Consider the following 71,401-nt stretch of genomic DNA (forward strand, 5'->3'; position numbering starts at 1 on the left):
ATCCCGATTGGAAGGGATCCAAATGGTCCACATCCTCCAGGCGTGCTTGGGAGCGGTCCTCCCATGCAGCACTCACTAGAGCAGCAGCAGCAGTAGTGTCCCGGAGGCCTCTCTCAGGCCTCTTAAGCTGTGGCGATGAGTGCAGGCTCCGCCCCCTAGGCTAGATGGAGTTAGCAGGAATGGGAGCGGTCCACCCAGCACTCACCCGAGCAGCAGTAGCAGTAGCCATCAGTTTATGAAAGAGGGAAACAAAGGTGGCTATCGCTGCTATTCTGTATGGCAATCATAGCTGTGTCATCCTTCCTAAGACAATGGAAGGCAGACACAGACTTGGCGTCTTGCTAAACAATTGGCCAGAATCTTCCTGTGGTTTTGCCTCATATCTCCGGGTCTGGTAATTTACTATTTTTTAAATGGAAGCTGGAAATGTGGCCCATGCTGGATGGCATGCTCAGAATCTGGCCTAAACTTGGACAAGCAGGCCATATAGCAACCTTATTTATATCTTTAAAGAAACCCTATCACACACTAGATGCACATGTGTACTGCTGTCAGAAAAATCAGCAATCGGAGCAGTCAGCTGTTCAGAAGGACTGCAGGTGGTAGTAGATTTAGTCTCTTTCTCATGAGCCATAGGAAAGGAACTCTGGATGCAAAGCAAATTGGTGCTGCTCTCATCCAGCATTAGAGACGCATGCAGCAGGGTCAGAATGTAGACGTTTACCTGTTTCCAAAGAAGCGTACCGCAAAGTATCAGGAGCAGAAACAAACAATTCCTAATTTTTTGCAGAACAACTCTTCCTCAGGAGGCAGTCAGCCTGGTGGAAAGGTAAGAATTTGGCACCTAGCTGGATTGAGGTATAGACGTTCTATTATTTCCAAAAGAAATCTAAACCACCCAAAGATTGCTTGGTTGTTGCTTTTTAAAAGGAAGAGAAACAAACACTTCCTATTCTTTTACAGAACTCGACTTCTTCAGGAGGCAGTCAATCTGTTGGACAGGTAAGAAGTTAACATGCAGAAAGGGGGGGGGAAGAAACCACACAAAGAGAAATCGGTATCTTGCCATATTAGCACAGAAATTGATTGCTTGTGTATTGCTTTAAGGGGTCCTCAGGAGGAAGCCAGTCTGGACAGGTAATGTTAATATTAACATTTAATGTCAAAATGTTAATATTTCATAAATTTGCTTTAATATTTTATAAATTTGCTTAGATATTTTGTGAATTTGCTGCAATATTTTAGAACAGATGTGCAATTTGTCATTTGCCTGCTCTGCGGGTAAACAGATGATCACATTGTGGCTCTTGTCTGCATCTCTCATCCCCTTTATTTTATTTATTACATAAATATATTGACTTTTTCCCATGGTGAAATTCAAGGCATCAGACATATATAGGGCTCCCAGGTGGTCTATGGAGACACTGACTAGGCTCAGATCAGCTTAACTTTAGCAAGGTTGCTGTATCATGTGTCTCCATCTCAAAGCCAGTATCAACCACAGATGAGGCCAATCAGCTTCCATTTAACTTTGTTTCTTAATCAGGATTTGAAGCCGATTAATCATGGGCCGCTGGACCACAGACCATCATCGTTCTCCCCTGATTCCTTTACCAAACTTTTTCCACATTTAATGCCTTAGGAGTCAGTTCATATTAGCCTAACCCTCCGCAATCAAGGCTTTTTCCAGTCTGTGTTGACTGTGTAATGGCCACTTTATTTTATCATAAAGATTTATTATCATATTCCGCATACTGTATAAAGATCAGAAAGCCATTGCTATATATATGACCTGTGTTTTCACTGTATAATTACAGGGTTCAGCATCCCCTTCAGGAAGCCAGCAGGGTAGTCCGGTAAGCATTTTTCCCTCACACAATTGATACTGTAATTACTGGATGCTATTGGTAGACTTGTGTAGTGATAGATAGACAAGTTTAGAACATGAAAGCCTGTTGGTTTGTTTTTGCAAATATAGAGCTCATCATATGCCGGAGGCAGGCAACCTGGTGGACAGGTAAGCATTTTCTCGTTACCATGCTTGTTAATTGCATGCCCAGGCGGACACCCCCCCGCCAGCCCCGAGAGACCACCAGAAGGAATAATGACTCATGACAACGTGTTATGGGATTAAAAATTGGCCACAACTTTATTAAACCTTTCAGACGTAGGAAGACCTTGGCTTAGGCATTGGGTGTGTATCCCTCCCAGCCCCCCAGCTGGGGGAACTGGGGCTCTTCAGGGTGAATGGGATATGGGAGGGTGCACAGCAAGACACTTGTATACGCTGGCAGCCCACCCCATATCCCTGCAACGCAGGGGAGTTTACTGACAACCTTTCAGTGTATGGCCAGAGACTCCCATATACAAACCCCTTTAAGAGGTGAAATATACTTGGAGTTGAGAGTGGATTTCATGCTCTTTATTCAGCTCATAGTGGTGAGGAGGAATGGAAGTTCCCCCAGAATGTCTGCTTTATATACATTATTTACACAATGGGCCCCACGTGATTGGCTAATTCCGGGATTCTCCTGTAGGCCAGTCAGGTTGCGGATTCACTTCCACCTGGAGCTGGATTGGGTGGCTCCTGTGGACCAATCAGACTGCTGCATTCTGGATCCTATTGTTCTAGGACCAATCAGACTGCTGCATTCTGAATCCTATTGTTCTAGGACCAATCAGACTGCTGCATTCTGAATTCTATTCAACTCAGTACCTAACACCCCTCCCCTCTAAGTTCCAGTCCTGTCTGGGAGGTTGCATTCATAGTCCTCAAGGTATGCTGGCCTCAGTACATAACAAGAGGGAACCCTGGAATCGCCATGGGGGGGGGAGTCACCACTTTACGCCCCCCCATTTAAGAAAGACAGACTAAAGGATTCCGCCCAAGGCCTAAAACCGCCAAAGTTGTGACGAATTGCTACAGGGAAGGCCAAACCTGCCAATGCAAGGAAATTCCTTCCCAGCTCTTCAACAGCAACCACTGAACAGCACCCGCTGAACAGGAAGGAAAATGGTTAACCTGCAAAAAAGCATTAAACAAAGGGAGGGTTGGTTGGTTGGTTGGTTGGGTGGGTGGGTGAAATTCCAGAGCCAATCACATGGTTGCTGCCAGCTCCGCCTCCTATTTAAACAGCTGGCCCCGCCTCCCTGCAGGGCTGATTGGCTAACTGAGGTTTGGCGGGAACCTCCAATGACTAGCACATGGAGGCAGGCCAGCCCAACCAGCTGGTGGGTCCCAAGTGGACCGCGATGCCGCGCGCAGTCCCGCAAAGGGCACCCACAAAGAAAGGTGTGAGCACTCACCGCATACATTCAGGTACAAGCCAGCTGAGTGTACCTGAATTTTTAAGACAACACACCCTGTGCAAACAGGGTTGCTATCTAATGTAGACAATGCAACAGAAATGAAATACAAAGAAGAATATCAAAACCGAAACCTTAGCAGTGTTCGGAAAATGCATCTTGGAAGAACTAAGAGCTGAAGTTTTAGGGTCCAGAATAATAATAATAATTAATAATAATTTTATTATTTATATCCCACACATCTTGCTGGGTTTCCTCAGTCACTCAGGGTAGCTTACAACACATAGAGAATTGTAAAACATTAAACATTTAAAAATTTCCCGATACAGGGTTGCGTTTCGTGGTTTTTAAAGTGTAAAGAATCATTGATCAATCTTAATTCACACAAAATTCCTCCATAAAAATGGCATTCTAGTAAGATTGCCAAAGAAATATGACAAGTGTTTTGTGTTTTCTTTTCAGCCTGGGTGTTATTGTCCGGGTGGAATGACTGTAAGTACCCATTGCCTGCTGTATTCATTTTTATGTTTTGGAAGCCATATGAGACGGATGCATTTGTTTGTGTGTGTTTGTCTATTTATGAATGAACTACTTTCCAAAACTCCTGTTTTCTGCAGCATGAGTGCAGCTAATTCTTTTGTGGTTGTCCACCTAATCTCTTGTGTGTACTGTTTCAGTTATTAAATGTTTGAGGCTAGTCTGTTGTGGCATATATTTTAAACATATCTATATTACCCTTAAAAGATACGAACAAATAGCATTATTTCTAAGTAATTGTCCTTCTGACCCCATATAGGGACAAGGAATAAACTTCAACCACATTAATTGCATTAAAAACCTGCCTTATGTGTTGTTGTTTTTACAGGGTTCTCAGTCAGGAAGTAGCCAGTATGGTGGCAGCCAAGGAGGCCAATACGGCCAATATGGCCAATATGGCGGCAACAATCAATATGGTGGTGGACGATATGGACAAGTAAGGAACAATTTTCAACAGAATTTACATTTAGGAGCTTGTGAAATATTTTTGTTTTTCAAAAAGCAGCCTTAAAGCCCTTCAGTTCAGGGCTATTTTGTGGGGTAACCAATTTCAGTGTGCCAATTTTGTGCAACTAGTAGTTGTGGAGATTGAAACCTAGAGGCACCCATATTGTGCCTGTATCCCTTTCAGCTTTGAATAATATTGGGGGAGAGGGGTTGCATTGAAAAACTTCTACAGAGGCTTCTACCTCTCCCCCAGTGCAAAAAAGAGAAACAGGAGCTCCAGTCACAGTACTCCAACATCTTATTTACCGGTAGTTTGGCTTATATATGGAGCTTTTTTCTTTTTTACATGAGTGGTGGATAAAATCAGAGCTTTCCTTTACAGGATTGTACCAGAATGGTGGAAACCAAAGTAGCCAGCATGGTGGTGGACAAGACAGAAATTTTCTCTACAGCATTAACAAATAAAATATTGGTGTTTACATTTTTAATATATATATATTTATTTATTTTCTCATTTCTGTTTTGATTCTAGGGTTACCCCTATGGAAGTAGCCAGTATGGTGGCGGACGGCTAGGCAGCCAATATGGTGGATATGTAAGGACTGTTTAACAAATGTATTTGTTATTTATAAGTACCAATAAACTTTGTAGAACTAACTTCTCAGTAAATCATCATGGAGCCATGCTAAATTGCTTTGTCCTCTCAATATGATATGGCAATGTGCTTTATGCTTTTCAGAGCCGAGACAAAATTTATCAGAAGACATTTTTTCTGAGGAAGTTTTGGAGATTTTTCTTTTTCTCACCCTCAGAGAAAAATAAGGCAGCTTTCTCACAATACCCTCACTATTTTTTGTTGCCACTGCCCTGTCCCCCTCACAGTGCCACAGAATTCTGCTAGGTCTTGCATGTTGTTTGAAGGATTCAAAATGGCGGGCAGGATGTCAACATGATTGCTGCTCCTTCCAATGGCAGCAAAGAAAGCAAAGCTGCCCGTCACTCCTAATCTTTCCCAGTTACAGTGAAACTCAACAGGCCTAGCCAGTGCCTCATGAGAACCGAGTGTGAAACTGGGCAACAAAAGGGTTTTATGGCAGATACACCCATATTCCTTAGCAGACAAGTAGGCATGGCAGTAGTTCTCTCAGGGTAGAAAGTTTGAAAACACTTAATTCATTTGGATTTCAAGCCTATGTCATCCTTATGAAGTAACCGGCTGTACAAAGAGTCCAATAATCCACATGAAGGGTTGTCAGTAGAACAGCATTACAGGATAGTGGATCTTATAGCATAGTAGTGTATGAGCCTGTTCTACTGATGAAGCCTAGGATGGCGAAACAAGGCTAATATTCCAGAAATCCTTGTCTTTAGACTCTGTGAAAGGATTCTGTGGAACTGTAACAACCCTTCATGTGGATTATTGGACTCTTTGAACAGACAGTTGGAATAGATGGACCTTATGCATGAACTGACTTAGGGAATGAACTGATCCACTGGGTCTTCTGCATTTTTCGTTGAACTTTATGAGACTTCCATTGAAATCTACAATTTGATACAATGAATAGTATACCTCATTTATTCAAAAGTACAGTCGGTTATGTCTTGTGTGTTTACTGAGTATGTTTCACGTAACCATAGGTTTGTTGTTGTTATTTTGCTATCCTTATGAAGTAGGCTTTCGCCTGCTCTTTCAAAATATGTGACTAAATACTTTTAAAACCAAAGAGTATTTACACACTGGTGCTGAAAAGCGAGGGACAATCCTGTATCTGCTTATCTGGGAGTAAACTCCATTGAACCCAATGGAGCTTTCTTCTGAGTTTACATTTCTAGGATTGTTCTGTAACCTTGGTTAGAATCAGTGGCCAATGTTCACAAGGAGGACCATAACTGAGTAGGTGATTCCTCCACCCCAGCTGGATAGTAGCGCACGTTTTCTAGATTCAATGGGTTTCTCATTTTTACAGGGTTCACCATACGGAAGTAGGCCATATGGTTCCAACAAGGTAAGCAACCTTTCTGCATTAGCTTTTAATCTTTTTCTTGGCTTGGAGAGCATTTCTAAAAGTATATATATGACTTTGAAAGTATCAGCAAAGCTCCTAAATAGTCCGGGACTGTCATCAATCATGAAGCACTCGACCCAGTATTAAAACTGGTTTATTGCATGTCAGGGCCCCCCAGGACACCCCCAAATAAAGACACAGTTCACACAACATTTTTGTTTTGTTTTTGGCATAATTTTGGCCACAACTTTATTGAATTACAGTATGGGAGTGGTTGCTTAGGCATTGGTTAGTGACTATCTGTTCCTACATAGAGGTAGGAACAGAACTGACAACCGCAAGCCTGCGGAAGTCACTAAGGGTAAACATTTTTGGGGAGAGAATAGAGCTGGGCGCCAGGCTCTCACCTCTCCCCAAATGCTCCCAGGGGCTTTTGTGTGGCCCTAGCCTCTTGCCAGGCGTTCAAAAAAGAGCATGGGGAGCCCCTGGATTCCTTTACTGGAATTCCCTTACAGCAGCAGCATTGGAGGGGCAGGCACAGCCAACCACATCCCCTCCACCAACCAAAATTAACCAATGCCTAACCGCAACCTTACAAGTTGTGATGATTTGCTACGCAGTAGGCAAAAAACCAAATGGCACCAGCCAATCAGCCAAATGGTAAAAATTCCTACCAGGCCCCTGCTCCAAAGGCAGATGACCCCATGACAGGCATAGCAAGGTCATCACAAACAAACCCTAAATATAGGGAAAGTGGGTGGGTAAACCGATGTGCGCAGTGAAAAGAGGAAGCTCAACGCTGCACACAGGGAATAAATAGCACCCCATCAATCAAACAATTCTGCAACATTAAATTCTCCCCAGCAACAATTGGAGGTGCCCAATCAAATTTGTGGCCATCCATACTAACCCGCCCAGCAACAGGGGATGTCATGGTCCCCCCATCGCAACATGTGCTCTTCATGAAGGAGAACTCGCTTTATCATGTGCTGTGATATTTTCACAAGTTAACACTAATAGCCTAATCCGATATATCTCTACACAAAAGTAAGCTTGACTGAATTCAGTGGGATTTACTTCCTAGTAAGTGTGCTTAGAATTGCTGCCTAAAATACACTTTCATGGGAGTTGTTGGCCTTTAATTCTGCCAGACTTCTTCACAAATAAACAAGTATAGGAATGTGCCGCAAGTCTGTGATCGTGTGTATTCTTAAAGAGTAAATTTTGTTGAACAATCTGCATGGTTGCAGTTTTCTATGCCCTTACAGAAGAAAGTGCCTTGCTTCTGTGTAGGAGTGCTGCCAAACTCCTCCTTGGCAAAAATCTGTGCCACATCTTAGAAATCTGGAGGGAACTGTGTTTCAATAAGAAAAGGGGGAATTCTGGGCTCTGGAGGTCCCATCATGAGCCAGAGGCTCCTAGGCTATGCACAGAAAGGCCTCTGCACCTTGAGGCCATATGAGGACTTACTATGAATGTGCCGAGACTGAGTTGCTGAAATAATTTGCACTCATTTCCCCCCTTCTACAGGGTTTTCAAAGCAATCAGGCTCCTCACTCTGTAAGTACACTGTTTTCAGAACATTTACACCCCCCCCTTCCTTATTTCTGTTAAATGACAATGGCCATGTTCAAAATTATACTGTGAACAATATTGGATGTTATTGAGTTGGTGGCATAGACTAGAAATGTGCATTGATCTTTTTGTGCAACTTTTGGTTGACTGCCACATCTGGGCGCCTTCTTCTTCTTCTTCTTCTTCTTCTTCTTCTTCTTCTTCCTCTTCCTCTTCCTCTTCCTCTTCCTCTTCCTCTTCCTCTTCTAACAATGCTTTGAAGTGATGCACTGGAGTCTAAGGGAGCAGACACCTTTCTCTCTCTCTTGTATATCCACCCAATGTATGTGTACAGTAGAAATGTGGATTGGGTTTCTCAAAGGGAGGGTGCAGGAGAGGGGAGTGGACCCTCCCTTTCTTCCACACTCCAGGTATTTTCTCCACTTCCAATTCACTTCTAGTATCAGAGCTGCATAGGGAGAAAATTACTTGCAGCAATTGACAAGAAGAGGAAAAGGCAAGAGAGGAGGAGGATTCAAAGTCCCTCTCCTGCCTGCTCCTTTTACTGTTAAAATTAGTCACACACACCACTTTGTATTTAAATGGGAGTTTTCACATATCTTTTGTTCAAAAAGGGTTCTTACCGTAACTTGTAAAAATTACAGTCCTGTTAACATTTTGTAGTTGGACTTTAGCCAAAGGATCCTAAGTCATAGGATAAAAGGATGGGTTATCCGGAAGGTAAATAGTGAAGTACCCTCAGGACTTGTCCAGAGACTGATGCTATTTAATCTCAGGCATCGTAATGCAGTGGCAGAATGGACTGTACCACTGCGTTCTGAAGGTGGTGCGTGCCATTTTTTGAAAGTTTCCCACAAGTTCACTGCAAGCAAAACAAAAACCTAGGATGTGAGGGAGAAAGGTTTTATCCTGGCCTCTTCTCTGTTTGAAATTTCCACTTTCAAGTACATGTTTGGGCTATTGCTTTTTAACATAGGGAAACTTAATGATTGTGATGCTTCCACTGGCAGTCTGAAGCAGTACAGTTCATTCTACCACCTCATGAGCAGACAAGGCCTTATTCATAAATGATGTGCAGTCAGGTGGTTGGGTTTGTGGATGCCACCAAATTATTTGTGATGGTGGGAATCCAAGCAGATTTCGAAACCTTCCAAATGGAGCTCTCCAAACTGGGGAATGGGCAACAAAATAAATGCCCACCAAAATTCAGTGGAAGAAAGGGCCAAGGGATTCACATTGTGGCCAATAGGCACTGAAAGGATCTGTGACTCCCCAGCAAAGGTAGTTTACTTTAAACATCAATTCATTGTGTGCCAGCCATGAAACATGCATATTTTATGATGCAAATTACTAGCGGAAGGGATTGAAAATAAAAAATGATGAGTGCCATAATGCCATTATAGAAGTCTCTTGCGTGTGCGCATTAGGAATACTGTGTGCTAGGATATTTCAGAGCTAGAAAAAGGTGCAGAAAACGACTACTGCCCAAATGACCGAGCAATTAAAGCACTTTCCTATGAGGAAAGGCTAAGGTTGCATTCTTAGGCCTACTGACTTAAGAGTAAGCCTCACTGAACCTAATTGAGAGAAATCATGTATAGAACTGCTGTAATGTGTTGTGGGGCTTTTTTGCATGGGGTAAATATGAGGGCTGGAAGAGGTTTCTACAACTATGCAGAAAGGGAATTTTTTCACTGCCTCACAATACTAGAAACTGATTCTAGAATTATTATATATGTGTGTTCTTTTGCAGGACGCTAGAGTTATTATATATGTGTGTTCTTTTGCAGGACGCTAGGGTTATTATATATGTGTGTTCTTTTGCAGGACGCTTCTGGCAAACAACCGATCTTCAGCCTGACACTTTTCAGTGTTCTCGCACCTCTACTATCTCTTATTCAATGGATGATCTAAACTTCTGAAGCCATACCAATAAGGAAGATTGGCTTCTTCAACAGAATACTACTTTCTATATGAAACGATTGAGTCAAATTTATGGACTGATAAAACATTTATTCCTCCCCATTCCCATCCCTGGGTTAACAATGCAATAGGTCATGACACTGACTCTTCTTGTCTCTTTATTTTCATAGCAGAGCTTCATATGCGTCGTATGAAGTAGGGATATTAATTGCAAGAAATATGATGTTTTATTTGCTTCTTGAGATGTAATGAATGCTTCCTCTGCATTTGCTCTAAGCAGGATTCTATTCGTTCTGAAGAATTTGGGAGTTATAGGTGACAATCCATTTAGTAACAATAGTAATAATAATATTATTATTATATATACCTTGCCCATCTGGCTAGATTTCCCCAGCCACCCTGGACAGCTTACAGCACATAAAAAATTGTAAAACATTAGGCATTAAAATTTTCCCAATACAGAGTTGCCTACAATAGGCTAGGCCTATTGTTATCAAGAGAATTAAACATATTTTAAAATGTTGGCTTGTGGTCCTAGAAGAGTGATAGCTCCCACATGCCAAGACCCCTAAATGGATGTATAGAATGGTAATAATCCAAACCTCCAGCAAATACACCTTAATTTTCAGAAAGTGACCCACAATAAGATAACAAGGATGATTATCCTCAGTGAATTTATAGTAATCAGCCTAGAGATTACGAAAGAGAAACTATTCTTGTGGTGAATATCTCAACATTCCCTCTTCTTCATAAGCACAATTATGTCAGACCTTTATGATGATTATAAGAGAATAAAGATAAGCTATATTCAATTTCAAATAGATGCTTGGATTTAAATAACCAGGAACCACTCACAAGCTTGAGCATTCCTATATTCATACAAATAGCTATGACATCAAGGCTTTTACTGATGGGGTGAACTTGTGCTGGATGCACAAATTAAAATTCCACAATGTTTCTGTAAATCCCCTCTTGCCTAACTTGCCTTCCGAAGGCCAAGCAAAATGGCCACAATAATATGGAGCAAAAGTTGATTGATTCTGTCCTGCTCAAAGCTAGCAATTGCATCCTGTCCCAGGTTTTTGGTGGTGCCGTTTCTTCACTAGAGCTACAGTCCTTACTTGTGTGGCATCATCTTACTTACAAGAGGGTGGGAAACTGCTCAGGGTCCCTTATCTCCAGCCAGCTCCAGTAGATCAACCCTAGCTCCTCCCTAAGTTACCAGTTGCCAGCTACCCTACAACGTAGTTATAATTTTTGTTTTTGTTTTAAATCAACCCCATCCAGTCTGTAACTCAAAAGGCTTGCCTTTCAGACACCTCTCAAGCAGGGATGATGAGGACATACATTTTGAGAAGGCTTGTTCTAAAATTACAAATGTTTGGGCTATTTTTTTAATTTAAAAACAACAACACCCACCCCTACTTGTGGATCCACCCCCCCTCAATGAACAGACTCTTAGAGAGAAATGTGATAGCATCACATACAGTATGTACCAGGTACACTAGTGATGATCTAAATTAAAAATGTTTATTACATTGCCTCTGACCCTCTAATACAATGGGGTATTTTTTTTCTGCAACAGCATGCTTTGTGTTTGCATATAACTTTTTTAAAGGTTTCAGAAATTTAAGACCACTTAAATTCCTGTCATCTTTAGTATAACATGTCCTTAAACTTAGAAACGGCATAGGCATTTTAAAATGGGCCTTTTGTTTGAATAGAATTAGGACGACACATCATTATCCTTAATTCAGTTAAAACAGACTATTTGCAATTAAATTAGTGTGTTTATCAAGCACATCCGGAGTCAGAATTCAGCAGTGCTTGAAGGATTTTTTTTTTAAATCCCACTTCAAGTACCTCAGATTATAAAAGTACAAAGAGTTTCTCAAAGTGTATGTTCGTAGGACCCCGCTTATTTTTATGGTTATTAAGTTGTTTTAAGTTGTTTTTCATGTTGTGTTTTAATGCTCTTGAGGCCTTAAGAGTGAAGGGCGGGAAATAAAAAATAAAATAAACAATAGGTGTTTATTTTATTGGGTGTTGTTCATAGCTCAAAATCAGAATTTGGAACATTCTGAACAATATTACATGGCTATTGAAGTCCTTATTGTAACATCCCTAAAGCAGGAACCTCCACGACACTTTAGAAGCTATAAAATACAAGAGAGAGGATTCAGGTTGAGCCTAAACTCTATTAAAATTCTATGGACCTTTGGTAGTCAGATAATTAACTGTCAGGAAAGGGTTTTTCAGTCTCACTCTTAAGCCAGTCATATTCAAAGTAGACCTTTTGGAATTGATGGACTCAAGTCACTTAAGTCCATTGTGATTTAAATGGATCTACTCTAAGTAACCATGGCTGCCCCCCTTAGTGTTCACATGTGCCTAACCCTTTAAAGCTTGCATCATTGTTTTACATAGCTTGTGGCAAAAACACATTTTTTTCTCAAATAAGGCTTTTAGGATTCTGTTCAAAACCAATCGATAGATACAACTTTGAAAGGTCTTCAGGATGTAATATACTGTTCATTTGAATAGGTATTAAATTGTTCTAATAAATTTATTATTGGTTTCATATGAACTGCCGTGTCTTTGCAATTTGTTGTTCTATTTTCAGTAACTGTATTTGAGAGACTGAAGAAGCCAATTTACGTGGGTTTCATAAAGTTTACGCTTGGGAACATAAGCTAGATATTCTGGCTATATATTGAAACGGGAATGCCTAAAGGTTTATTTAAGGGAATGTAGTGCTTTAGGGAAACTAAGGGAATCTGGTGCTTTCAGATAGCTGGAAATAGACACCAAAGCAACATATATATATATATGCTTCTGAAATATAATTAATTATGCATTTCAGGATGTTGACATACATTATTCAACCTCCTCCACCCACCCTCTATATTCTTTCTAATGTCAGTAGATGTAATCACTTACACATCCCATATGATGAGCTAGTATGTGTGTCTCTTGCAAGATGGGATAAGAGTAGGAAGGAATGATGAACATGAATCAAATATATCCCTTTGCCAAAATGACAGACTGACGTCGTTGTTTTGTATACACCACCAAATAAATAAATAAATAAATAAATGTTTCAGTAGAATGGCTGAAATGCAGCTGGGGGTGAAAGCTTTGAATAATTGTGCAGATAAGTCCGTCTTTAACATTTTCTAAGATAAGAATACAATTTTAAGTGCTCATCAACAAATCCAATGATTAAAATTCCACTAGGGAATTTTGTGGCCAGGCTAGTTCTATGTAAATGAACATTAAATTTAGGAATTTACAGATGGTTGGCCACAATATAGCTTCCATTGCTGAAAGCATTTATTAGCGCCTTTCACTTGTGGGTCCAGAATTGGCCTCCACAGTCACTTATGGACTCACTGTTAAGACCGTGTTCATGGAAGACAATCTCACTCGGCTATGAGTGAATGCCAAAGAAGAAGAACCTGCATTCATAGCATCTCAAGACAAAGCCAGCCACACAGACTGCTTCACAGATACAGTGGTACCTCGGGTTAAGTACTTAATTCGTTCCGGAGGTCCGTACTTAACCTGAAACTGTTCTTAACCTGAAGCACCACTTTAGCTAATAGGGCCTCCTGCTGCCGCCCGCCGCGCCACCGGAGAACGATTTCTGTTCTCATCCTGAAGCAAAGTTCTTAACCTGAAGCACTATTTCTGGGTTAGGGGAGTCTGTAACCTGAAGCGTATGTAACCCGAGGTACCACTGTAAACAGTTTTAAAGAGGGCATTGTACATTCCACCCTGGGGACCACACTGCGGCAAATACTACACTAACAGTCTACCATGAGAAGAGGACCTTAGTGCCATGTATAAATTCATATTTATATCCAGTACCAGAGACATACTGGTACAGTGGTACCTACAGGTTACATACGCTTCAGGTTACAGACTCCGCTAACCCAGAAATAGTGCTTTAGGTTAAGAACTTTGCTTCAGGATGAGAACAGAAATAGTTCTCTAGCAGCGCGGCGGCAGCAGGAGGCCCCATTAGCTAAAGTGGTGCTTCAGGTTAAGAACAGTTTCAGGTTAAGTACGGACCTCTGGAACAAATTAAGTACTTAACCTGAGGTACCACTGTACATAACATTCTGTAAAGTCACACAAAATATATTACCATTCTGTGCATCTAGTCAGAAAAGAGACATAATGGAACCGGTATGGACAGACAATTCTCTGTTTGTGGCTGTGGCTTCATCATTGTCTTCACTTTTTACTTGCTACACCTGCCACTCCCAAATATTCTTCAGAGAATATGAGTTAAGGAAGAACTCAGGGTTCTTGTTTCAGAAACAGAAACTTAATAGCATTCAAAGAGAGCACAATAGGCCTTTAAAATAAGAGAAACATACCCATAGGCCTTATGAATCTGGAATTGCAAGCAATTAACAGGAAAAGCCAGTTTGGCACCATTGTAATGCCCAGGCTAGACTGACCTGCTTACATACTTTGACTTGCTTTACCAGAAAGAACAACTATGTTAGGAACTTGCACAACGGCTACTGAAAATGTCATTCATAATTACCAACCCCTGTGACACGTGGTAGCTTCCAAAGACACAATGTGATCATATTGGACAGCTGTTTGCAGTTCAGCTTGACAGTTCACTCTTTGCTTTTGAATTTTCAGACAAGATATCAAAAGCAAATTTATGAAGCCCTTGGTGGGCTTCCATTCATGGTGGGTGGGGTGCATTTTGCTTGAATGGTCACAGATATGCAGGTCTATCTTAGGTGGTAGGAAGGCAAATGTTATTTGGAAGGGGGCCAAGGAAGATCCTGGCTATCTGCCGTGTATCACATATATTGTGAGCACAAAATTTAACAATGTCCTTTATAGTTTGTTATAAGAAAAATACTGCTCCCTTTCCCTTATGGGGTATCTAAGAGCCCATACAGATTCCTTAAGTAGGTTCTCTATTGGTAGGAGAAAATAACAGAGGCCAACCAGGAAATATTGGGAAGCAAAGCAGCTAGTAAGCATGATCTTTATTAAACTGTTGCAACAGGGTCCCCTGCTCACCCCATGCAGGGAGGGCGGAGAGGAACCTAGAACAATGGTGTTCAAGCTCTTATATAGACATTTGAAAATTGCCTCCCCTGTAGCTCAAGACCACCCCGCAAAACATCATACATACCATACATCACTGAAGGGGAGGTCTACAGCAGAAAACCTGTCTGCCAGGATACCTGATAATGGTCACTGATTGCTTTTACCTAGGCATCTTGGCCATTTTTTTGTGATGGTAAATACTCAGTTCCTGAATCCAGGTCACAGGTTCACCCTTTTCATACACAGACACGCCCTTAAGACAGGATTTATGAGCAAAGAGACAATGGGGAAGCTTTCCCATTTTCTTCCTCCTTGCAGAGAAACATTTCAGGAGAGTCAAGATGGTTTCGGGATTGCTCTCCTGTACTGTTTCAGACACATAGTTTAATATTCTGTACTTATGTATGTGTTTGCCTTGTAAATTTATGAACATATGATTTATATACTGTATAGACCTTAGAATTCCTATAACACTGTTATTGAAAGTTACCCATTCTCCTGTAGAAGAAAAAGAGAGATAATGTTTAACATGAAGGAGAACACGGTTAAATAATAATAATAATAATCAACAACTGTGTGGGAGAAGATAGGCTTATGGCACCATAAATCTGTCCCAGGACTGTGCATGGCACTTGTAAAAAGGGGTGGAAGAGGTGGGCCAGGGCGAGGGGTCCCTGCTGCCCTCCGCTCGCTTCCAGCCCCTCAGCCTCCTTTCCCCGGCCCTGCAGAAAGCTTCTCCCGCCCGCACTCCGGGGGTTCCCCGGGGGAAGTTCGCCCTGGAGGAGCGCGGGGCTTCGGCAAGAGGCCTCGGAGAAAGGAAGGGCCGTCCGGGGCGCTGGGAACCGAGCGGGCGGAGCCGCGGCTGCAGCCGGAGCGTTGTCGGGGCGGGACCGGGAGTGGATGGCGGCGGCAGCGGCGGCTGGTGGGGGGGAGAAAGCAGCACCCGGAAGGGAAGCGCGCCAGGCTCCCCGCGCGGCAGGTGAGGATGGGAAGCGAAGGAGACCCGGGCGGGAAGAAGGAAGGGCAGCTCCTCCTCGCCGAGGGAGGCAGCGGGAGGAATCGGGACCCGGAGGGGATGCGAAGCTGGAGGAGGCGGGGCTCTTCGGGGTGGGGGCGGCTTGGCTTTCAAGCACCCCCACCCCATCCCCGAGGGATTGGGCTCCCCCACCGAACGCCGGTGGTTCCTCCGAGCATGTGCAGAGTGCCGTCCTGCCCAACCGCAGCCAGAAGCAGCCAGCTCGTTCTCGGCCGTGCCTGACGCTTTGCGACCGCGGCGAGGAAAGGAAAGTTTCGTGTTCTCTCCTTCTCCTTGCGCATTGCCCTCAGGAATCCCTCGAGGAGCTTTGATTTTTTTTTCCAGGATTAAAGATGGGCTTTTTAGCTGGGAGGCAGCTCTCAGTCGGTGATGCATGAGGCCCTTGATCTCAGGGTGAAGGGTTCAAGTCAAAGAATCCCGCGCCGCGGGGGTTGGACTAGATGACCCCCCGAGGTCCCTTCCAACTCTGCAGTTCTGCGATTGGTGCAGTGGGTCAACGTGTCTGGCTGTTGGGGGTTTGAGGCTACCCAGGGACCGCTGTGGGCTGCATTCCTGAGTTGCAAGGGGGTTGGACTAGATGACCCCCGAAACCCCCTCCGGCTCTGCAGTTCTGTGATTCTTGTTTTAGAAATGTCTGGCGCCAAGGAAAGCGACCACTGAGCTTAGAATTGGCTAGTTAAGCTTGAGGGTTACAAAAAATTCAGGAGACATTTGGATCAGGGATGCATGAAGTGAAGAGCCATCTTGCCATTCCTTTGTGCCTTATGCCACTCCTGGCAAATAGGTTGCCTGCTTGTTGGTGTGCTCAACTTGAAGGACTGTTGAGAAACAAATTTATTACTATTGTGCATCGAGTTCTTTGGACACTCAGATGGCCTGGATTCTAGTAACTTGTACTTTGGCAAGCGAGGAACATGGGAGACATGGCAGTTAATTAGAAACAACAGCAACTCCTCTATGGTTTTATTTAACAAATTTATGCTAGTTTGTTGCAAGCCAGGAGCATGTAGCCCAGGGGTGTAGGTAGGTAAGGAACTGGATTTTGAGGGAAAATTTGAATCTTAACACTGGGAAAGATGCAATGAAAAATGACTGCCATTCCTTGCATATGAAAAAGACATAAACAGCCAAAACTCCCAGAATTACTACACTTGTATTAATTCAGTTTATACTGTACCTAAGGATTAATGGCACATTTGTCCAAATCTTAGGAGAAGTGCAGTGTGGTCTCACTGAGCTTTACTCTCGAGAAAATATGTATAGGTGTATAGGATTGCAGCCTAAAGTTGCTATGTGTACTTCTCCAGTTGGCACCTATCACTATATTATACAAAGAGAAAATATGGAGTGACATTTACACAATGAAAACCTTGTATGTACTATTTATGAATAAAGAGAGGGAAACGATTCCATTTACTCTTGCCACAGAGAGTTGGACACAGGAACTCCTAAGTCAATATCAAACTCTTGCTTCTCTGTGTGTGCACAGTAACAGCTAATCTGTGGAGTAATGTAAACCTATGAGGCCCAGAATTTCCTGTGCATCAGGATTCTGGTTTTGCGCTCTTCCTTATTTGATATCTGAATAGCAACCATCTAATCACACCTTTGTGTATTGTGTCAGGGAATTTCTATTTGGCAGGGAGGAGTAGAGGAGGCTGAAAATGTATCACATGTTTTACAGGTTACAGCCTGACTCTCTACATTGCCTCTTCGAAAGGTTTTCCCACAGTTAGGTTGTACTATTTCCAGAAGTATTAAAAGCACGGTGAAACAGGTTTCTCATATCCTCCCTGGTAATTGAAATTTGGTGGCGGGGGGAGACAGTGATCTTGGAAAGTATCCTAAAATATCTGTGTCTTTGTAGAATTACTATTGAAGGGAAACTGGAGGATTAATAAATTGAATTTGATTTTTGATTGTTGAGCAAGAACTAGAAAACATAACAGGAGGGCGAAAGAGGATGTCAATTGGGAGATAAGAAATAACTCGGTGGCTTACAAAAGGAAGGCAGTGGTACGGTTAAAAAAAGGGTGAGGTAGACAGAGGGCATATTGGGATCTACTGGCAAATTGTGTGAGTTGCAGTAGATCTGCATGGGTTTCCAATTCCCGATTGTTTAACGATAGCAACAGCAAAATGACATTTCCAGCTCAATTAGATTGCTGAAATGAAGAAAAGTTGTAGTAACTAGGAGTGGACTCTGTTGCAAAAGAAAGTAATCTCTTTTCTAGTAGTCCTATGTATGCAAACAACCGTTTTATGTCTCTTGCACCTAACTCTGTTTGGTAATCTTTTGATTCTAGGAAGAGACAAAATAGATTCAGCAAGCCTGAACTCTGCCCAACTCTGAGTTGAAAGTCAAGCTAATAATTGCCTACAAATGTTAGTACCACTGCTACTGTCATCAGTCTTTGAAAAACACATCTACCTTTGCCAAGTGCTTTGTTGAAATAACTATGGATGAGGTTGCATCACAGCTTAAGCTGTGTGAGATTTGCGTCACACCTTGAAATGGGTGAAATACCCTTTTCTGCTTTGAGCAGTGAATAAATCTTTATTTTCATGGCTGGTGAGGTGCTTTTTAGATAGTCGTCGTGAGTATTACTACTGCTGGAAGCGTGCATTGATGTGATGTTTTGGACCACAACTTCCATCCTCTTGAAATTTAGCTTAGGTAGTATGGAACAAAGAGGTTAGGCAATAGCAAGTAGAACAGGAAAACTGAGGGTTTCCTTCACATTCCTTCACAAATCCTGCTTTTCTGCTTGAAAAATTGCTCAAGGCACTTAACAATTGTGTTTGCGTGTTTTTAAGTGATTATACAACTTTTTTTTAAAAAAAAATACACAATTGAAACAGATAGGCAGCAGGGCAGATAAACAAGCCAAACATAACAGAATAATAAACTTGACTAGATTTCTTCTACCTTCACACTATGAGACTGGAACATCAGTCTTAATTTAATAAAAAAAAATGCATTCTGGTTCAGGAGAAGCTTTTGAAATAATTAAATAAGTGAAGGGTTCTGTTCTCAAAGAAATTGATACCCCCCCCCCCCGATTTTTTATGGCCTGCTTCAACAACTTTTGACAATGTGAAGGGGAAAGTTGTAATTCTCTGCAAAGTACCGGTACTTGCGAATGAGGTCTGACGTTGGAAATACTGAACTAGAGAGAGGTTTGGACAAACAGAACTATGTTTACATTGATGGGTGTAGACCATGGGTAGGCAAACTAAGGCCCGGGGGCCAGATCCGGCCCAATCGCCTTCTAAATCCGGCCCGCGGATGGTCTGGGAATCAGCCTGTTTTTACATGAGTAGATTGTGCCCTTTTATTTAAAATGTATCTCTGAGTTTTTTTGTAGGGCCTGCCTGGTGTTTTTACATGAGTAGAAAGTGTGCTTCTATTTAAAATGCATCTTTGGGCTATTTGTGGGGCTTAGGAACTCGTTCATATTTTTTTTCAATATATAATCTGGCCCCCCACAAGGTCTGAGGGACAGTGGACCGGACCCCTACTGAAAAAGTTTGCTGACCCCTGGTGTAGGCCAATGTAGTTGGTGCATGTGCTGACTAGCCTTTATTCATACCCCGAAGCATTGTGAGGAATTTAAATGGTGGCTCCAAGCTGCCCCGAGGTTGGGGCAAAGTTTTTCAACCTTTTTTGGGTCCACAGCTCCCTTGACCAACTACATTCCTTCTGCAACACCCCTGTGGGGCTCAGGAGCTCAGTTACGTCACCCCTTGCCTGCAGAGCCAGAAGCCCCCTCACCCCTTTTCAAATGCCCTCCCTTGTAGAGTGTTCCCTCAGCCTCCTCTCTTCTCCCCTCTCACTGGGAGTCCTCTGGGCAGCCACTGCTGCCGCCCCTGGTCTCTGAGCTGCCCCCCCCCCCGCCCCAAAGAGAGGCGCCTCCTCACACTGCCCCACAGGGGCCTGAAAAGCACCCCCTGGCCAGCCCCAGGGACACCATTCACCTGGGGAGCTTGTAGTCAGGGCTGCAGCAACAAACAGCCTCGCAAGCCTTTGGGAGGCAGAGATGTGAGGGGGCATCAGAGGAAGGGAGGGAAGGAAAGAGGGACAGAGACCAGGGTTGCCCGCAGCACCCCTGATCATCATTCAAGGCACCCCAGGGTGCCACAGCACCCTGGTTGAAAACCACTGGGTTAGGGGAACACTGCTGATACAGCTCACCACTAGGTAACTCCATTGGGGGCTGGTGAGTGTTCAACTGATGTAGGAGGGGCCCAGGAGCTGAAACTATGCCAAAGACCCAATCAATGCTTCAGCCAGCCCAGATTTAGCCTATTATTGTAAGGTGGGCAAACACATGCACCACACTCACAGTAGTAGTAGTAGTAGTAGTAGTAGTAATAATAATAATAATAATAATTTTATTTATATCCCACCCTCCCCAGCCAAAGCAGGGCTCAGAGCGGCTAATAACATTAAAATAATACAGCATTCTAAAATCAATTCAGTACCTTTATGTTCAAGGTTTTATCTTCTATTCTGAATAACCACAGTTCCTATTTTAATTCCTAATGCCTCTATTCCATAAGGCTTAAATGTTCATAGTGCAATCCTATGCATGTCTGCTCAGGAATAGGTTCTGTTGAGTTCAGTAGGACTAGCCATAAGTGTGTTCAAGGCTGCAGGCTTTCAGCCTTAGTTTTCTAAAAGTCTCCCTTGGCTAATTTGTTCTGTTGCCCAGTAGTTTCTACAAATAGGAAGATTTCCAGTGTAAAACCCCTGTGTTAAAACCTGAGCCCATTGCTTTTTGCCATCATATCCGCCTCCTCAAAAAACCATTGGTAAAGTATTTCTTACATTGTTTTTGACAAGGTTATAGATATTTAATATTTACCCCCAAAATTATACTGCTGAATATAATAAAAATGCACCACATCCTCTGCTGCTCAGCAAAACTCCATTCATTTTGGTCTTTCATGTACCATGCACTGTTCTAAAGGAGCAAATAAGGTTATCAACCTGCGTCTTAGAAACATTTTGTAGTTGTCCATTTCCACAGACACATAGCAGGGTTAAACCTTATGTTGAAAGTTTCTATGTTCGCAAATGTTTAGCATATATAAAGTGCTTTGTGGAATTCAGTCTCTGTTTTGAAGATCTTTAGTCTGAGATTTCTTATCTAGAGGAAACACGATATTTAAATAAATATCCCTAAACGGGCTGTGCTTTGCAGCGTGCTTAACAGTGAGTGGTTTATTGTTTCAGTGGAACGCGTAGCATATTGCTAGTTACACAATTTCTGACACGTCACTTGTCTTAAAGGCGGTGTTAGGTACAGCATAGCATCAAAAGTGCTTTTCTGTGTGCAAGGTACTTAAGTGTCCACATGAGGAATCGGTCTTTTGGAGTCACCTCTTGACTTAGAAAAACGTTTTCCCTACAAGAAAATGAAATCATTTTGCATATGCTACAAAGCTTGGTGTTTGCTGAAGAAGAATGACAGCAAGCAAAATTGGCATATAGCAAGCTGATGCTACACAAAGCTTGGAAATCGAGTGCTTTCTTCTAAGACTGCTTTGGAAGAAAATGTGGCATGGAACTTAACAACTGATACCTGATGGGTCGTTCTTCTCCAGCAAGGTTGACTGAATAATTCTATGTGCCTAACATTTCAGTTTTTGAAATGGCAGAAAATGGAGAGAAGATTATACTTGAAGTTAGTATATCTCTATGGTTTTTTGGTTTTTTAAACCATTTTCTACCGTATATGTTTTTATTAAGAATGCTCTTAAGAAAATACATAACAGTGCTGAATATGTTGGGGGTTTTCTTGTTGGCTGAACTCTTAATGGGGGTGAGGATCCAAAGAGCGACTTCTGGTATGCCAAAGGAATTAGGTATGTCAAAGAAATCTTTGCCCCCTCCTTCAAACAATAGATGTGTATGCTATATTGCAAACTACTTTTGGAATTCCCCATAGTTTCAAAAGTGGTTTGTATGTGGCATAGTTGTTTTTCTCTTTGATTACCATAAGCCCAAAATCTACTTGAACATGCAGAATTAGTCCTGAGCCATTTAAGGCTTTATAGGTCAAAAGCAGCACTTTGAATTGGGCCCAGAGACTAATTGGTAGCCAGTGCAGTCGAACCAGGATCGATGTACTATGCTCAAACTGTCTTGCTCCGATGAGCAACCTGGCCGCTGAATTCTACACCACCTGAAGTTTCCGAACCATCTTCAGAGGCAGCCCTACGTATAACGCATTGCAGTAATCTAACCTTGAGGTTATCAGAGCATAGACAACAGTAGTTGGGCTATCCCTATCCAGATAAGGGCGTAGCTGGGCCACCAGCCGAAGCTGGTTTGACATAAAAGTTGAGAAACTTGTCATTCAGGAGAAACAGCTATCTGTCTTCTGTTAGACTTGTTTATTAGGCCATAGTTAGCAGTTCGTATGTTAAGGTTGTTCATGAAAATTTAAATCGGTATTTCTTTCTGGCTTATATTTTGTTTAGTTGTTCAGATGTTATACAAATATAAAATGCGTGCAGGAGAATTTTAAGAGCAGTTAGACGCGTTCTTTTCACTTCCAAGACATTTGTGCAAAACTCAAAATGCTGGTCAATGTGAAATACATCTGTCTTTGAATTGAAATGTTACAAATGTACAAATTCATTTATGCCTTGCGCCATCCCAGAATGTCAGGATACCTTACGATATTGTAACTCCTTCTTCCTGTGGGCTTATTCCTATCTTATTCCCTTACAGCTATTTCTTCTAATCCCTGAACAGTTTTTTTAAAAAAACCACAGATAATCGTTCTCATTCCCTTTTGTCCTTGTCAAATTAGCATTTCTTCACCTAAGTTGCCATAAGCAACTCATACAATTTCATGAAATAACGCTTTCTGAGCTCTCCCGCTTTCATTTGATACTGAAATCAAGGCTGGGTCTGTTCCCAAATCATCCTCTTCTTGGGTACCAGGCATCCATTAGGTTCCTAAATGTGGCATCATCTACAATAGAAAAGGTGTAAAGGAAAGGTTAAATTGGTCACAGATGCATTGGAAAGTCACCTAGCTGTAAACTTCCTTCCTTCCTTTTAGTCTTAGTGACAGCTACTACCACTTTGTGCTATAATCCTCTATCCAAAACTTTGGTTTTCAGTTCCAAATCCACATTGCTCTGGAAAACTCAAGACAAGAACCCATCAGATATTTTTCTCTGAAATGTCATTGGGAAATAAGTATTGTGGGACGTTAAGTTCACATTTGATTAAGACTGCAGTATTCAGTTGATAGATATATTAATCAGTTTAAAAAAAAAACTTTTGGTCAAGCAAAAAGTTGCTGGTTATCTGGCCAGCAGATTGAAAAAAACTTTATTATTTTAATATATGCTTGGAAAAGGAATAGTATTGGGTGCCATCCTAAAATAACATTTTTGTGTGTTTCCTAAAGTGCCACAGTAGTAGTATACTGAGTTTCACATATATATCTCAAATCAATTTACAAAACCTAGTAAAAACCATTAAGAACAGTGTAAGAAAATAAGAAAAGATGAATTTAAAAAACAATACAAAACAGACACCCCTGGCAGAGATCTGTTCAGCCAACTGGGAAAGCTTGTGGGAGCAAAAAGGCATTTTAATTGCTTCCGGAAAGTATAAATAGTGGGAGGCATTTATCGCATCTGGGATTTCTTCTCTAAGGAGGCTATTCAGCATCCTTGACTGGCTAGCAGATAATAGGAGCTTGCTGAAGAGGTAGAACCTGGCCTTTTGATGCCTTCATAATTTCCTGCCCTCCGAGCCAGTGTGGACAGGACAGGGTGAGGGGTTGAACAGCTTGGGCGAACATCTATTATTATTATTATTATTATTATTATTATTATTATTATTATTATTTTATTAAATTTGTATAGGCCTTCAGCCATAGATCACAGGGCAGTTTGCAACATAAAAATACAATTGGAAAACAGACAAACAAAATGCATAATAAAAAATAAGAGCAAAAATAAACTGGTAATCCCCACTCTAACGCATATTTAAGGGTATCGTATTTTAACCAGCCAAAATCGTCTCAGGCCTTCTCCTAAGGCTGTCATAGATTCCCATACACCCACCCCACTGCTGATAAGAGGCCATTGGAGAACGCACAGAGGAACATTTTTTGCAAGCCCCAGACCCTCCAAGTGTCCTTATTTTCTAGGGACAGATCTGGATTTAACAGAAGCCATCCAGGTTTCTGATTTGATCCTGGAATGTTCCGCTTTTCCTTAGGATGTCTCTATTTCCATCGGAGAAATGTTGGAGGCTGTGAATTTATGCGACCCTCCACACACCCAAGCCAAGGAGATAAGTCACTAGAAGACATCTGAAAGCAGCTCTGTAAAGGGACGTTTAAAAATGTTTTTTTTTCTAGGTTTTTTATATTTGTTGGAAGCCACCCACAGTGGCTGGGGCAACCCAGTCAATTGGGTGGGGTATAATAATAATAATAATAATAATAATAATAATAATAATATACCCCGCCCATCTGGCTGGGCCTCCCCAGCCACTCTAGGCGGCTTGCAACAAAATACTAAAATACAGTAATGCATCAAACATTAAAAGCTTCCCTAAACAGGGCTGCCATCAGATGTCTTCTAAAATAATGTCCTTATTTTCATCGGAGAAACGTTGGAGGGAATGCTGCCCTCTTGAGAGCGGAGGAGCTACACAAGTCCAGTGAGCTCCCTGCTCTTCCCCTTCCTGTCTTGGGGGCAGAGAAGGAGGAAGCTGAGAAGGCTGTCTTCCCTGTCAAAATGGCACCCAGCAGCAACCAGCCCCTTAGAGAGCGTTGAAGGCTTTGTACCCAGAGAGGCTCTTCTTTCCTGACTTTTATTTTTTCTTACTTTGGCATCATTGCAAAAGCAGCGTTGCAGCTCATGCCAGCTATCCCCTCCATAGAGGCAGAGCAGGCACCAGCGTCCTCTGCTGAGCATCTCTCTCATCCTCTTACGAGAGGCAGTCCTGGACCGTGGCAAGAGGGAAGCACCATGGCGCCTAGCCTGGGAGGGACCAGTGCAATGGAGGTTAGCAAGTCCCCGTTTCCCACCTCTCCTGGTGGCAAGCAACTTCTCCTCTCTATTATGGGGTAAAGAGCTGGAATGGGGTAAGAGCCAAATGGCCTGACGGAGGAACGAGCAAAGCTGAGATAGATGGCAGCTTCTCTTTCCACGCTCCGAGTTTCTTTCCATGAAGGTTTTATTGAGGGTTAATAAGTAGCTAAAAGGTAAAGGTACCGCTGACCATTAGGTCCAGTCATGACCGACTCTGGGGTTGCAGCGCTCATCTCGCTTTATTGGCCAAGGGAGCCGGCGTACAGCTTCCGGGTCATGTGGCCAGCATGACTAAGCCGCTTCTGGTGAACCAGAGCAGCGCATGGAAATGCTGTTTACCTTCCCGCCGGAGCGGTACCTATTTTATCTACTTGCACTTGAGGTGCTTTTGAACTGATAGGTTGGCAGGAGCAGGGACCAAGCAATAGGAGCTCACCCCGTGACTGGGATTCGAACCGCCGACCTTTTGATCGGCAAGTCCTAGGCTCTGTGGTTTAACCGACAGCGCCACCCGCAGGCCTCCCAAAAAGCTTGTCACCCACACACGCCCACAATATCCTGAAAACTGGCCTTTCTCTTCTTCTCAGACATATGTAGACACTCTCAAGCCCAGAAGACTTTCTTCATCATCATCATCATAAAATTTTATTTATATCCCGCCCTCCCCAGCCGAAGCCGGGCTCAGAGCGGCTAACAACAATGAGAAAAGTTTGATAAGATGTCGGGGTGGGGAATTGTAAGGGCCAAACAAAATTGTTATTTTAAATATAAATTTGAGAAACTGATTTGCTGAGTGATTGCCCCCATGTTGGAGGCTAACTTCATGCGATGTTAACCATATAATTAGTTATATAATAACTTCCTGTGGCTTTATGGTATGGCTTTATGTTGCTGTAAACTGCTTTGTTATATATATATTTATGATACAGCAGTATACAATTTAAAAAAAAGAAATACATAAATACCTTTATGAGGGCCAACGAAAATGTCACAACATTTTGGCAAGCTTGCTCTTTGTAAGGTGAAAAAAGCTGGTTTAATGTCAAGTGAAGGATGTCAGCTGGAGACAAAATAAGAAAGGAAGCGGTATGGGAGGGGAAATTATGGACATATGTTGGCAACAGGAGCAGGAAACCTGATTTTAAGAAATTGTATTAAATTTAAGTAATTTGGTTTGATTTGTTATAATTTGGAAAAATAATTAAAATAATTAAAACCTTTTGGCAAGCTGTGAGTTCTGCACAACTCTTCATCAAACATGAATGGGGGAGGGTGGAATGAGAAAAGTTTTTTTGGGTTTTTTAAGTACAAAAACAATGTGATATTAGAGCCATAAGGTCAGAGGTGTAGGCTCTGTTTTAGATAGAGATGGCAGCCAGAATAAGTTTCTCTCAGGTGCTACACCCCAAAAAGCAATAGCTCTCTATTGTGGGATGATAAATCCTGACATGTAACCCAGATCTGCCCTGTACCTTAAACAAAACAATCAGATTCCAAGATAAGTAGAAAGCAGAAGTAAAGAAAAACAGGGGCGTCTTTATCTTGGTGAAATTAGAGATTAAGTTTGAATAATGTACTAGTTAAGAGAGAAGCAAAATAGTGCAGTATAACCTAGTTGCTGATGGAGATGTAACCCTCAAAAGTCAAAGTGTTTGTATCCTGAATAAGGGATAAGAGGGTTGTGTCCAACTAAATTCTATTCAAATCAGACCCATTGAAATGAATTGGGAGTGGGTTCCTTTTATGATCTGATCATGCAGTTGTAACACCAGCTAATTGGCACTGAAGGCAACCAAGTTAGTGCTTCTGGCCTTCCAGGACAGTATCGCAGGTCTTTTCATTCCTTTGTGTACCATGTCTCCAAAGGCCTGCGTTGATCCCCAGAGAAACTTAAATTTTGTTCTGCTGCAACAGGACGCCAGCAAGGTCATTGTCAAAGTATAGATGCCTTTGACAACTTTTCAAGTAATCTGTAGAAGTTACCTCAGCAGACTGAGGGGCCTATTTGGCGAGCCTGAGAGTGGATTCCTCTCCCTCATTGATTCCAGAAGATTAAATTTGGAGATAGCTGTCCATGGCCCCCAGCCTGGCTCTGACAATTTGTAGAGCTTTCCTGTGTATTAAGGGCACGATGCAACTCTTGTGCAACCCTAATAAAGTCTACATTTGGGGGGAGAGTACGCTCCAAAGTCTGCTTTATTAACAGTATGCTCCTATTAGTATGGAACTACATGAGACAACGTCAGGCCCAAATATTCATGCACACACAGCACTCTAGTAAAGTTGTATGTCAGACCCTCAAAGTGTCCCTATTTTCCAGGGACAGTCCTGGATTTACAGAAGTTTTCTAATTTGATCCTGGAATGTCCCACTTTTCCTTAGGACATCCTTATGGAGGGTATGGTTATGTGCCCCCCCCCCAAGCGATAAGTAACTTTACAACCTTTAGAAGATATCTGAAGGTAGCCCTGTATAGAGATTTTTTTTAAAAAAAAAAAGTTTAATGTTTTATTTTGTTTTCGTATATGTTGGAAGCCTCCCAAAGTGGCTGGGGCAACCCAGTCAGATGGGTGGGGTATGATGATACTACTACTACTACTACTACTACTACAGATGATTGATGATGGAATAAGGTAAAGGTAAAGGGACCCCTGACCATTAGGTCCAGTCGTGGCCGACTCTGGGGTTGCGACGCTCATCTCGCTTTATTGGCCGAGGGAGCCGGCGTACAGCTTCCGGGTCATGTGGCCAGCATGACTAAGCCGCTTCTGGTGAACCAGAGCAGCGCATGGAAATGCCATTTACCTTCCCGCCGGAGCGGTACCTATTTATCTACTTGCACTTGATGTGCTTTCGAACTGCTAGGTTGGCAGGAGCAGGGACTGAGCAACGGGAGCTCACCCCATCATGGAGATTCGAACCGCTGACCTTCTGATCGGCAAGTCCTAGGCTCTGTGGTTTAACCCACAGCGTCACCCGCGTCCCTGATGATGGAATAGGGCATCTGTATTTTCAGTGGAGAAATGTTGGAGGGTATGGTATGTGTGTAAATGTGACTTCCAGTGGGGGAAGGAGAGGCGCTGAAACCTTCAGATACAGAAGAATAGCCGCCAGCTCTTGAAAAATCATGATGAAATTCTAAAGGTTTGTAAAAGAGTAGGTTGGAGTTGCTTTTTACACAGTTCTGACTTTCTAATCAGCTTTTGCTATGCCCCATTTTCAAATGGGGAACCTGTGGCCAGACCAATGTTCTTGGACTACAACTCACACCAGTCCCATAGGGAAGGATGATGGGAACTGTAGTCTAGGTTCCCTATTCCTGCTTTGACATTCAGTGCTTGGTCTTTTCCAAGCAGTGGAATTCTTCACTGCCACACAGACTGTTTTATTCCAGCAGGCTTTGTATTAGCATTGGCATTTGAAGTGGACTCTGTTACTTCCTTGCTGTGCTACTTTGATTGTTTTATTGCATGATGAATGTTGTTGGCTGCACTGAATACTGCTTTAGTAAGTGGAAGGGCAGGTTATAAATAAGAATCACCCATCTGTTAGTTAATTTGTAAAATAAACCTCCCATGTAACATGGGGTGGTTTTTTAACTACCTGCTGATTTGTGAGTATATAGTTTAAGAAGCCACATTTGTTTTTCTTAACTGTCTTCAAAATGCTTCCTGCTTTTGAGTAGCTTGAAGTTTTAATTGGGAATTGACAGGCGGCTCAAAGAAAAGCCCAGTGAGCAATAGTCCTTAAAGCAAGTGGCAACAGCCAAAGTACGCAAAAACAAGGTATTGTTCTGTTGCATTGGCTCAGCGCTGCCACTATAGACCATTTGTTCTACCTGTAATGCAGTTGCTTCATTTTAAAAAACTTGGTTCGTTACTCCTTGACTTCAGAGACTTCTTTTTGTACTGAAAGCAATTCCTAAACAGGCTTCAATATATTATTTTACTCAGTAATCCCTGTTTTACATTGGATATATATGTTTTCTTTTCTCCCCCCCCCCCCCAGGAAAGTGATAGTCAAGCTATGTCTACCAACTTAAAATACCTTTCCTTGGGGATTTTGGTCTTCCAGACAACTAGCTTGGTTTTGACTATGCGGTATTCAAGGACACTGAAAGAAGAAGGACCTCGTTATCTATCTTCGACTGCAGTGGTTATTGCTGAGCTTTTGAAGATCACGGCGTGTATTTTGTTGGTTTACAAAGACAGCAGTAGGTGTCTGATATATGTTTGTTTGTTTGTTTGTTTGTTTATTATGAGGGGGTTAATACTTTTTTCAATACAAGGTGGGACCTTTAGCAAAATATTGCATTGTATCCTCCCTCCAAAATGAAATGTTCCTGTTCAGTGTTGCAAGAACTCGTCTTCCTAAAAAATAAAATTCCACTCTTCTTCCCACACCTACCTGTCTTTTGTTTTCCCCAACTGTATTCCTCAGTTACTGAGCATGCTCAGACCTCATTGGGCTGGGGTTTTTTTTGGGGGGGAGCAGCAGTTTGACCTCTTAATCTTGTTTGTGCGTGTGTAAAAAAAATAAAAAATTCCACGTCTTGTAAACTCAGGTTTTCCCATCCACAATTATAATCTTCTTGTTTCTTGGTGGTCCTGTTTTTGCTACAATTCTGTTGCCACTCACCACCTGAATTAACTATTAGAAATGTACGGAATTGTATTTTGGACACAGCAACAACTTCTTCGTTTTGCTGCCAGTGTTCCTAGTGCTGAAGAGACGAGTTAGATGTCTTCATCAGCAGGAACTAGATATTGCTATATCTTAATCGGGACAAACCATTGTCAGCTTTGCACAGTTATGCAGTGAAGACGCTGCGGTAAACCCATTGTTGTAAATGGACATTAACTACATAGCTATGCAAATTTTTGCTTAGGAATGTCATGTTTAAAAGCAAAGCTCTAAAGGTTTTTAGCAAAAAAGCTCGTTATAATTAATAGGCCACACTAATCTGTTTTTAAACTTACAAAGAATTTATTATCCTCTCTTTTTGCATAGAGTGCAATTTACGATCTCTGAACAGAGTGTTGCATGATGAAATCCTTAATAAGCCTATGGAGACACTTAAACTGGCTATTCCTTCTGGGATTTACACACTACAGAATAATCTCCTGTATGTTGCCTTGTCAAACCTAGATGCAGCCACTTACCAGGTATGGTATGCTTTTGAGGAGTTTGCTGTTGGTTGGTTGGTTGGTTGGTTTTTAAAATTGTGCACACAAATAATGTGTCATTAATCAAAAGTCATCTTGATTTGGTCTTTTCAGGTCACGTATCAGCTGAAAATTCTTACCACTGCGTTATTTTCTGTGTCCATGCTCAGTAAGAAATTAGGTGTGTATCAATGGCTTTCATTAGTGATTTTGATGGCTGGAGTTGCATTTGTACAGGTAAATATTAACATAAACATACTCCTGAATATTAAAAGTGTAGATCTTATTTGCTTTACTACTTAATACCTGGAGTAGTATCCAGTGCTTTCCCCCCAAATAAATAAATAAATAAATAAAGGTTAGGGGTACTTTCATTATCCTACTCATATTAAAATACTACCCCTCAATGAGGCCAAACGTTGATTCACAAAATGTTTAGGGGTATGCGTACCCCTGCTTCTCCCCAGAAAAAAAGCACTGGTAGTATCCAACGAAGGACTTTTGGCTTCACAGTGGAATATCCCTTCCTTCTCTCCCTCTGTGCCCCCTAAATCTGTTCTGGGAGGACTATTTTTTTATTGATATGTATAAATGAGAGTTCTTAACCCGAGGTACTATTTCTGGGTTAGCGGAGTCTGTAACCTGAAGCGTCTGTAACCCAAGGTACCACTGTACAAGACACAAAATCATAGCCCCAGTAAAATATCAAAGAAGATCCAAGAGACTTTAAAACATTTAAATATTTGGGCACTTGCTTGGTAATAAATGTATTGGTACATTCTAGGAACATTTTCAGAAGGGTGTTTTAAGATTGGCCAGGAAAGAGTCTCATAATAAGATATATTGTGTGTTCTCTATTCTGCTGATATAAACTGTTGTAAAAGAACACATTAAGGATAGTTCTGACACGTTGCCTACAGACTGCATCCCACTACTAATAATGTTTCTTTCTGGGATCATGCACATTTTCACAGTCTTCCTAAGCCAACGTTTGGCTTGGCATGTTGTGTGAAGCAGATCAGCTTGGTTGCAATGAAGCTGGGCAAACTCTGTGTTCGTGTCACAAAATCCATAATTGGATATTAAATGGCAAAAGAGGAATAAAGAAATAGAACACAATTGCAATCAGTTCTTTTGTCAATAAACATCCCTCCCTGGATCTCTGCTTGTGATTCATTCATCAAATATACCTTAAGGGTGCACTGAACTCCTGATTAATTGAACATTGATAAGCAGGTGGTGATGCTGCAGAGCAACATGGGCCAAATGTTCACAACTTTTTGGGCACTGTTTAATAATCTTGTTATTTTGGAAGGAAGTAGCAGAATAAATACTGTCCTAAACATATTTCACGTGTTCAATTTATGAATGCTGCTCTGGGATACGATCCCAAGATATAGGCCATGTCACCAGTAAATGTACCTAGTTCTTTAGGGGCACCACTTACAAAACATAGAATTCAGTGCTCCCAGTGTTGAAAATCTGTTGAAGGACTTGCTGGATTAGTTGTTTTATTATTAGTAGTAGTATTAGTATTATTCCCTGCACATCGGGCTGGGGTTCCTCAGCAACTCTGGGCGGCTTACAGCATATATAAAACATAGTAAAACATCAAACATTAAAAACATCCCAATACAGGACTGGCTTCAGATATCTTCTAAAATTTGTGTAGTTTTTTTATCTCCTTGACATCTGAAGGGAGGGCATTCCACAGGGAGGGTGCCACTACTGAGAAGGCCCTCTGCCTGGTTAGATAACACAAAAACAGCATTTAATAAAATAGTAAACCTGAGAAACCCCAAAATGCTTCAGAAGACTGGGTTAAGAACTAGATGTTTTTATTAGCATGCATTACAGCACAATTCTGTTTGTGTTTGTTTGGAAACATGGCTCTCTGTATTCAGTAAGGCTTAGTCTCAGGTAAACATGCTTAACCTTGCAAATGTGCAGCCCAGTCCAAAGCATGTTTTCTCGGAAGTCACAATTAAGTGTCCACAGGGTTGCAACCTTGAACTACCAGCACATGCACACATATGAGAGTTTGTCTCATTGAGATACGTGGGACTGGCTTCTGCATAAACATTAGGGCAGCCTGAATATGTTTAGAACCACAAACCTAGAGGTTGCCCAAACAAAATGGTGGGCATTAATTTGGGTGGAAATATTTATATTTCTTAAATGTGAAGGACTATGCCTAGGCATGGGACGCGGGTGGTGCTGTGGGTTAAACCACAGAGCCTAGGACTTGCCGATCAGAAAGTCGGCGGTTCGAATCCCCGCAATAGGGTGAGCTCCTGTTGTTTGGTCCCTGCTCCTGCCAACCTAGCAGTTCGAAAGCACATCAAAGTGCAAGTAGATAAATAGGTATCACTCTGGCGGGAAGGTAAACGGCGTTTCTGGGCACTGCTCTGGTTCGCCAGAAGTGGCTTAATCATGACCCGGAAGTTGTACTCCGGCTCCCTCGGCCAATAAAGCGAGATGAGTGCCGCAACCTCAGAGTTGGTCATGACTCGACCTAATAGTCAGGGGTCCCTTTACCTTTACCTTTACGCCTAGGCATGCAACTTTTAAAGGGAATTATTAAAAACCCAATTCTATTGTCAGTACAGTTTGATTCACTGCAAACTTGGAATGCCATCAATAGCTGCTCATGGGTATAAAGATGTATATAAGGACTAAACAAGCGCTGGATGAGAAATGTTTCTGGTATTTCATTGCCTCTTTTTGCTTCTTGCCAGCAAGAACAAAGCACAAGCTTCTGCGCTATGTTAAATTATATTTGGCAACTTGCTGTACGATTTTAATATACATGTTTTATTTTGCTTGTTTCCTTAGTGGCCATCAGATTCACAAGAAGCAGCCACTAAAGAACTCTCAGCAGGATCACAGTTTGTGGGCCTGATGGCAGTACTTATAGCCTGCTTTTCAAGCGGATTTGCTGGAGTGTATTTTGAGAAAATCTTGAAAGAAACAAAACAGTCAGTATGGATCAGGAACATTCAGCTGGGTGAGTCTTGTTTCGAGAAAAAGACAGAACGGAGATTCAGATTTCCAGCAGAATCTAATCGGAGTACCTCAACATGCTTTTGTGTAATTAAATTGTTACAGAAGCATATGCCAAATTTGCCATTAACTTTGCTAACAGGAACTCTAAACGCTGCATCCTGTTCGGAATACAATTGTTGTTCATTTAACATCTGAGTCAGCTTGTTTTGTTTGATTTGATATCATCTAATGGCTGCTAAATACGGTAGCTGAGATCCAAACCACAGTGCAACTAAAATTCTCTTTTAGGGGATTTTTTAATGCTTTGTCATTTTCCACGAGGGTCCTCTGTTTAAAGATTCAAAAGTCAAACACTCCGTCTGAAGTGTCGCAAGTTCACGGGCAAACCTAAGATAAGACTTTGGATCCTGGCTCATGTATTGTACTAGAACTAGATTAAATTTGACTGCATGTTTCCAATTTAAAGCATAATCCTAATGTGGCAGTTATTTATACTATGCCTTTATTTTGAAAATAAACTGGGTATATTATGTATCCTGCAAACATTTTCTTGATGAATACTTAAATCCCTCCCCCCATGTCTGTAATAGAATTGTGTAATAAAAACACGCATGAATTCCTTTTGTTTAAAACAAAATATATCATTTCTCAACAACTGATTACAGGATTATGTACTGCCATTTTAAAAATATGATTGCATGTATATTTGTAGAGATATATTATGAACCTGTAGAAAAGCTCCTCTCCAGTTCATAGGTTAGATCTGAATTGACTGTACAATTGTGCTATGAGACCTCATGTTAGCAGTTGAATCCATCCTTATTAATTTTGCTAATTGCCTTTCTCCTAAATGCACTCAAGGCAGCATTGAAAAATCCAGTATTGGTTACACAGTAAAATAACAATAAGAGTAAAATGTAACTGCCAATTTTTTTTAAAGCACAGGAAAGTAGAAATGCATTTACAGTATGATTGCATCTTACAAGGTGGTTTGGTTCCAAGGGTTCAGAGGACACAGAAAATAAGTATATATTGAAATCCTTGGAATTGTCCCCACACGAGCATCCCTGGCATTTTGGAGCCCATGCACCGAGATACCGTATTTTTCCTCCCATAGGACGCTGCATCCCATAGGACGCACCTAAGGGTTTTTTTTGGGGGGGGGGGGAATAAAGGGGAAAAAAATTTCCTTTATTTCCCCCCCCAAAACCAGGTCAGGGAAACCAAACCAGGTCGCGGAACAGCGGGATGGCGGCGCTGCGCCTCCCTGCTGTCCCCCAAGCTTGTGGGGCTGGCCGATGTCTGCCCGAAGTGCGGGGCGCTCTGCTTCAGCGCGCCCCATGCTCCGTGCAGCAGGCTGCTATCCGCAGCCTAGGGAGCCCTGCGGGAACTCCCGCAGGGCTCCCCAGGCTGCAGATATCTGCCCGGTGCAAGGGGCGCTCTGCTTCAGGACGCCCTGCATGCCGGGTGGCAGGCTGCTATCCGCAGCCTAGGGAGCCCTGCGGGAACTCCCGTGGGCTCCCCAGGCTTGCTGATAGCTTGCTGAAGCCTGGAGAGCGAGAGGGGTCAGTGCGCACCAACCCCTCTCGCTCTCCAAGCTTCAGCGAAAGCCTGCATTCGCCCCATAGGACACACACAGATTCCCCCTTCATTTTTGGGGGGGGAAGTGCGTCCTATAGGGCGAAAATACGGTAATTTTAAAGCAGAGGCTCATATTTTTATTCTGTTTATTTATTTTAAACTGTATACGCCAGTTTTCTTCACAAGCAACAATTGGCGCACCACTTTCCTGTAACAAATTGCTCCCAAAGCAAATAATAATAATAATAATAATAATAATAATAATAATACCCTGCCCATCTCGCTGGGGTTCTCCAGCCACTCTGGGCAGCTTCCAACAAAGATTAAAAATACATTAAAACACCAGTCATTAAAAACTTTCCTAAACAGGGCTGCCTTCAGATGTCTTCTAAACGTCAGATAGTTGTTTATCTCTTTGACATACGATGGGAGGGCGTTCCACAGGGCGGGCGCCACTACCAAGAAGGCCCTCTGCCTGGTTCCCTGTAACTTCACTTCTTGCAGTGAGGGAACTGCTAGAAGGCCCTCAGCGCTGGACCTCAGTGTCTGGGCAGACTGATGGGGGTGAAGACGCTCCTTCGTGTATATAAAACAGAAAAGCAATGATTGATAAAATAGTTTGCAGGTAATAAAAATGCAAAAACGTAGGCTCAAAATGAAGAACTCGTAACTTCAGATCAAAATAGCCTTTTTAAAAGGGGAAACTCTTAAAAGTGACAGACTCACAAATTAAAAGCTTGCTTTAATAAATACATTTTCAAATCTAAGGGGAAAGACATTCCTTTTGACAGATATGCTGTGAGCATGTTGTTTAGGGCTTTAAATATCATAATATCCTGCTCCGGGTGGGCGCCAGTTTCAACCATCACAGGCTGAACACCATGCCCAGGGTGGCGAGCAGTCATGTTCCAGTGGCCAGCTGGCATAGATTCCATGGCCAGCCACATTGCAGGGCAGAACAGCCCACCAAGTCTAAAGCTCAAACTGCCCAATCATGGGCAATCAATAGGGTGACGCTTGGTTGGTGGACCTGTGCGAGAGAGTTCCCACTCTGGTCTGGTGGCTAAGGATAAAAGGATAAAAAAATCATAACAAAGGCCTTGAACAGGAGAGGCAGCCAGTTTACTTTTTACCTATGACCAGCACCTGCCAGTAAACAGACAGAGCTTTATACTAGTTGCAAGCACCAAGACATGATTCGGGATTCCCTACGTGGAGCACATTAATTGACACAGGAGGGGACCAACCTGCTTTTCTACATGCAAGTGAATTAAGAGAGTTTCTTCTTTTATTTTTGCTGTTCATTTCACTGTGCTTTAAAAAATCTGTCTCGGTCTTTTTTAGGATTTTTTGGCAGCATATTTGGCTTGATGGGCGTGTACATTTATGATGGGGAACTTGTATCGAAGAATGGATTTTTTCAAGGTTACAACCAGCTCACCTGGATAGTCGTCGTTCTGCAGGTAATGCATCCAGAGTTACATTTTATTCAAAAACCAGCAGAACATATTCTCTCGCAGGATAAACATGTCAGTTTTCTGGGATAAGTACCACTGCTTCTTATTGAGGAGGGTCAGTTATCTTTATTCAGTTCAATTACTAGTTTAAAATACTTTGACTTATTAAAAAGCACACACCCCATTAATCAGACATTATTTTTCCTAAATTAAAATATACATATGATGGCAAATTCCACCACCAAATCATACTTCTAACACAAAGCATAATGTCTCTTCTAAGGCAGTGCAGGTGTCATCTTATAATAGTTTCATTTTTTACTTCAGATTATTCATAGTCAGATTTAATTGACAAAACCCCAATTAATCAACTAAGTTCTCTTCAGTCAGTTGACAGCCCTATTATTAATGTGATATAATTTTGAACTTCCTCACCCTACTCATGGGTAGGCAAACTAAGGCCCGAGGGCCGGATGCGGCCCAATTGCCTTCTAAATTCGGCCTGCAGACAGTCTGGGGATCAGTGTGTTTTTACATGAGTAGAATGTGTCCTTTAATTTAAAATGCATCTCTGGGTTATTTGTGGGGCCTGCCTGGTGTTTTTACATGAGCAGAATGTGTGCTTTTATTTAAAATGCATCTCTGGGTTATTTGTGGAGCATTTCTCCCCCAAAATATAGTCCGGCCCCCCACAAGGTCTGAGGGACAGTGGACTGGCCCCCAGCTAAAAAAGTTTGCTGACCCCTGCCCTACATGTTAGTGTTACAAATACCTATTTAATGCAATACTTACAAAAGCCATAGGGGAGGTGCTGTCTTTGAAGACAGTCTTCCATTTTCTTTGCATAGTAAGGAAGGCCTCTCCTTAGAAGTTTTCAGATATGATGACAACTTGCTTTTCAATGTTTTGTCAGGCACTTGGAGGCCTTGTTATAGCTGCTGTTATAAAATATGCAGACAACATTTTAAAAGGATTTGCAACATCTTTGTCTATTATACTGTCAACATTAATCTCATACTTCTGGCTGCAAGATTTTGTCCCTACAAGGTAAGAGTACGTTATATAAATAACCTGAAATTTGCGTCTCAACTGATTTTAAGTAACTTTAACTGCTTAGGTTAGTATGCACTCTAAATACTTTGCAATAGGATGCAGCCTTTGTATTTTATCGTGGAGAATGGTGGTTGTCATGCGGATTACAAAATATAGATTCTAGTCGGAGTCTATCAAAGGTTATAAAATTCACATTTATGGTCGCTTGTGTCACTATTTCAGTACCTTTTCACATGCTTCTTTCTGACTGACTCAGTTTTTACGCCTGAATTGCACTGATTTACTTCATTAAACTGACTACACTGTTCTTAGTGTTAAGCTAGACATAAACTGTGCAGTTCTTGAGTAGCCTGGTGATGCACATTTTTTAAAAGTTAAGACCGAATTGCTGGGGACATGAGTCTTATCATGACCACAGCCTTCAGGGGAGATATAACCCTTCTCTCTCCAGCAACATGACAAACCCCCTGCTCCTTCAAATGTCACAACTCATTTCCCTCCGTGTTGCGATTCCAATAAAAATTGCTCCCCCAGTTTATTATTAATTAATTTGTTTTTTTGAAAAAGAAAAACTCCAAGCATGGCTGTTAACCATGCAACTGAAATAACTTTTAATTTGGCCATTAATTTGAGAGGGTTTATTCTGAGCCAAACATACTACTTTTCGTTTCCACTAAGATCAACATATGCAAAGAGTAATGGTCACAGTGTTTTACTTTTCAGGGAAGGAAATATGAAATTACGGCATTTTAGACTACTTCCATATTAATCTAGACTCAAATATTTTTCAGAGTGATTCTTTGAAATAGGTGGCATATATCTTTATGTAAAACCATATTATGAATTTGTGTCCCCACCCCCAAAAAAAACTTCATTGTGAGTTTCATTGAATACAGAGGAACTTGATTACAAGTACGTATGGTTCAGATAGCAACTGTAAAACATTTAAAAGAGCTCTACCTCTTTCCCCCTCAAAAAAATAATAATCTCTGTATCTGCTGATCCTAATTTTGTTTAGTGTTTAAATCTGAGGTGCTATCTGCAAGATCTACAATAACTAAAGTTACAGTTCAACCAGAAGCCCATTATTAATAGCTCAAACATTAACTCAGATAAGGAAAATGATCAAATTCAGTATGCCAGAGTGCAAAACATCTAGCTGAGTCAGCTTTGGTTTGCTACTAATTTTCACTGCTATAACATTTAAGTAACACAGTCATACCTTGGTTCTCGAACAGAATGTGTTTTGGGAGTCCGCATCCTGCAGCCAATCAGAAGCTGTGGAAGCCATGCTGGACGTTCGGCTTCCGAAAATCATTCGAAAACTGAAACACTCACTTCTGTTTTTTTATTGTTCGGGAGCCGAAACGTATGAGTTCCAAGGCGTTTGGCAACCAAGGTATGACTGTACAGTGGTACCTCAGGTTAAGAACTTAATTCGTTCTGGAAGTCTGTTCTTAACCTGAAACTGTTCTTAACCTGAAGCACCACTTTAGCTAATGGCCTCCTGCTGCTGCCGTGCCGCCAGAGCATGATTTCTGTTCTCATCATGAAGCAGAGTTCTTAACCCGAGGTACTATTTCTGGGTTAGCGGAGTCTGTAACCTGAAGCATATGTAACCTAAAGTGTATGTAACCCGAGGTACTACTGTATATATTTTTGAAGCCACTATTCACCATCTGTTGTTGGACTAATGTTGGGCATCCTGAGTTCTAATTCAGTACATATTCAGGTATCAGTTTTTGCCTGGCAATTGTAATCAAACTGTAAATGAACTAAACAACTAAACTAAACAGTGGGTGGGTGTTTTTCAGAAAGTTTAATGGGGATTAGACACCCAAATGGCATGCCCATTTAAAGCCCTCCAAAGCCTCACCCAGCAGGGTCAACAATGAATAGGCTTTTATTGATGGAGCTTGCTGCCCATGTATCTGCTCCAAATTCCATGGTCCACTCACATCTTGTGCAGAGTCTTTTCTACTGCTGACCTGTGCCAGTTCTGTTCATCACATGTGAAACGCTCAGTTTGATGTCATTCAGCATGAGCAAGTCAGAGTCCTGTTTTTCCTGGTGGAAAAGCAGTTCCTTCAGCAAAAGTGTTTTTGTGAAAACCTCTTTGGGGATTTTTGCAAGCCCCGAATCAGTGACTTCGTCTGCTTGTATGACTATCACTGGCGTGTCAGTATTTCTGTGTAGAGAACTGCTATGGCAACCAAACTGCTGCGCTACCCTTACAAGCATACAATATTGGCTCCCGTTTATGATGGAGGAAGGAAGATTTTGGGCCTAAAGTTTCTTGCTGCTCAGCTGCAATTTCATGTGCTCTAGCACAGCCTTCAGGTAAGAACAGGGGCGATCGACACGTTACACAATCTGGTAGAATGAAGAAAAGATCTATCATCTCCTTTAGAATGGGAGCCAGGGAACAAGGAGGGCACTATTGATAGTGCGCCTGCAACGGTTTCCCTTGTTTGACACTCAGGATTGTAGCTCAGTAACAGAGTAGTACATCCTTTTGATGCAATAATCTCTATTACAGTCCTTGATGGTGTAACGTGTCGATCACCCCTGTTCTTACCTGAAGGCTGTGCTACAGCACATGAAATTGCAGCTGAGCAGCAAGAAACTTTAGGCCAGAAATCTTCCTTCCTCCATCATAAACAGGAGCCAATATTGTACAGTGGTACCTCGGGTTACATACACTTCCGATTACATACGCTTCAGGCTACAGACTCCACTAACCCATAAATATTACCTCCGGTTAAGAACTTTGCTTCAGGATGAGAACAGAAATCGTGCTCCAGCAGCGCGGCGGCAGTGGGAGTCTCCATTAGCTAAAGTGGTGCTTCAGGTTAAGAACAGTTTCAGGTTAAGAACGGACCTCCGGAACGAATTAAGTACTTAACCCGAGGTACCACTGTATGCTTGTAAGGATAACGCAGCAGTTTTGTTGCCATAGCAGTTCTCTACACAGAAATACTGACACGCCAGTGATAGTCATACAAGCAGACAAAGTCACTGATTTGGGGCTTGCAAAAATCCCCAATCCTCAGAGGTTTTCACAAAAACACTTTTGCTGAAGGAACTTCTTTTCCACCAGGAAAAGCAGGACTCAGACTTGCTCGCACTGAATGACATCAGATTGAGCTTTTCAGGTGGGATTCGGAAAAACCATTTATACCATTTATAAAACTCTTCTACTGCCAGTCATTGATTGAGCTGGACGAGCCAACAGTTTGATTTTCCATTGAGCAGCTTCTTATGTTCCCAAGTTGAACATAAGTTGATTAGAATCTTTCCTTTCCTTATTTGCATACTTTTAAGAGAGAATATTAAAACACCAGCAGTGCGTTCAGTCAGAAACGGAAGAAAACTATTTAACTCCAGTAGAAGTATCTTAGAGCAGGTACATACTTGCTTGAATTTTGAAAGCCCACTCTTTTGATAGCCACAATTTTTTGATAACCTGAATTTTGATGCACACTTTTTCAGCCATTTTGAACCCTGCAGCCTACATATTGGACTTCTCAGTCTAAGCCACTGTCTTCCATGCCTGTGGAAGTGTCCAAAGCAAAACAATGGCTTTTTTGTCCAATTCTCTCTCAGACAACATCATGAGACTTTAACAGTAACCATTTGCAAGCTGGGAAGTTCTGTCGTGTTGCCGTGCCAAAGTCTCATATTTGCTCACTGCATCTATTTAATAAGGCGCTATTTTATCACTTTTATTTTATTGTTCCAGTTCCTTTGCAGACCTCTGTATGTGTCCTGGTGTTTCATTATATGACCAGGCTAAGAGACAAGCCAGATATCTGCTTGTAAAAAGAATGGGGAAATGGGAAAAGCAAAACTAATGAACATTTTGGCCATAAAATAAATACATTTAAGTAAATGATATCTAGTTTATGAATGTATATGGTCTTAAGTCTCTCCCCCCCCCCCTCTTTTTCACTTTCAGTGTTTTTTTCCTTGGAGCCGTTCTTGTAATAGCTGCTACATTCCTATACGGTTATGATCCAAAGCCTGCAGGGAATCCTATTAAAGCATAGCAGAATCTTCAGTGTCAGCCCTTTTTTTTTTTTGCAAAAACTGTGCATTAAGGACCTCAAAATAATTATATGGAGGACCACCAAGCACTGGAATGGAAGAGTTTACATGGTATCTGAAGAATGACAACATATTAAAATAATGGTTTATGGGAGACCAAACTACAGAAAGACAGAAAACAGTATGTACCTCTGGAAACGAAGGAAGTCCTAGAACAAAACTTGAAGGGAACACGTTGCACCTAATACCTACAATTAGAAATGCTTCCTGCTTGAACTCTGAGGTTAAATCAGAATTATTTACTGTATTTGACAGCTGCAGAAATGCCCTATGCACTCTTCTTGCAAGAGCACATGACATTTGTTGAATCATACCTTTTTTCTTTTCTTTTTTGCAAATTGACTGTTTCATCTTAGTATGCTTTTTTTTAACTTGCTGTATATTTGTAATGATCAAATCAAAGTGAAATAAGACTTGGTGCAACCATGGTGTTTCTGATTTGGTTTCCGATTTAAACCCCTGCAAAGGAAGATTGAATCGTTCTCATTTCAGACATTTTATATATTTTATATAGAAAGCTGTACAAGTAAACAGAAATTTGTGTTGGGAAACATATCTATACACATTTCTAATGGTCACGAGAAACTTTTTTGATAAGATTCCCGGAGAGGAAGGATTTGAATCCACAAATAATAAAAAGGATTAATCAGAAGTGTTGTAGGGATCAGGTCACAACGTTTGCTGCTGCAGCACTACCATTGAGTCTGACCAAAGGCTTCGTAAAAACAAATCGAAGAGGCATAGCTACTGTGCTTTTATTCAACAAAAGGCTATGATAGAGTGCCAGAGCTGGCACCAGATATGGATGTGTGTGTTCAAAGAGCAAATCCTTTTTATATAAAGATATAAAAGCAAAAAAAAAATCTTGTAATTACCTTACAGTGCATTTCATTGCTTCAAAATTTAATCTGAAAATATTTTAAAATTATTTTTAAAATTAGTCATGGAAATGGTTAAAGGTATTATCGTTCCTTTTGGAGCCATGGTGATATATCATGTGAAAATACTGTATTATATTACAGAGCTTTAAAAAACACACACACACACACAAGCAAGAATTATGTAACTGAGAGTGGTTTTTGTCCAGTCTTGTGAAGAATACATGCTAACTGTATTAATATTGATAACATTATTGTGCAATGAGTATAGGGCATCATTTTTCCTGGTACGAGAGATTGCCAAAGAACCTTCTTTGCTTCATCCTGGAATAGCTGGGCAAACTTTCTTGGAACACTTGTTACGGCTTAATATTGTGGGCAAATCTGGTATTAAACTGCTTACGGTAACATATCAAAAGTAATGAAATGTCTACAAAACACCCCACTTACACATCTGTGTAACAACCATGGTTCTTCTTGCCTTCTGCCCCAACATGTTTCTAATAATAATAATAATTTATTAATTAATAATAATTTATTATTTATACCCCGCCCATCTGGCTGGGTTTTCCTAGCCACTCTGGGCAGCTTCCAACAAAAGATTAAAAATACATTAAAACATCAGTCATTAAAAACTTCCCTAAACAGGGCTGCCTTCGGATGTCTTCTAAACATCAGATAGTTGTTTATTTCTTTGACATCTGATGGGAGGGCGTTCCACAGATGTCAAAGAAATAAATGAATGTTTCTGTGATGCTGCTAGGAGTCTCAGAGCACTCTTGTGATTCTCACAGCTACAATGCTATGGGTTCTTTGTGGGGAGCTATGAGTTACGTTAATTTAATGTTCCTTTGCTCCAGAATTAGTCTACTAAAATATTTCAGAGCATAATCCCATGCATTTCTGCTCAGGTGCAAGTTCCCATTACATTCAGTGGGACTTTCTCCCAGGTTAAGTGTGTATGGGATTGAAATCTCAATGACTATGTGAATCAAGCAGTCCGTTAAGTCAAACCTAATAAAAGTGTCGGGTTAATGCACAACTAACTTTCTTTTTTACGGCAAAGAATTAATTTACAAACGGTGCATTAATGATCGCTTTTCTGCAGCGTTTCCACTGGTAACGTCTCAAAGTGAAAGTAATTTATATTCTATTCCAGCCATTGGCATTAGCAAAGAAATAAAGTGTTTATGAAAACAAAGGAGCTTTTATTTTTATTTTTTCAAAATTCATAGAATCATAGAGTTGGAAGAGACCACAAGGGCCATCGAGTCCAACCCCCTGCCAAGCAGGAAACACCATCAGAGCACTCCTGACATATGGTTGTCAAGCCTCTGCTTAAAGACCTCCAAAGAAGGAGACTCCACCACACTCCTTGGCAGCAAATGCCACTGTCGAACAGCTCTTACTGTCAGGAAGTTCTTCCTAATGTTTAGGTGGAATCTTCTTTCTTGTAGTTTGGATCCATTGCTCCGTGTCCGCTTCTCTGGAGCAGCAGAAAACAACCTTTCTCCCTCCTCTATGTGACATCCTTTTATATATTTGATTGTAATTGTAATGGTGATTTGACCAACCATATTTAACAAAAAATGCTATATTGTTTTGACTATCAGCTGATGTATCCACCCCCACCCCCCATTTGTTTACCAATCTTGAACCTCATTTATAAGTCATTGTTTTAGTGTTACAAGGAGAAAATGGGAAAGTTTATCAGACAGTTGTGATATTGGCTGAAACTTCTCTCGAGAGTATGTTATGTTGTATTGTGATCATGATTTCAGGCAGCGGAACTATGCATGTTTTGAAGAAATTCTACCCATTTGTGCAAGAAATCCAGGGCACATATTGTTGGATCTGTTGCACAGAGGAGGTAGGTGTCGTAAAGGTAAAGGTACCCCTGCCCGTACGGGCCAGTCTTGACAGACTCTGGGGTTGTGCGCCCATCTCACTTAAGAGGCCAGGGGCCAGCGCTGTCCGGAGACACTTCCGGGTCACGTGGCCAGCGTGACAAAGCTGCATCTGGCGAGCCAGAGCCGCACACGGAAACGCCGTTTACCTTCCCGCTGGTAAGCGGTCCCTATTTATCTACTTGCACCCGGAGGTGCTTTCGAACTGCTAGGTTGGCAGGCGCTGGGACCGAGCAGCGGGAGCGCACCCCGCCGCAGGGATTCGAACCGCCGACCTTTCGATCGGCAAGTCCTAGGCACTGAGGCTTTAACCCACAGCGCCACCTGTGTCCCTGGTAGGTGTCATACTAACAGATAAATCATGGGTAGGCAAACTAAAGCCTGGGGGCTGGATTTGACCTAATCGCCTTCTCAATCCGGCCTGCAGATGGTCAGTGTTATTTTACATGAGTAGAATGTAGAGAATGTGTTCTCTACATTTCTACACTAGTTTTGCCAGTCTCCCATCATAGAACGAGACCACTGCTCTGGCAAGGAATCCGTTGAAGTATAGATATTCCACTTGGGCCAAATCAGTAGGGTTATTAAGGATGCCTGGCATATAGATCTTTAAAAGGTTCAATAGATGGGCTTTACGCTCTTCTTGTGACAGGAGTCCTGGGGGTTTAGGATAATTTGATAAAACGAGCTTATTTCGGTACAGCACCAGATTCCAGTTTTTGTTTGTCAGATTTCTCTTCTTAGAGGGATTGGTTTCATCTACAGATAGAATGTGAGACCATGGATCTTGGATCAAAATGTCTTGCTTGGAGTTAGGTGTTGAGGTAGGTGTTAAGGGTTCCAAGCATTCCTTCGCAGCATCAGGACAAGGGTTTATAGAACATTCTTGCTTAGAAGATTTCCTGATTGGAAGTTTCTCAGTGTTCCCACTGGTCTCGGTTATTGGGGTACTCTTGAGAAGATTAAAGAGCTTTTTAAAATCCATTTTTTTGTAAAGCACTGCCTTAAAATTTTTAACATTTCTGCTCTTTTTAACCCTTATGGGCCTCCTTTTCAAGGCAGTAGCCCTACAAGATCTCTTGGCCTTCCTTGGTGATCTGTTTTGCAGGTGGTAGGAAGGAAGTTGTTATTACTTTCCAATTCTACAGTCACCCCGCTGGGTTCCCTACAGAGAGTTTTGCAAGTGTCCATCATTATAGTGAGGATTTTTGTACAGGTGGCCAGATAAGATTTTATATTTTCAATATCCTCAGTTAAAAGCACAAGCCATTTGATAACTGATAAATCCTCATCATCATTTGTCTCAAGTTGGAAGCAGGAATCTCTTGATGTTTTAGAGTTTCCCGAAGACATCTCTGCAATTTGTTTTAACATTAGTTCCTCCACTTCTCGGACTTGGGATGGTTCAGAAGAAGCTTGGGATTTAAGTCTCTGTTTTGGGAGTACTTCGGTGACTGTACCAATTATGTTTGAATTTACTTTGGGCTTTATTGGCCCTTTGTTGTGGCATTCTTCTACACAATCCTCTCTCTGCACAGCCGGTCCTTCGGTGCAGGAGGGAGAAGTTTCACTTTCCTGCTGATTCTCACTCGGCTTGACTTTATCCCTATTCTTATAGGGCCGAGTGCTTTTTGTTTGTGCTCCCTTTAGGGTAGCTCTTTTAGAGAGAGGTCTTAGATCACTCCGATGAAAGCCTGATGTTCTACAGCCACTCCTGGTCGTCACCATTATTTATCTTGTAAAGGTCAAGTTGGTAAAGGTCTCACCTCGGTTCATTAGCTCCGTCGGGGGTTGCAGCAGGGCTCTCCACGAGACTACTTCAGATGAAAGGGAGAGACTCCCAAGGCCTCATGTAAGTCAGAGAGCTCGGTGTCTTCGAGTTCACAGACTGCTGGCCACACCCTGGACCTCAGTAAGCAATTTCCCCCCTTCAGTTTGTTTAAAATATAGCAGGTCAAATGAATTTTAAAAGATTAAAAGGCTTTGAAAGTTAGAAGTCCTTAAAATAAATTTAAAAAACGTGGAGATACAGCCAACAGGAAACCAGGGCGGTGGCTGCAAGGCTGTTAGGTTTCATTAAAACTACCGTAATTTACAACGCTGGCTTCACAAAGTTCTGTGGTGCAAATTCCTGGGGTTGCCGGAACGCATAAAACAACCTTGCCTTCAATAAGTGGAATTTTAAAAAGAACAAAAGAGTTGGGAGAGCTGTAAATCCGGCACTGAGTGCTCTCACCTTCCTGCTGCGGGCCTCAGGTGATCCCACGGAGACACAAGATTTACAGATCCCTGTCTTTGGAGCTTAGCCAGCTAGGGATTTTCCCTCCCTCCGTTCTTTGCTACCCCCTCCCAAGCCACTGTCCGGGATCAGTTGGCAGAGAAGGGGGGAGAGACTGGAATGTACAGAGAGCCACCTCCTTTGATGAGCAGCTGCACTTCCTCCGTCCTTTTATTTAAAATGCATCTCTGGGTTATTTGTGGGGCATAGGAATTTGTTCATTTTCCCCTTCAAAATATAGTCTGGCCCCCCACAAGGTCTGAGGGACAGTGGACCAGCCCCCTGCTGAATAAGTTTGCTGACCCCGGAGATAAATGCTTTCTGAACATGTCTTCTTATAAGCACAAATCTAGGGCAGAGGAGAATCAGTGTTTGGGGGTGGAGAGGTTGCCTAACCCTTTCTACATCTTAACACAATGCAAAGGCTGCTCTCCCAGGGCCATTTCCTTGCATCCTAACTTCTTCCAACATCATAACCTGACTGGGGTTGGGATGGGGAGAGAATAGCTTCAGACCTTAATTAGAAACAATTGAGAAGCCATGAAAGTCTTGCAGTGTTCCCATTTCCTGTACCATGAGCAATTTTCTAACAGTCCATATGTTGTTCAGCCCTGCACCGAATGCTTTTTTTTATTAATTATAACCCTGCCCTTCTCCAACTGCTCCCAAGGTGGGTGGATGTTGTTGCCATCATCACTAATGTTTTAATTGCCTTCTATACCATCATCTCAAGGCGAGGTACAGTACAAACTGCCAAAACCTTTGAACACCAAATGTTTTGTTTTAAAACAAAACTTGGTAAAGGTAAAGGGACCCCTGACCATTAGGTCCAGTCATGACCGACTCTGGGGTTGCAGCACTCATCTCACTTTATTGGCCAAGGGAGCCGGCGTACAGCTTCCGGGTCATGGGGCCAGCATGACTAAGCCGCTTCTGGCGAACCAGAGCAGCACATGGAAACGCCGTTTACCTTCCCACCAGAGTGGTACCTATTTAACTACTTGCACTTTGACGTGCTTTTGAACTGCTAGGTTGGCAGGAGCAGGGACCGAGCAACGGGAGTTCACCCCATCGCAGGGATTTGAACCACCAAACTTCTGATTGGCAAGTCCTAGGCTCTGTGGTTTAACCCACAGCGCCACCTGCGTCCCCTAAAACAAAACTAAACTAAACTAAACTAAAACCACACAAAATAGATGCATTTATCCAGCTGAGAGAGAAGGCTGTTGGAACAAAAATGTCTTCTACTGTTTCTGGAAAATGCAGAGAGTGGGTTTCTGTTGTATCTTGACAGGAACACTGTTCCAAAGAGCAGGGATATCTATACTGAAATTGTGCAGAATGCAATACTAAAACCAACAAATATAGAAAATAAACAGCTGGAAAGTCCCAAATACAATTAATTATATAAAAATAAACAACCAACCATTGCATTCAGACTGCAATTCCATACCTGCTTTCCTAGAAACAGGAAACTCCATAGAATGTACCGGTACTTCTGAGTAGACTTTATAGGATCGCACTGCAAGATTTTAGAACTAGAAAGAACTATAAACACAACTGACATTTTTTTTTAACAAAAAACAACAACTGGCTATTGTGAAGAAAATTAATTATGAAACTTTAGTCATCTCTCATGTTGGTGGAAGCGAGCTCAGGGTGGAAGATGATGTTTTCCCTTAAATTCTGTTTTACTTTTTGCTTATTACAATGCTGCACTTGGAATTCATTCGTTTTTCCTCCCATGCTTGTTTGGGTAAAACTACTAAGAAATTTGAGCTATCCCTGAATTCAGCATGGGCATGGAACAGAGTTACAGTAGGCATGAATTTCCCAGTATTATTAGGGTTCTCTTTCGTTCTTTGGGGGCTCTTGAATTGGACAAATTCAGGCATTGTCAGAGACATAATCATTCAGTTGAAATGGTAGCTAGTTGATAACTGGATAAGTTTATTTATCAAGAGGGTGTGTTCCTATTGCCCCTGCCCCAAACACAGTATTTCTCAGGAGACATTATACTAGTCTTGATCATTTTGGCTATCTCATCTTGAAAACTCCTTTCTGTTGGGCGAACAGAGTACTTGTTTATTTAGCAACCCTAATTCAGAGGATTAGCAAATCACTTTATATATAAAAAATCAATACAGCATATTTTAATCATTTTGACGGTATCCGCACTACCTCCCCGAAGCCATAGGATGAAATTGGGCCTGTGATTAACTGAAATGCAGGACTCAACGTAATAGTTTGAGATTAAGCCGTTATCATTTTTAATTACTTGAATGTGCTTCGCTTACCTGGGAGAAAAATCCATTAAACCCAATAGGATTAATTTCTGAGGCGACAGGGATTGCTCTGTAATAGGATATCTGAATCCTGTAATCTGAGGAAATAATTGGTACTACAGTGTTGAACAACCTCTGTAAGTAAGAATAAAAGTTTGGAAATACTAAAATTGGCTGATGGAGGTGGGGAGAAGAATGACCTTAAAGGGCGATGTAACAGTTCAGTGTCCACTGAATGCTGTTTAGCTGTTCATTTGTCTTCACAGCAATCCTGCAACTTTTATCACTATTAAATTCCATTTTACAGATGGGGAAAGTTTTGCCTAAAGTCACACTGTGCCATCCTGACTGGCAAGTGAACTGAACCTAGATCCCAGAACAAAATAGAAAATAGCTATCCCACCCCTCGAAAAAGCGCCAATTAAAACTAGTTAAATATCTGAAGCAGGCACTCAGAGAACAATGCAGTGACTACTTCACATTTTTAAAATGGCACAATCAGATTCATTTTTAAAATGGAACAATCGGATTCATTCCATACATTGCTACCCTGCTCTGTATCCCCAAGTTTCCAGAGTAGCTCACCAATCAAGAAGAAATTAAAACCTTAAAAAACCCTCTCGTGCAGCAAGTAATTAAAAACCAATACACTTTTCTAATCACAGAAGTAACGGCTGCAATCTTCCATGATTCCACACTTTACAGATTAATTGAAACTCTTAGAAAAGTTATTGAAAAATTTGATGCTCCTACTGAGGAGTCTTGCTTGCCCTTATTATTACCCTTGCACAGACATTATTGGAGAAGCATGCCCTGAAGAAGAGGGGAAATAGCAAACATATCACTGGTTGAGTAAGAATGGATCCTCAGACAGGGGACATGGGTGGCGCTGTGGTCCAAACCACTAAGCCTCTTGGGCTTGCTGATTGGAAGGTCTGCGGTTCAAATCCCTGCAACGGGGTAAGCTCCCGTTGCTCTGTCCCTGCTCCTGCCAACCTAGCAGTTCGAAAGCATGCCAGTGCAAGTAGATAAATAGGTACCGCTGCGACGGGAAGGTAAATGGCGTTTCCGTGCGCTCTGGCACTCGTTACGGTCCTCCGTGCACCGGTAGTGGTTTAGTCAAGCTGGCCACATGACCCGGAAAACTGTGGACAAACACCGGCTCCCTCGGCCTGAAAGCGACATGAGCGCCGCAACTCCATAGTCATCTTTGACTGGACCGTCCGGAGTCCTTTACCTATATCATACATTACAATTAGGGGAGCTGATTTATGCTGTAACATTTAAAAGCTTGCCACCACATGGTGGGAGCTAACTAAACCATTCTTGCATAGCTGCGACAGCAGCAATAATAATGAGCTAAGGACCCTTTATAAAGGTCCCTCTCACATGACGGCATGCCTTTAAATGCTACAGCAGCAGAAGAACAGCTCTCATGCCACTTCTGAAACACCCAGACTACTCAAATGCCCTTGTTTGTAGTTTCTGCAGCCAAGAATTCAATAGTGTACAGTATTTGAAAGTACCTAGTTTTGATATGCTTAAATCAGCCTTGCCAATTAATACCTCACTATGTCACACCCACATTATTTATAATGAGTGCAAATTTATTTTGGAAGCGTACATGCACGTAGTAGGAATATTTCGCTGTTGTATCAGATCATCTTGGGAATATGTTTTCCATACATCTTAAACAAGCCAGAGCAATGGCTAGAGAAACAAAACAATAGCTACCTGCTGTTGATGTGAAGAATTATTGTGAGTTTAAACTTGGCATATGCAGCAATAGCAAAACAGAAGACGACCAGGTTTCTTGGCTCATCGTTAGAGAGACCCACAGATGCAAAACTGAATTTGTTAAGCAGATTCATTGATTTCACTTATGACTGCTACCAGTCATCATTCTCCCCTGTCACTTCTTTCTTTTGACATAATACCTGTTTGTCAAAGTCCATTTTGGCAGATTTAGCTCTGGTACTGGTTTAAACGGATAGCGGATTTGGATAAACAATACTGTACATGAATTGTATGTACATATACACAAAACTGGATATAGAACTTCCTATGAAACAATAAAATTGAATTGAATTTGCTTGTAGTTTTTCTTACATTCTAGGCTTAGCCAAAGAATAATTGTTCCCCTGCCAGTCATTTGCACACAGAAAGATGAGCAATTTTTTTTGTCCTTGCTTGTAAAAATTATATTTTTACTGTGACCTGCTGCTGCTGTTTTGTCTCCCTTTAGAAAGTGGACTGTATGTTTGGCCAGAATATTTGCTTTTTACATAATAGGATGTTTTATTATGATGCATACGTGTTGCTGGAGTTGTAGAAATGTAATTTGATGGCTACCGTTTGGAAGAATTTAAAGACCTGATTTCGTTCACTTTTTAAAATAGATAAATCCTCCCTGATATTTATAATGCTGGACTGATTTCATGTTAGCAGCTGCTTCTATGCGAAAGAATGTTTGGATGAAAGATTTCATGCATGTGCTCTTGCATCAATCGATGATGAGGATGATCCTTTTACCCTGATGGAACCCAAAGCTCTATGCACACTGAAGGAAATTTTGTACCTTCCAAGTCAGAATTCACTTCTTGTTGTTGTTGTTTAGTTGTTTAGCCGTGTCCGACTCTTCATGACCCCATGGACCAGAGCTCACCAGGCACTCCTGTCTTCCACTGCCTCCCGCAGTTTAGTCATACTCATGCTGGTAGCTTCGAGAACACTATCCAACCATCTCGTCCTCTGTCGTCCCCTTCTCCTTGTGCCCTCCATCTTTCCCAAGATCAGGGTCTTTTCCAGGGAGTCTTCTCTTCTCTTGAGGTGGCCAAAGTATTGGAGCCTCAGCTTCAGGATCTGTCCTTCCAGTGAGCACTCAGGGCTGATTTCCTTAAGAATTCACTTAGGAGAGTCCTAAGTTCACAACCTGTGGTGCAAGCCTGGCCCCAATATTGGTGATGATCTGCAGGGAGGAAACTATGGAAGTGGTAAACTTCCAGAGAGCCAAATTGAGCTCCTCCTTCCCTAGTCACTTTTTAGCTCTGTAGGCTTCCACTGACTCCAAAAAGGTGGTAAGAACTCCCTCCCTCTCCCCCCATAGCTGCAGCTTGCTGATACATACTGCCAACCTCATTTCTGTCTTTAGAGAGCTTCCCTGCTCTAGGCAGAGACGGTATTTCTTTGGCACACAGTAAAAAGGTAAAGGGACCCCTGACCATAAGGTCCAGTCATGGACGACTCAGGTGTTGTGGCGCTCATCTTGCTTTACTGGCTGAGGGAGCTGACGTACAGCTTCCGGGTCGTAGCCAGCATGACTAAGCCGCTTCTGACCAAACCAGAGCAGCACACGGAAACACCGTTTACCTTCCTGCCAGAGTGGTAGCTATTTATCTACTTGCACTTTGATGTGCTTTCGAACTGCTAGGTTGGCAAGAGCAGGGACCGAGCAACAGGAGCTCACTCCATTGTGGGTATTCGAACCGCCAACCTTCTGATCAGCAAGTCCTAGACAATTGCATGACTGTTCAGCTCCACAAGCTCATTTCAAGTTTGGGAGATTGGAAGCAAAACAGGTAGAAAAAAGGGGAAGTGTGGTCTAAGCTTTTAAAAGAAGTTTTGAGAAATTATTACTTGAGTGCCTGACCGATTTATGGCCCAAACTATGCTACAACAGGAGACACCTTATTAGTCACCTCCTGAAGCATTTGTTTTATTCTCTTCACTTCCTCACCAGTAGGTAAGAGCGTGGGCTGAGGTTTAATCTTGTTCAGCTTCCAAAAGACAGAACACCAGTCCTGCTTCCCCTCAGGCCTTTCAGTTTATAATATGCATACGCAGCCACCTTCTCAAAGCTGCAGACAGGTAAGCAGCCTCTTTGCTCTGTCAAAACCTGTTGCGGCAGGTGCCTGTTATGAACCTTTCCCCTTCCCAAGGTGTAATATAATCTCAAAAATACAATCTCAGCTGCAGAACATTGTGAAAGGGTTGTAGGCAACTCGCCAAGGATTTCAGTTGGTAAGGTGAAAATGATTTTTCCATTTGGGTCCAGAACCTGATGGGATAAAGATGAAAAGAAGGGGGATAATTTGGTAGACATCCTGTTTTAGAACCGCAAGCTATCGGAATAATGGATGCCCTTTTCAGACTATTTAAAGAAATATTTTATGATGACTTTGAACTGGAGGGCCAAAAGAAGTAAATGAAAGAAACCCTTGTGAGCTGTGAGGTCTCACTTCCAAAACATGCTTTCTGCTAATCTCAGTGTGCGTTTTCTGCTCTTGGCTTGCCTTCTTCCAAATGCATAGGCTAGACTAAGTAAAGGTAAAGGGACCCCTGCCCATAAGGTCCAGTCGTGGCCGACTCTGGAGTTGCGGCCCTCATCTCGCTTTATAGGCTGAGGGAGCCGGCATACAGCTTCTGGGTCATGTGGCCAGCATGACTAAGCCGCTTCTGGTGAACCAGAGCCGCACACGGAAATGCTGTTTACCTTCCTGCCGGAGCGGCACCTATTTATCTACTTGCACTTTGATGTGCTTTTGAACTGCTAGGTTGGCAGGAGCAGGGACCGAGCAACGGGAGCTCACCCCGCCACGGGGATTCGAACCGCCGACCTTCTGATCAGCAAGCTCTAGGCTCTGTGGTTTAACCCACAGCACCACTCGTGTCCCCTCATAGGCTAGACTACCCTGAGGTTAAGAACATAAGAAGAGATTTCTGGATCAGGCCAGAGCCCCATCTAGACCAGCATCCTATTCTCACAGAGACCAGCTGGACATCTATGTAGTGCACCCAAGCAGGACTTTGTTTTGTCTGTCTTGAGCCTTCCAATGAAGCAGAACATTGGATGCCCATGGGTTCTTCTGCTGTGAAAGAGGGAGAATTTTTTTTGTCTTTATCTTTCTTCATCCCACACGTGCTGTTATGTGCTTCTGTTATGTCATCTCTTGCTCACCTTTTCTCTAAACTAAAAAGCCCCAAATGCTGCGACTGTTCTTCATAAGGTAGCTGTTCCGGTCCTTTGATCATTTTGGCTGCCCTTTTCTGAAACTTTTCTGACACTACCAAATCCTTTTTGAGCTGAGACATCGAGAACTGGGCACAGTATTCCTAATGTCGCCACGGCATAGATTAGTATAACAGCAGAATGGCAGTGACAGTTTTATTTTATATTCCTTTCCTAATGATCCCTAGAATTTGCCTTTTTCATGGCTTTCTTTCTTTCTTTCTTTCTTTCTTTCTTTCTTTCTAACAAAAAATTAAAACAAACCGATACAAAACAACCACAACAATTCCAAGGATCATGTCAAGAGAGGGGGGAAACGTACATGAACGATATGTCCTCATTACATGTGTTTGGAAAGAATATATCTATAAATGCCAAACATATAGGATCAGTTACAACAGCAGACTTACAAAGTTGAAAATAACCTTCTTTAAACCTTGGAGAAAGTCAACATGATACCTAAATAAATAAAAATATGGAAGTTCAGTAAATATCTCAAAATAAATATAGAACAGAAGGTGGTCCAGGTTCTTCTACTGAGGAATTAATGAAAGAAATGAATGGAGACCAGTTATCATAAAATTTATCTCTGGTAATATCACCCCTGACTTCTCCACAATGTTGTGTTGGTCTGTCTACAAGCACAACCTTCCAAACCCTATCATAGCAGTTTTGCATAGCTGAGTCTTACTCTTTACACACACTAAAAGCAAATATTTAAGACTGTAAGAAGAAAGTGTCCTTCCAATTTAAATTCGGACCAGGGAGTGGGGAGAAGTCTGCCAAAGTTTGCAGAAGCTTTTTGGGCAACTGTGGCCTGCATGAAAGGTGGTGATGGATGAGCTCCATTTGGCTTGCTGCAGAAGTCACTTAAAAAATAAAAAAGCTTTTCTAATAAATGTTTTTAAAATAACAACCCAATTCTGAGTCGTTAAAAAACCAACATCTTGACTATCCTTGGCAAAGGAGGGAAATAAATGGAAGTGAGAAGGGCTTGCTTCCAGTATGAGAATCGCTGTGCATGTTGGTGAATGCTGTTTCCTGCTGGAGAGCATGAGATCTGTAGTTTCCCCTGCCTCCCAATCAGAGAAAACTTCAAATCTCAGGTTGCTCATCAGGAACCTGATGTTTCATCACATAGGAGCTCATTTCCATTCAAGAGTAAGGCTTACTCTTTTCCTGTCTTGATGAGAAGCAAGCCCTTCTCATCACCAGTCCCTTTCTTCCAATCCTTTTCAAGGGTATTATGTTTGGTTGGAGGAGGGTATGGTGATGTGGACAGGATTGCAGTGGAAATGGAGACAAACCCTAGAACGAACTCTAAATTCTGAGGCATCATAACTGAGGCTTTCCAAACTGGCAGATTTTTGTATTTCAGACTCCTCCAATTCCCTATTTGCCCTCATTTGGCAAATGGCAAAGTGCATCTCATGAGTTGCAAAGGGCATCTCATGAGTTGCAGGCTAGTAGCAAGTAAAGTCCTGTGTGAAATAGGGCAGCTGAACCATAGAACTGCATCCATCCGTCTCTGTTCTCTGAAGTTTAGCCAGTGAGTTAAGCTTCATAAAGGACATTTTTCTACGAGTCACAAAGTGTGCAATCTGTGTCAAATTCATTCTGCTGCTCCGTGTATCAGTTAAAGATTTATACTGCCAGTGTCTTTCATTTAAATGACTCTGAAAGCAGTAGAGTTGCATAGGGCCTATGTGAGTTAGTGCATGTATTGACCAGGAGGGTCAATAAACCCAGTGTGCAAGAACTGGCTTAATGTGCCCCACTGTGAGAGAGGGGAAAAAATAATAATGGAAGAATGAAATACATTAATGTACACTCATAGTTCCCTTTTTATTGCACAATGTAAATATAACCCAATGTACTATATTTACCAGACAAAGTGTCTATATTTACCAGACGTACAGTATCTTTAAAAAATAATAAAAAAGTGTTGTTACATTCATAGCAGAACAGGACATCTACACCTGAACCAAATGGGTGTGATTTGTATACTGTTGGATGCTTCCTCAATCTCCTAGTGGTGTGAGATTCCAGGAGCTTATACAGGGTTTGTATTTTGTTTTGGAATGAAACACAGTGAAGTGGTGTCTTTACAACCTGAGCCTTAACAGAGGGGTTCACAGCTTTGACATCCCAAAAGGGTCTTGTTTCTCCCAGCCTTGGATTCAAGCACCAATTGAGTATTTTACCTCATTGACATTCCAGCTTGCTACTTTACGTTGACTTTCTGGCTCACTTGGCACAAACTCAATTCTAAACTCTGGCTTTCCTCTGATTTGAAATTTTGTATCTAGCACAGAGCTCCCTTCGCTTTGCTCTCTTAATGGCCCATTCCCCTGGCTATTACCTGAACACAATGAGCCATCCTGCCTTGATTAGCTTTGAACACTTGCTGAGTCCAGGGATTAGGTGTCTGGCAGTCAGTTTAACACCCCAAGCTTGATTCCAACACTTACTGGATCCAGGAATAGAGGGGTCTGGCACCCCCAAACGCATAACTTTAGGTTGTACCTAATTAAACCATTTAATTCAGTACTGTAGGTTGTACCCAATTAAGCCATACTTGGAATAGAGCTACTGAAATAACAGAATCATAGATTAAGTCCAAATGAATAGATTTAAATCCATTGGTTTTAAATGGGTCTACTTACAGGGCACTCCACCGACATAGATGATTATTTTTTCAGATTATTGTTGTTTTATCTCATTTAAAGGCCTGCACATACCACCCACTTATAAAAAAGGCAGTTTATTATTATTATTTTAGGACATTGGTACTCCTGCTTTTCATCCAAAACATACAATCCATTTAAAGAAGGCAGGCTGGGGGGGGGGCACAGGAAGGGGAGAGTCAGGGCGGGAAAGCAAAACCAGGAACCAATTCTTCAAACTGGAACTCTGAATTATTTATTTATTTATATTTTTATTTTTATTATCATTTGAATTTATATACCGCCCTATACCCAGAAGTCTGGCGGTTCACAGAAAAAGATCACAGTATATAAAATAAAAATAAAAGCAATAATAATGATAAAATAAGACCGCAGCCTCATTTTAACTTATGAAATCTTGGTACGTTCATGCCTACAGAGCTAGAAAAGGGAAGAGTGACGCGCCGCCCTCACGAGGCTCCTTCCTGCCACGCCCTGCTCTGCCAGTCACGTAGCCCCGCCCACCCCAGCGACGCTTGGGCGGGGCTGGCGCGAAAATTAGCGTCGACGAAAGCGATTGGCTCCCTTCCTCCGCCTTGTGTTAGAGGGGGGTGGAGTTAGGGGCGAGGCCCCCGGGGCTCACGTGCAGGGCCCCCTGACCAATCGGGTGATCGCGTGATGTGAGTCTCTGTTGCCGGCGCCGCAGTTGTTGTTCCCCTTCCGCCCCGCCCTCCCCTCCTCCCTCCCCTCCTCCCCTCTCCAAGATGGCGGCGCCGGCGGGTGCCTGAGAGGGAGGCTGTCGCTTGGAGGAAGCGAGGTCCCGGCCGCTGCCGGGAGAGGAAGACGCGACGCCTCCGCCCCGAGCCCCTCTCGCTGCCCAGCCCGCCCTTCCCTCGGCCCTCCAGGACGATGGTAAAATGACCCAGGCGGGGAAGAAGAAGAAAAGGGCCGCCAACCGCAGCATCCTGCTGGCCAAGAAGATCATCATTAAGGACGGCGGCACGGTGAGGGGGGCCCTGAGGGGAGCGGAGCCCTGAGGGGACCGGGGCGCGGGAGTGTTTGTGTGTGCTTCGGGAGACCCCCGCGGGACCAGGCAGGCCTCCCGCCCGCGTGCTTCGGGCCCAGGTGCCGCCGCCTGCCCGCCCAACGAGTTTGGTGGGTCGCCTTGAACTGAAGGCGGAATGGGTCACCTGCCCCGGTTTGACCGAGGGAGGGCCCTTTTTTATTTTTTATTTTGGTACTGCGTGGGGAAATGTTAAGGGTGGCTTTTGGAAGGAGCTTGGTTGACTACACTTTCCCTAGAGAGCGAGTTTGCCTTCCGCCGTCCTTTGGTCCCGAGTGGGTTTGGGGTTCCCGTTACACTAAACCAGCTTGTCACACAGTAGGCTCCCTAAAAGGTGTGTCCCTCAGGGACAAAATTTGTAATCGGGCCTCGTGAGGAAGGTGAATTTCAGGTGGGGAGAATGGGGGGAGGGGAGCACAGCTTCCCCTCTCTTTCCTCTGCTGTCCTATATATCATTAGAGGGGCTTCTGGTTCAGAAATCTTTATAGATATACTACTATATGGTGTATATATATATACACACTATACTGGAAAGCGTGGAAGGAAAAGGGCACGTCCTTTTTTTGATTCACAAACATATGTTTTCTCTGAGATCTCCTGGCTGGTGCAGAAATCATTGGCTTTATTCTGGGTGGACCTGTTGTGCTTCCATAGTGATGGACACTCTTGAGCTGCTCCAATTCACTATTTGAAGGAAAGATCCACCCGGAGATTGCAAATTCTATTTAGCATAGTCAGGTGTTTTTGTTAAAGGAAACTGCTGTGGTTTCACCTGTGCATCACCTCCAGCCGGTGTAGGATGCCTGCTCTGTACTATGCTATATTAAATATATGGCTGTTTCAGCAATGTGTGCTGATGAAGTAATCTTGGTTTGAATGTTTCACGGTATACAGGCATGTCCCTGTTTTCATCCCTGAAACTTTTTTGGGGGGGAGGGGAACGCAAAATTAATGTCTGTACAGCTTTCTCTGTCACAAGATGTAGAGCACTTTTCAAAGGCATTTGTAATTTTGCAAGGATGCTGAGGTTTCTGTGTAATAGATCATTTTCTTGGCAACTAGTATTTCTAGTTCAGTCTTGCCAGTCCCCCAGATGGGATGCTGGCACATCCACTTTTACCCTTGGATTGGCAGTTTGAACAAGAGCTTTGGCCAAGGGGGCTTCAATTGCTGAACTTAGTTTTAATTTCTATGCTTTGCCATTTACAGCATGTCACACACCCACACCTTCACACACCCTGTTTATGAGCTACTTATGTACATCTCTTGCTAATGGATAGCTTCATGCTTTAAATGTATTTTCTGTGTGGAGATCATCTTGTCATAGACACATGAACACACACTGTGTTTTCTTCTCTAGAGACATCAAGTAACAGATGCACAATTATCTTCTTGTACTCTACTGGTCAAGCTTGTGATTGCAATTTTTACATTTTTAACACTATGGTTGGAATCCAGCTTTGCCTGTTCTTGTTATGTATTTAAGGCAGGGGTGGTTAACCTGTGATCCCCTAAATGTTGTTAGACTTCTAAACTCATCAACCTTAGCCTGCATGACAGGTAACGGGGGATGGGAGGAGTTGAAGTCCAGCAGCAACTGGCTGGAAAGATTAGCCACCTATAGTTTATGGACTTGAGCAAAGAGAGAGTGAATTTATGGCAGAGAACTGATAATAGCCTATTTATGTTTGATTTGAGTTTGGCTTGACTTTCCTGCTCGGTTATGAATTCGGAGTTGTTTTACATTTAACACATTCTGTGGTCGCACCAATGTTTTCCATAATTCACACACAAAATGTGAACAGCACATATGTAAAACATGTAGAACCATGAATAGATATGCTTCAAAGAGTTGTGGCCAATTAGGAGCACACACATCAGGGAACCCGAGTCTTTGGGGACAGGCCTCCTGTTTACATTCTTCATGTCACCGCTCTTGGTGTGAGCAGCTATTCTGGATTCTGCTGTTGGATTGGTTGGTTTGTTTTTGCAGATGTGCTCTTCACAGTTCTGCACATGAGAAAGTCATGCATGTTTCTTCATATGCAGGAAAATGTTTTGTGCAAATTGGCAATGAAGAGCTTTGACTCAGAGTTCTGAATGCCATAATCCTGTTAGTCAAACTCATGTGTTATCAATTTACACAGTTATTTATGATGGTTCAAATGAATGACACTTTTCACTGAAGGAACAAAGCTTAGAAGATACATTTTCTTAAATGAATTCTGAGTTTCCCGTTTTTAAAAGGGGAATAATAGTACAGAATTGTTGAAGATAAAGCATTTCAATATTTTTGCAGTTCCACACCACAATTCTTACTTGCAGTTAACTGTATTTTCAGCTTATCGCCATTGCCATGTTCATTTTATTTATATTCTATATATTTTCAGAAGATTACTCTTATGTTGTTAATAGTGCTTAAAGTAGGTAGAGCACCTGTTGCAGCTTCACTTGCTTGTAAAATTCACTGTCCTTTTTAAAAAACATGCTTGTCAATGCTCTGTCCATTTCTCTACTTAGGAAGGCACACAGTCTGTATATCTTGATTATTCTTGTTCAGGTAACTTGTTCCAATGTAGTTTAGCTTTTTAAAAATTGAGTGGGATCTGCTGTATCAATAGTAAAGGGACACAGGCGGAGACACTGTATTCATGTTACGGTAGAAATGATTAAAGCACAAGTTGCTCCCTTGAATGTTTAACACCACCTACATAATTATTGTTAAAATTGCTAAGTAGTCAGCACAGGTGTGTTGTCTTGTGCTGCACTGTATAGAGCAACTTTGAGAAAGTGGCCTTTGCCAACCTGGTGCCCCCCCATGTTTTAGACTACTCCTGGCCACAGGAGGTGTATGTCCCAAACCTGTGGAGGGCACCAGGTTAGTGAAGACTGTGAATGGAGGGTATCCAACAGTTGTTCACTTTCTGGGGACTCTGTGAACTGCCTGTGCTTTCAAGGAGAGACTGCTTCATATTTTTGAGGTTGGTTATGTTGAAACAAAGTTGAGAAAGGATGTATACTTATTAGTAGCTTTGAGTTCTGATTTAATAGGTGATGTCTCATTTCCTGACTTTGATTCAGTGGATGTCTCCTTACAACTTACAGTGAAACTTATCTTCCTCCAGCTCCTGCTCAATTCCTACCCTTTGTCAAATTACTGTTGCAAATGCTCACACTAGAAAACAAATATTTTAGGCTTCATAGTTGTCACTTTCACCCTCCTTATTGCAGGTCAGATTTCTAAGTTCCAGTTCAACATAAATGTATGTGAAACTTCAAAACATAGGGTGCCTTATAAATTACTCCAGAAATCTGTACTTGAAATGTTTGTTGTCCTGAGGATTACTCCTCTTGATCCTTGAAGGTGCTTCAGTAATAGGTCAGTACTTGTGTGGCCTTTTTATTGCTAAGAAAGGAGTTGGCAATTGTGACCTAATGCTCTTCTCCAGCAGGAGAGTAGGTACGCTGTTGCAGACAAGTCACCTTTTTCATCCTTAAAGGGATGACTGAGACACCTGCAGCACTGCCTATTATAAGACATGAGGCAGGGTTGTCACGGCTTCCCAAGGCACATTCCCTAGCTTGGCGATAGCTTCAGACCTCTGAATCACTACTTAAAGAATCTCAGGTAGTAGAGACAGGAAAATCCTCTGCCTTAGACTTTGGTAAGCTACTGATAGTGGTGGTTCACATGAATCACCAAATCATTTTTGGTTATTAGGTGGAAGAGATTATCTCAACTTTCAGGCTCACATTCTGCTGCAAAGCCAGGCAGTCAGTAAATCACACACTTCAAAACTGGAGATAACTGTGTATTAGCAAAGCATTATTTTCACAGACTGGGCGGTTTCAGCACAGCATCTTACTTCATGAAATCAGTTGCTGAGACTAAAAGTTCCTTCCTCCCCACAGCCACCTATGTCTTCTCCTCTTCAGTGCTTCTTGCAAGCAATTGGAGACTGTCCCTATGTGCAGCTTGTCTTTCCTTCTCTTTCATGTCTCATCTGGTTCTGGAAGTCTGGGTGAAGAGAGGACCTTGAGGAGGGGGAGACACCCGTGATTCTTCACCAGCCTGTCTCATCTCTGCCTCCTGGCCACCCTTCTGCCTCTGATTCTGGACTTTTCTCTGCCACAGATTCACCCCGCTCACTAAACCCCGTTTCTGACACCACCTCCCTCTGACCGTTCATGTCATCCCACCACCATTCCCTATGCTTTGAGCCTTTTTCCCTTAGTGGTTCCCCAGCTGGTTCATCCTGCCACTCCTTTGCATCCAACCAGTCCATGACACATGCACCACAATTACCTACTTCTACTCTTGGATTAATCTCAAAGGAAAGAGGTAATGGCCACACAGAAGAGTAGGAAGAAGCATACAAGACTGAGGTTTGTGCACGTAATGTCAAACCTTGGTTTAGCATTGCTCTTGAACTATTGCCCAGTAGTCAAGAATGATGGGGGTTACAGTCGTACCTTTGTTGTTGAACACCTTGGTACTTGGATGTTTTGGCTCCAGAACACCGCAAACCCGGAAGTGAGTGTTACGGTTTGCAAACATTTTTTGGAAGCTGAACGTCCGATGCGGCTTCCAATTGAGTGCAGGAAGCTCCTGCAGCCAATTGGAAGCTGTGCCTTGGTTTTCAAACCATTCTGGGAACCGAACAGACTCCCAGAACGGATTAAGTTTGACAACCAACGTACCACTGTATGTATAGTCTAAAACATCTGGAGGACACCTGTTTGGAGAAAGCTGAACTAGACAGACTTACGTTTTGACTCATGGCTTAACATGCATAGGCTATACACTCTACAAACCACAACTACTGGGTTAATATTGCATCTGAACCAGGGATGGTGGTTTGCTCCAAAAAAAAACAAAAAACCCATGGCTGATAAGCAAAGAACAAACTTTTGCTTATCCTTGTGGTTTGGAGTAAAACCAAAACATGGTTTGGATGGAACATGAAGGCAGGGCTCGTGGTTTGTTTCTCTCCAGTGCAAGTAGGGAGATGGGCAAAGTGAGCATGATCAGTGCACGCATGGCAAATCATAGTTTAAAACACATATCACTCTAAGGCAACTTCATGTATTCATATGTAGGAAGAACAATATTGCTTCATCACAGTGCATTTTCCCCTTGGATAAGGAGTGTTGTCGTGCTCTTTCCAGCCCAGAGTAAGATTGTTGTGGAGAATGAGGAGGTGCTGTTACTACTTTACACCCTCAAGGGAAGCATGTAATTGCCCGTCTGTGCTGATTGTACATAATGGTATAGTAGTTACGATGTGTTTGGTGCTCTGTGGTCTTCAGCTGCATATTTAACGCCTGGGTGCCTTCATGAGAAGTTGCAGAATTGCTTGCAAACATAGCTGACTTTTGCATCTACATATAAAAGCAATGTGGTCAGTCAGATGTTCTTATAAATGAATGTTTCTGTGTGGATGTTTTCAAGCATCACAAAGTACTGTAAAATATGTCTGGAGGAAAACGTACATAAGTGACAGAGTTGTGACTAGTTTTCCTGTTCCATAATGTGAATTAACACTACTCAAGAAAATGTCAATGCAAAAAAGTAAAAGAAAGTAAAGAAAGGAATACTGCCCCCCCAAAGGAAGTAACATTAATTCTTTTCATTCATCTTTGTTGTACTTCCCCGTTTGTAATATTCAGTCAATTCCGACTGTTCATACCACCATTTTAAGGAAGCATGCTATGCAGCTCCTGGGTGTGACAGGATGTGGTTAAGCATTTGATTGTATTTGAAAGTGCTCTAGAATTTTAGAAATGTGAAGTTGTGTGATGCTACTGCAGCTTGAGTACTGTTGTTTTTTAAAAGTTTCTACACTCCATGTTTTAATCCTTTGCATCAGATTCTTAACTTTTTTCCAAGTCTGTTATGAGTAATTACAAGGAATTGAAGCACTGTTCCTTCCCTTTCCCCTCCATCTGCCACTGTTCCATCATGTCCTTTTGGGAAAAGGACGAAATCCTGAGGGTAGCTGCAGATGAAATCCTCCCCTCTGTTGGCTTGGCTGGGAAAGCATATCAGCATGAGTTGGCTGCTGCTGGCCTGAGTGCTATAGATGTGTCACAATGCCATAAAAGATGCAGTGTACAGATGCAGGAGCCTTAACAATTTTATGTAAGGAAATGCCACAACACCTTGGCTGCTGCCACTCTCAGTGTGTGTGTGTGTGTGTGTGTGTGTGTGTGTGTACACTTGGGTGTCAAATTATTTTGGGTGGCTTTGGTGTCTGACCAAAAACATTTCCTCTGAACATGCCCCTATTTTGGGGGAGTGGGAGATAGCCAGTGTGAAGGAATGCGACTTGATCTATTTGAAGTGGGGTTTTTTAATTCCAGAGTGGGTGATTTCTGGTTTAAGTTCTGAACAAGAGGCTCAAAAATTCAGCCTAATAAACTCCCAAGTACAAAATGAAACCCAAAGTTAAAGGGGGGAGAGACAAAAAAGAAGAAAAATGGGGAATCAGAAACTGAAACAACCCAGCTACTCCCCTTCTAATTGGCTGAAAGATTGGGAGGGGAAGTTAATCTTTTGCATATAAGTAAAGCTGCTAAATAGGAAATTATTGTGTGTGTGTGTGTGTGTGTGTGTGTGAGAGAGAGAGAGAGAGAGAGAGAGAGAGAGAGATGAAACAATATCATGTTTGGAGCTCAGTAAAAAAAATGTGGAAATGATTAACTTTCCTCCATTCTCTCTCACATTGCAGCTGGCAAGGGGTGGCAGAGGCATGCAAACTTTTTCTGCCTCCCAGCCAGGTGATCATCTATCTTAGCTTGATGAACAAGACTGTCAAACCCTCCAGTTACATTTCTTCCGCCTCCCCCAGCTTTCTGTAGTCACAGAAAGAATGCAAGCGTAGATGCATCTGTGCCAGGAGCGCCTCTGGAGAAATGTTGAAGCACTCTGGCAGTTACAACTCTTGGCAGGGTATTGTTTTTCCATACATGAGTTTTGATGCAAAATTCAGCTCAGTTTTGGACCAAAACAAAAAAAAAAAAGTAGTGCTACACTAAAATATTCCTTTTTGGTTTTGTGTGTACTGCAGTGCAAAGGTGTAAACTGTGCTGTGAGATCTGTACTCATTCTTGGCTTAATTTGAGCTTAGTTTGAGGAGTAATTGAATTCCTGTGGCAGTTAAGGTTTTTAGCATCAACCTTTCCATGCCCTCAAACATGTATTGCACTTGTAATCCCAATTAAATGTGGTCTCATGCAGAGTTATTGGGAGAGATATAGTAAGTAAGAGAACCAAAATGAGCCCACTACATGATTGTCTCTGGGTATAGTGCCCAACAGTAAGCCGCTGGCTTAACAGTAGTATGTTCTATATTGAAGAGTTTTCGCTACAGTAAGGCGTTTAACCTTAACATCCACTTTAGCAAAGCTCTCTGGCAGTTTTCCAATACATTTATGCAATTAATGGCCACACTTGAAAACTTGGATACTCTCATTTTGATTTGTTCAAGCAATACTATGGCTGCATGTTACTTTGTCATTGATACATTTTCATGGATAGTGGGTTTTGCATGAAGGTATGCAAATTCTTTGCAAAAGAAAGAAGTAGCACACTTTTGAGAGGATTAATTGGGGAAACACCGATCTAGTAATGTAAGGATAGGTAACTGGAACATGCACCATTGTCATGAATGTCACCTGACCTGAGAGAATAGAGGACCAGTATTCAAACCTATAGTGGAATCATACAAGAGTCAAAATAGTTTTTCGTAATGGAAATGAAAATGCTTACTGAAAAATTGTATGAATAGTTTGATGCATTCAGACTGTGGTTTTTCCATTACATGCTCATGGAAAGTTGAGTCTTGGGCTCATGGACCTTCTCTACTCACACATGGGGGTTTCCTAAAGTGGCCAGCAAGCCGTCGATTTTCCATTTTGTCTGAATACCTGTCCTTAATTTGCCCTTAATCAAGGATCCTAGCATACATTTTGTTCCTCCTTTAAGAGCAAACTATAATTGGCCAAACCCCATTTTGTCCTTATGCATGAATGTGACAAACTTTTATCTTGTCAACAATCAAAGTCACTTTATAAATCTCTCCTGGTTGCTTGGGTGGGTGGGTAGAATACCTGAGACATAAGTTCTATGCATGCATGCATGCATGCAACTGCAAACTGTAATTTTGGGTGTCTTTCATTCCCTTGAGTTGTAACATCTGTTTTCATCCCCTGTTGCAGGAGTGCCTCTCTGTATGCTGTTGAACTGCAAGTCTTATCTTCCCTAACCATTGGTACTACTGGCTGGGGCTGATGAGAGTTTAAGTTCAGCAGCATCTGAGGCCACAGTTAACCACCTCTTCCCTATTGTTTGCTAGTGAGGAAATTATATGTGACTAGTTGGGCTATATGTAGTAACAATTATATTTCTTTCTTTCAGCCTCAAGGAATAGGCTCACCTAGTGTCTATCATGCTGTGATAGTAATATTTCTGGAATTCTTTGCATGGGGGCTTCTGACAGCACCTACCTTAGTGGTAAGTGTTTTCCTTTTTTTTAATTACTGTATTTTAACAAGGGATTAGACCTGACTGCCACTCCTCTCTCTGCTTCCTCCCTTCCTTGGTACTTAAAGTTGTTTAGTAAACTGACATTAAATCACTGTTCCCTGTTTTGGAATAACTGAGGTTTGATTGAATCAGCAAGCAAATATTTAGGAGGAGGAGTGAGATGGGTTACTCATTCTTACTGCTCAGCTACAGTTTAGGATGTTGGGGATTGTGCATCTGTATCATGCATAAAACAGTGCATGGTTATTTGGAAATACGCAACAGAGTAAACAGTTATTGCCGTCAGATAAATGTGTTCAGTCTTGGCATGACTGGCAGGTTATGTGTATGGCTGTACGAGAGAGCCAGTCCCCTTAAGATGACTTAATGCATGCTAAAAGCAAATTCTGAATATATTCTTAAGTGTTCTATTGTGGTTTATTGCTATTTCTGTATCTGGCAAAATGCTGTTATTGATAGTAATATGTAACTGAAATGGGGCGGTTTGTGTTCAAGAGACATAGTGTGACCGGGGTATTTGTCCTCAAGTAAATGTTCTGTTCTCAGTTAAATATTCATGTAATCCAAGTAAACTGGCTTGTCTTGCATTTGAAAGGTAAAAATAAACACTCTTTGAACATACAATTTTAGCTTTGTAATAAGAGAAGGAAGTAATTGCACTATTTCACTGCTAACTTTCTGAAGTATGGAAAGCCTAAAACAGTCCAGCAGAGGCTGTGTTTCCTTAAATTCAATTCCAAAACACACACCCATTTAGAATTTCCTAGGGCAGCTCTGCTCTGATTTCTTTCACTTTCCTGTTTTTTGATGCAGTGTGAATCTGTCTTGGCCAGAAACATGCTAGCAACGTCTGGCTTGCATGTGGATAGGTGGCTTTGAATTTTGTAATATCTTCAGGGAAACGTCTTCCTAAAGGTTCCTTCGCCAGTTCTAACTCTGCAGCATGCACAGTATCCATGCCCTCTGTCTCTCCAGACTTTTCTCCTAGCTCACCCCTCAGAAAGAGCCAAACTTTCCTTCTCAGTGCCTCATGATATAAATGTGAGCACAATTCCAAATTCTCTATGCAGAAAAAGCAAACAACTGCAAATAGTGCTGTGTATGCAAATATGATAATGGAGGTAGTAAACAAATTGCTGACCATCAATGTTCCTGTGTTTGCATGGTCATTATAGCTTATTGTGTGCTGTTATGTAATGACAGAAAAAAACTGCACTTGGTACCAGAATAATTTATACCAGCTCTCAAACCTTTGACTGGTTACTTGCACTTTTTTTTTTTAATTGTGTAAAAAGAAATAGAAATTGGTGTTAAACATGATAAAGGAAATTATCGGATATAATGTTTCAAATACTCCTAAAACTGCTCTTCTGTGTGTACTAAACTCAGAAGTAGTACTTATAGAAGTGCAGTTAGCTTGCCAGTCTGTTAACACCTGGCAAGTTTATCCATTGTCCAACCATGAAAAGGAAAAATATTTCAATCTTTCAAAGAATGGACAGAATATATGGGAATTTTTCCTAATGACCAAATTAATGCATGAAACAACCAGCAAGCTGGCAGATTTAAAGAGAGATAAGCCTTTTAAAAAAATTAATATTGGAATAACAAAATTAGTTACAATTTAATACTACATAATTCTTTTCCATTATATGATGCTATATCATGATGTTTATGTTTCTTCAGAGTAATAATATTTTTTCTTTTGATGCATTAGATATTTATTTTCTTTAATATAATTAGAACCTTAAGAAAGTCATAATCACATTTTATATTAGTTTGAGACACTATTTGCATTTTTTTAAAAGTACAATATAAGTGTGTCTGCATTATCTGAATTCACATATGCAGAAACCTAGAAACTGTCTCTTTAAAAAAAGAGGCATAGTATCTCCAAAGTCAGGGCAAAAGGAAGCTACTGATGGTAGCGTTGCCACACTGCCAAGTATCACCATGCCACACTGGGATTTCTGACGAATGTGGGCATGGATGCATCAGCAGTTGCAGTGGTCTTTATGGTAGAAACAGTTCTATCACATCAGAACGTTGCAGGTATTGCAGGCAGCTGTAGAACGTCATTCTTCTCCCTCTTCCTTTTTTCTTAGAAAAATCACGTAACAAATGGTGATAAGCTTTTTACAATATTGGCAGTAGTGAGCATTTTCTGCTACGAAGGGAAGTGATTCTGTCTCAGTAAACTGTGATGGTGGTAATGAAGGCAAAGGACTTTGAAACGTTTTTATGCTTAAATAGAGTATTCATACTCTTAGGTGTCCTTCATTAATATGTCACATGCGTAATTGTTTCACAGGTTTTGCACGAAACCTTTCCCAAACATACGTTTTTAATGAATGGCCTAATCCAAGGAGTAAAGGTAAGACCAGCCTAGCTTTTAAATGTCTTCTATTGAAGTGTATGATTCATTCATAAATCAGATGCCTGCAAATTAGACCTGAATGGTTCAATTATTCCGCCTTGTTCTATACAAGTTCAGGATTATACCTGACGTTGTGAATTTAGGGTGAGATCAAACACGATAAGCCAAAAGTTAGACTGCATTTAATTCTTGTTCACCCTACGTATTTCATATCATTCCTCTCAAAACTCTAGGAAGATCATAGCCTTCAGTTCAAGATACTAAATTCCTGTAGTGACAGGGATTCCTAATGTTCTAGTTCAATCTTGAAGTGAAGACGTGTTATTAACCCAGGCCTTTTAAACAACGTGTGTGTGTGTGTGTGTGTGTGTGTGTGTGTGTAATATAGGCTTCTCAGTTTTATGATTCCTGTTTTCTTTATCAAAAAGAACAAGTTTATAATGCATTTTTAATCATTTTTGTGAGCCACTCAGATAACATATATTGTTGAGCGAGTATTTATTTGGAACACGCTGAGGGCCAGTTTTTTCCTGTCTGGTTATCTGCAGGTGATTTGTTCTCACCTAGTGAACCACGGTGTATAAGCCTGCTTTATATCACACAGAAAGGCTTTTGCAATGCCGACCCCCAAAACTGGAAGGAGTACTGTCGGGCTACCTATGTTTTTGGTGGGCTAAGAGTCATCCATATGAGCCCTATCCTGCACTTTGTGTTATAGGCATCCTATTAACTGAATCTGCTTGCTGTAGAGTAGTGAGTCATTTCAAGGAAGGGGCAGATTCTCTTTTTTTAAAAAAGTAGGTTTTAGGTGAATGTATTTCTTTTTAAAAGGCTTTAGATCAGTGTTTCCTAAACTTGGGTTTTTTTCAGACTACAACTCCCATCATCCCTAGCTAGCAAGACCAGTGGTCAGGGGTGATGGGAATTGTAGTCCGAAAACAGCTAGAGACCCAAATTGGGAAGCACTGCTTTAAATGAATGTATCAGGATGTGAAACCTTTCAGCTCTTCTTTTTGCCTTCAGTGTGTTCTTCACTTAAACATTTGTTTTTACTTCCCAGGGCTTACTGTCTTTCCTGAGCGCCCCTCTGATAGGGGCTCTGTCTGACGTTTGGGGCCGAAAATCCTTCCTGTTGCTAACAGTATTTTTTACCTGTGCACCAATTCCACTAATGAAGATCAGTCCATGGTTAGTGTCCCCTTTTAAAGTTTGCCTGTATACGTCTGTCATGTTAGTCTTGTGTGCTTGGTTTTCATTATAAGAACAGCACGGTTGGCAAATCCACATCGTGATTGACTCCTGCCCAGAAACCCATGTCCCCACTGTGGAAGGACGTGTGGATCCAGAATTGGCCTCCACAGTCGTTTACGGACTCATTTTTAAACAGTGTTTATGGAAGACAATCTTACTCGGCTATGAGTGATCGCCAAAGAAGACGACGAAGACAAAATGTCAAAACTTGCTGTGTTTTGTGCAAAGCTAGATGGTGCTTGTTAGCAGAGTGCCAGCTCACTTAGCAATGAATGCATTGTGAATGACATAGACAAGCTGTCCTTGGCTGCTCTCCTTGTTTTGCTCTCAGGCAGTGCTGGAGATTGCCTTTTGGTATGCTTTAGGCTTTCCTGCAGTCCCTAGGCTTTATTGAAGCAGAGATTTGGTTCATGGGACTCTGCAATTTCTTGTTCCTCAGGTTTTTAGACAAGAATGAGTCCTATACAGTTTTTGGTGTAGAGCGTCTCTCTGGAATGACGAGTTATATGTCATTTTTTGCTTCTCCTTTTCTGCTGAAACATTCACTTTTTATGACTCAAGGACGTTCACTCTGACAAAGTATGCCAAATGCACCTATTCAATGTGCTTAACATAACCCATGTTTTTCTTTCTGTGTGCATTGTATGGGCTTAGCTAAAAAGCAATTTATAAATATTTTGAATAAATAAAACAAATATGAAAGCTTTTCAAATCTAATATATTGCGGAAAGGTTTGTCAAAAAAATGCTGTTTTAATATTTATTTGAAAATTTGGCTGTATTTCTCCAGCCCAGGCTAGGATTTTTCTTGTTAATTGTAACTACCTTTAAGAAACTATCCCTTTAAGAAACTATTACTGTGTTTTTTTGTGTTCCTAGGTGGTACTTTGCTGTTATATCTGTCTCTGGAGTCTTTGCAGTGACCTTTTCAGTGGTGTTTGCTTATGTAGCAGATATAACCCAAGAACATGAAAGGAGCATGGCGTATGGCTTGGTATGTGTGTAGTTTATCTGAATGTTTTAAACACAACGGCCGTTAGTAATTAGAATTCTTTTAATGTGAGTTGTAACATGTTACAGGAAGTACATGCACCTAATTGGGTTCCTCTTGATTAGCATCATACGGTCCTGGCTTCCTGTTCCTATTTATCAGAAGAATCTTTACATCTTCTGTATTGCGAAAGAACAATCTATTGCTACTCTTACTCATAACTTTAAGTCATTCTTCCGTTACCTAACATTCAACAGTTGCTATAGGAAAATCATGATCATTAAGTCTATAAATTATCAAAACTTATGGTGATGTTTTGTGTTAAATGCTTTCTATTTCTCTGTCAACTTTCTTTTTTTTCCGCCTATCAACTTTCTTGAATCCTTCTTGACATTAGAAAGAGAGGATGTGGTTACTCACTGAAAATATTATCCCTGTTATCATTCATAGGTTTCGGCAACCTTTGCTGCAAGTTTAGTTACCAGTCCTGCCATTGGTGCCTACCTGGGTCGTGTGTACGGAGACAGCCTGGTTGTGGTCCTGGCTACAGCTATTGCATTGCTGGATATTTGCTTTATCCTTGTTGCTGTACCTGAATCATTGCCAGAAAAGATGAGGCCTGCATCGTGGGGAGCACCCATTTCTTGGGAACAAGCTGACCCATTTGCGGTAATGATGTATTTAAACGTTTGGAACAGAGGGTGCTGTGGTGTGCTTTGAAACTCTGGAGTTTTTATTAATGTGTAACAGTAAATGTTTTGTTGAGCATGTCTGTACTGGAATTTCATCCC

At 41.8% G+C, this 71,401-nt stretch overlaps 3 protein-coding genes across 55 annotated transcripts in view; all 3 read left to right on the top strand.

Moving 5' to 3' along the window:
* LOC310846537 (uncharacterized protein) overlaps window positions 1-12,381 on the top strand; it is a 138,176-nt gene extending 125,795 nt beyond the window's left edge. For 48 of the 50 annotated variants that reach the window (XM_083743223.1, XM_083743256.1, XM_083743245.1 and 45 more), the window contains 11 exons: window positions 791-829; window positions 964-1,002; window positions 1,108-1,137; window positions 1,818-1,856; window positions 1,979-2,017; window positions 3,769-3,798; window positions 4,172-4,279; window positions 4,823-4,885; window positions 6,258-6,296; window positions 7,827-7,856; window positions 9,699-12,381. In XM_083743223.1, the coding sequence (XP_083599349.1) occupies window positions 791-829; window positions 964-1,002; window positions 1,108-1,137; window positions 1,818-1,856; window positions 1,979-2,017; window positions 3,769-3,798; window positions 4,172-4,279; window positions 4,823-4,885; window positions 6,258-6,296; window positions 7,827-7,856; window positions 9,699-9,785 (543 nt within the window). In that variant the 3' untranslated portion in view covers window positions 9,786-12,381. The remainder of the gene's footprint in view (window positions 1-790; window positions 830-963; window positions 1,003-1,107; window positions 1,138-1,817; window positions 1,857-1,978; window positions 2,018-3,768; window positions 3,799-4,171; window positions 4,280-4,822; window positions 4,886-6,257; window positions 6,297-7,826; window positions 7,857-9,698) is intronic. The other 2 variants (XM_083743227.1, XM_083743258.1) reach the window with 1 other exon arrangement.
* Window positions 12,382-15,753: 3,372 nt separating this feature from the next.
* SLC35A3 (solute carrier family 35 member A3) lies at window positions 15,754-43,438 on the top strand. 3 transcript variants are annotated; one of them, XM_083743490.1, is made up of 8 exons: window positions 15,754-15,858; window positions 28,999-29,203; window positions 30,001-30,155; window positions 30,270-30,392; window positions 32,991-33,162; window positions 36,087-36,205; window positions 37,113-37,246; window positions 41,211-43,438. In XM_083743490.1, the coding sequence occupies exons 2-8, from the start codon at window positions 29,017-29,019 to the stop codon at window positions 41,299-41,301; spliced, it is 981 nt and encodes a 326-aa protein (XP_083599616.1). In that variant the 5' UTR covers window positions 15,754-15,858; window positions 28,999-29,016; the 3' UTR covers window positions 41,302-43,438. The 3 variants fall into 3 exon arrangements, with proteins under 3 accessions (XP_083599616.1, XP_083599617.1, XP_083599618.1); XM_083743491.1 differs by lacking the exon at window positions 15,754-15,858 and adding an exon at window positions 21,188-21,605; XM_083743492.1 differs by lacking the exon at window positions 15,754-15,858 and adding an exon at window positions 21,765-21,786.
* A 13,582-nt stretch (window positions 43,439-57,020) lies between these two features.
* Window positions 57,021-71,401, top strand: part of MFSD14A (major facilitator superfamily domain containing 14A) — a 23,282-nt gene continuing 8,901 nt past the window's right edge. The window contains exons 1-6 of one of the 2 annotated variants that reach the window (XM_083743474.1): window positions 57,021-57,385; window positions 65,864-65,959; window positions 68,304-68,366; window positions 69,430-69,557; window positions 70,499-70,613; window positions 71,061-71,279. In XM_083743474.1, coding sequence (XP_083599600.1) covers window positions 57,299-57,385; window positions 65,864-65,959; window positions 68,304-68,366; window positions 69,430-69,557; window positions 70,499-70,613; window positions 71,061-71,279 — 708 coding nt within the window. In that variant the 5' untranslated portion in view covers window positions 57,021-57,298. The remainder of the gene's footprint in view (window positions 57,386-65,863; window positions 65,960-68,303; window positions 68,367-69,429; window positions 69,558-70,498; window positions 70,614-71,060; window positions 71,280-71,401) is intronic. The other variant, XM_083743475.1, reaches the window with a different exon arrangement.

Source organism: Podarcis gaigeae (genome assembly GCF_964106915.1).
Source record: "Podarcis gaigeae genome assembly, chromosome: 6".
Classification (NCBI taxonomy): Eukaryota; Metazoa; Chordata; class Lepidosauria; order Squamata; family Lacertidae; genus Podarcis; species Podarcis gaigeae.

Coding starts and splice junctions, on each gene's coding strand:
- SLC35A3 (XM_083743491.1), top strand. CDS start 21,573: ATGGCAGAAAATGGAGAGAAGATTATACTTGAA. Junction 30,393..32,990: donor CTGGAGTTGCATTTGTACAG/GTAAATATTAAC, acceptor TTGTTTCCTTAG/TGGCCATCAGATTCACAAGA. Junction 33,163..36,086: donor GATCAGGAACATTCAGCTGG/GTGAGTCTTGTT, acceptor GGTCTTTTTTAG/GATTTTTTGGCAGCATATTT.